We start from the raw sequence: 72089 nt of genomic DNA, 5'->3' as shown, positions 1-72089 counted from the left end.
TGTTTTACGAAATAGACACAAGTAATCGAAACTACATTATATGGTTGAATGATCGAAGTCGAATATGCCCCTTTTGCTTGGTAGCCTAAGAATTAGTAAACCAGTCTACTAATTGATGCGAATCCTAAAATAGATCTATTGGGCCCAACAAGCCCCATCCAAAGTATCGGATGCTTTAGTACTTCGAAATTTATATCATGTCCGAAGGAGGATCCCGGAATGATGGGGATATTCTTATATGCATCTAGTTAATGTCGGTTACCAGGTTTTTAATCCATATGAATGATTATTTTTGTCTCTATGCATGAGACTTATGTTTATGAGAAATGAAAATCTTGTGGTCTATTAAAATGATGGAAATGATTATTTATGTTAAACTAATGAACTCACCAACCTTTTGATTGACACTTGAAAGCATGTTTATTCTCAGGTATGAAAGAAATCTTCCGCTGTGCATTTTCTCATATTACAGGGAGTCGTTCATGGCATATAGAGGTCAGGACCTCGCAATGGGACCAACTGATGAAGACTTCGTCCAGATGGATTAGGACGGGGCATTAGAGTTGGTATCAGAGCAGTGGTCTTAGCGAACCAGGTCTTGCATTAGTGTGTCTAACTGATAGTTGTTTAGACGCATTAGGTGAGTCTGGACTTCGACCGTGTCTGCATGTCAAAAGTTTTGCTTATGATTTCGTGTCGAAAATTACCTGCTTATCATTCTTAGGGAATCATTTGCTTATCATTCTTAGTCTAGACACATCTTACTGCATTGATTGCATGAATAGTGTATAGACAAAAATTTAAATCTTAGCGTATCTGTTACTGTAAACTTTGCCTGACATATTCCGTGAATTCCTCCGTATTCTACAAAATCTTTTGTTCTATATATATATATATATATATATATATATATATATATATATATATATATATATATATATATATATATATATATATATATATATATATATATATATATATATATATATATATATATATATATATATATTCTATGTAATTAGAATACCATCCGATAGCCGAAAATCATTTCATACCGAAAATAAAATCCTTTACTCAATCGTATGAAATGGAACTCGTCACTAGTTCAAGTTCTTCGGAACCCGACAACTATTCCGACATGGATGTTCACCTAAGCTCCGGAAGCAGCGTCAACAGAATGAATCAGTTAATCAGCCATCCCCAATTCACCTGATGGGTTCGTAATCTACTTAATCAATGGAGACGCGAAGAAGGCGATCCTTTCCATCAACCGAATTTACCTCTTGGCGAAGAACCTGAAGCACTTACCGGGGAACCAGTCCGACGCACTATTTTCACTCTCATTTCCAGAATATCTAGCAACGATTATATAATATCAAGAATTCTAAATCTTATTCATCTCCTCATTCTAACCGCCAATCATCCCGAAGTAACAGAAGAAGTCAACGAGTTTCGCGCCCGAGTTGTAGCCTTGGAAAATATGGTACAAAATGTACCAGCTTCAGCAACATCACCGGCACCAACAGTACCACCAACATCAATATCAGTACTACCAACAACTCAAGTTTCAACAAAACATGCCTCAACATCTCATTATGTACCTCAATCATAATCATCGTTCTACGAATCGTTCTACATCATTTATCTTCGTTCGACATGACTGTTATGTAATCTTCAATGTTTTAGAGATTATATATTCTAGTTCTAACGGTAAATTAAATGAGATTAATATCACATTAACTCATTAAATTCGTGATTATATCTGAAGAAAATATATATGTATATATATTTTCATAAAGATTGTAATTAAAAATTCTTTCGTACAAACTGTTAATGGTGAAAATATTTTAACGGGTAAGTAATACCCGAGGAATATTTAGATTTCGCATTAATAAGTTACATTGTACATTCTACGAATCTGATTCAACTGTTATTTGCTATCCTACTTACAACCATAGCTATACGAATCCGTTCACCACAAAATAACCATTTTCATTCAATTTTATATTTGGATTTTGACCTATCAGAATCCAACAAGTGGCATAATGAAGAAAACATTGTACAAAATAAAATTTGTTAGAAACAAACAAATTAACTAGGAGAAATTTTGTTAAGAATCCACGCTAACAAAATCCTTGCTAACTGTTCCTAGCTAACTGTTAATTCCATATTACATTTTATTTATCGCAATTTATTTATCGCAATTTAATTATCGCAATTTATTTATCACAATTTATATTCTCGTAATTTTATTTATTGTCATTTAATTTATGTTATTTACTTTACGCATTTAATTTATCGTCATTTAATTTCTGTTATTTATTTTACGCACTTTAAATATCGGGACACGTATACAAGGTTTTGACATATCATATCGACGCATCTATATATATTATTTGGAATCACCATAGACACTCTATATGCAGTAATGATCGAGTTCTCTATACAGGGTTGAGGTTGATTCTACAATAATATATATAGTTTGAGTTGTGATCGAGTTTGAGACATGTACACGGGTTACGATATGTATTAATTAATTTGAATATTATATATTAAATTATAAATAAATTATTGGACTGTCAACTGTGGACTATCGACTGTGGACTAATAACATTGGACATTTAAAATGAATTAAAATATTGATTAGAACATATGAAACTAAACAATTCTTCAAGTTTGCCACTTGATTTCATCTTAAACCTCATTTGTATCTTGACAATTACAATCTGCGTTCAAACCTTTCATGATTCTTGAAAACATCTCAATCGAGAGGATGAACCAACTGCACTTCATCTATGGAAGGAAAGATTTATGCATATAGTTATGTACCTAAAAACTCTCAGAACTTGAGTAAACGTTTAAACCGTACCTATGCAAACTCCTTTGGCATTATTATTATCGAAAATAACCATAAAATTCTTTTCAAAGTAGCAAATTTTGTCACAGCTCCAGCAAATCAACTTCGACTTTTCGTTCGAAATAACCTTATTATCACCTTGATTTATATGTATGCTCTTTTATTGTTTCCGGGGAACCTTTTATATTCCACCATATTACCGTCAGCGTTTAATCATCTAAAAACACAATTCTCTTGAAATCAACTCGGATTGATAACCAATGATTCAGATATGGTAGCAGTAAATGTAGAGGAATCAGCAATCAGTACTTTGAAAACTCACAGCATATCTACATCAACAGTTATATGTATAACATTTATCTCTTACAATAATGACCTTCCATTCTGAAATTTTGAAAAGCACCCAGCCTACGAATTAATACATTGAACTTTGAAAAAGCTGAATGAAGCAGCAGAAACTGTAGATAACCGTAAATGACCTTAATCGTCGGAAGTTTGATGATAGAAAATAGTACGTTGGAAAAGCTCAAAAAAATTTGAACTGGAAAACGAATTGAGCTAACCACGAAGGAGACCAAGGACAAATACAAGGACCATACCCTATATTCAAAGAATCCAGGTAATTCTGGATCCGATGAAATCTTTAGAGAATATCCTGCTCCGAAGTCATGTTAAAATCTTGCGGAAAATTTTTCCTCATCAATCTTCTAATTTAGAAATTTCCAAAATATCATCATAAATATCTTCGATATTTCTAAGGATATTTTCATAAATATTTTCGTCCGAAATTATATACCTCTTTGTGCTATCTGTATTACATCATATTGGAAACTGTTTTAGTTTTCAATATTCTGTAACATCTAAATATAAATCATGAATGAATTCTGGAGAAGTGTTGGAAATTGAAGCATGAGTTAATATAATATAATGACACTTGATCAATGTGATTATATTACAGTAAGTCATGCTGAGTTTCTAATGGGATATGATGATTCACAGACTCTAACGTCATCATGTGCCATGTTACACGACTCTTATATTCTATTTAAACCTCTAAAATATCAAGAAAATATTTCTTGATGATTCGGTCTTTTTCAGGGTATTCTGGTAATTTAACAAATCAAGATTGTGCCATTACCATTCCCTTCTTAGAACATTAACAATGTTCATTCTAAAACTTATATCTGCGAATTCTGGACCATTACAAGAGATGCCCAATCGCAAGAAGAAGAAACGAAGGGACAAAGTGTAACATCCCGCGTTTTTCCGTTAAATTATTTTTAACGCCGTCTTTTTATTTTATTTAATATCCTCGGTATCTCGATTCGTATCCTCCATTGTGATGACCCGGAAATTTCCGATCAAATTTAAACTTTAATCTTTATATGTTCCCGACACGATGAGCAAAAATGTGTAATGTTGAGTCTCGAAAGTTTTGAAAACTATATTCATATAATCAACTACCCTTTGACCATGCCTAGCGATTCACGAACAATTATATATACATATACATATGTGTGTTTATTAAATTGAGATATATTATATAAAACATCGAACGGATTAGTGGATATGATTATAAGCTATGAGATCTATTTTATGAACCTGGAAATACTATCAAGGTATTGAATAGATAATACTTTACGTGAATGTATTTGTTCGATGTAAGTTTATCGACGAGATTAAAAGATAATATCAAATGATTGAATTATCAGATACATTGAATTATGATTAAGAGTATCTGTTATGAGGTCCACTTTGAATTAGGTAACCCTTATTATTAACCGTATTCGGAAAATGGTAAAGTGAGTTATAAAAGAAGACAAAGGTGTCAATTAACGGGAACTAGCCAAATGTTAGTGGAGTTTTCTGTTCGACTTTCTATATAAACGTTAACTAGTTAACCTTCCTATTATTTAGAGTGAAAGAGAAACTTTGGGAATATAGTTATATTATTTAGAAAGTTTAAGGAAAACAAACTAAACGTTGACGCATAAGGAAATTATATTTTTTTTAAAGTATAAACGTTATAGGATATAATATCATAAACGATCTTCAAATATACTTTGAAATATAATTAAAATCTAAATATTTTATTAAAGTATTTCAAACCTATATATTATAAATATATTTTAATTTAGTCAAAAGACGTTTTGGTTTAAGTTAATGTTATTAAATATACTTCGATAACTAACGAGGGTATGAATTATAAAAGTAAATGACCAAAACACTCAAAAGATTAAGTTACACTTTGAGTGGGTTAGTTTTTAATTAATTTAAGTCTAGTTATTAATAAAGGTACTTGTCAAAAAATGTTTAATTTAAAATAAAATATTTTGACAAACAAAGAGACTTTAATTTATAGAAGGAAATGACCACAACACTCAATTTTATAAGTTATATTTTTATAAAGGTAATTTATTGTTGAGTAAGTCTAATTTTCGTAAAAGGTACACGTCACGTAACGTAAAAGGCTAGTTTTCTAAACATACGAAAGTGCGCCCGAAAAACGGAAAGTGGTACATGAGTCGTGAGACCACGACCGTGTCATTTGAGTAAAAATTATATTTTTACCATGAATGTAAATATAATATAATATATGATTAATTATATAGATTAAATAATAATTTATAATTAATATATTAATTATGTGTCGGTAGAGAAAAACAAAGGTTCATTAGCTGGAAAATGCATTCATGCACTCGCATGAAAGTAATACATGAAATCCATGCACTTGCATGAAGATGAATGTTAGGAATTCTCTATAAATCAAATTCGTTCACTGGTTATGCACACACTAATCTATCTTTCTCTCTCGAACTTCATATATTATTATTATTATTATTATTATTATTATTATTATTATTATTATTATTATTATTATTATTATTATTATTATTATTATTATTATTATTATTATTATTAGGTGTTATTATTATTATGTATTATACATAAAATACTACGACGGAGTGCTGCTCGAGTGATCTAAAACGAGTTTTCAAAACTGGTTTTCGAGTAGGATAGGGCTAAGGAAATTATGGGTTATAGATTTGGAGGTGATGGGTATGGTTCATGGGTATGCTCGTGAGGTCAAACTAGTGTTTATCATCTCCGTTGCGTCTACGTACCTTTCCTGCAATATTGAACCTCAATATTGATACGTGAGCACTCAAAACTTAACTTTTATTTATTAATAGTGTATCCTTGACTAGTGCTCGAGTATTTAGGATTATGCATGCTTGTACTTTTGATATTGCCCTTAGTTAGTTTATGTTGAATCTTGAAGGTTGTTATACTAGGGACGAGATAAGGTATAAGATATATATGTCCTTAGAAAGCTAGCGAAAAATTAAGAACTTTTCATTTAGATATCGAATGGATTCGATGAACGGTTAGAAAGTTATGAATTAAACAATTAATTTCGTAATTAAAAATGCTGATGATAATTAGTGAACTAATTTTCTGGGTAATAAAAAGTGGTTATTTGGATTCTACTCGTCGAGTAGATGAATTTTCATATAAAGCACGTATCGTTTCGTTGAACGGTTGTCAAGTTATGGATAAAATAAATTTTGTAAATTTTGATGAAACGTCGATACGGAAACTGAAATTCTCGCTGACCTGCGTTGTTTCAGATTAAAACAAAAATACCACTAAATTCTTTGCTGTAAGGTCTAACAAACGACTCTGGCCGTTTGTCAATTCGAGTCTCGACGATTTTTCTAAAAATCGTCAAAGTTGACTGTTTGGTCACATTTTAAAATTCTAAAAAGAGCTGGAACTTTTTATTAAAAATGTCAGTTTTGTATCAGTTGCCATGGTCGACCTGATGTGTGTTTACTTTTTCCAAAAATCATGTTATATCTTTGTGGTAACGAGAATTTGAAGGCTTTGACCGCTTGTCAATCCGAGTTTCGAGGAATTTTCTAAAAATCTCCAAAGTAGGCTACTCGGTCACTTTTGTAAATTTATTAAAGCTGAAAAATTAACTTTGAAACGCCGAAACCGCGTTGGCAACTACGAGTTGTCTAGATTTAGTTTACTTCTGTAAAAATTTATGCTTAATCTTTTTGGTAATGTGTAACTTTTATCTTTGGCCGTTTATCAATCGGAGTTTCGATAATTTTTCTAAAAATCGCTGAAGTGGTCGTTTAGTCATGTTTGACCGAAAAAAAAAATCATTTTTGTATAAGTTATTGTATTTTTGCATGCGACCTCGTTTTTACTTTAACCTTTGACTTTTGACCTTGAACTTTGACTTTTCCCGTTAACTTTTCAGTTAATTTTTTCGTGTTGACTTTCTCTAAATACTAAAATACTATTTTATGATTATGATACCATTTGTGTTACGTTGTTTCACACGTCACCTTTTACTAGAATTTTAAATGAGCATGGGTAATATAACATGTTACTATACTGTTGAGTCAGACTCGAGCATTAGGATTGTGGTACACTATGACTTGGCCTAAATTGTTAGACAAATATTGACCGTCATATAAATATATATAATTAATATAGGTTCGTGAATCCAAGGCCAACCTTACACTTGTTCGATGATGTTATATGTATTTTTACTACAAAATACAGTATGGTGAGTTCATTTGCTCCCTTTTTCTCTTTACATTTTTGGGACTGAGAATACAAGCGCTGCTTTTACAACTGTTTTATTAAATGCTTTTTGAAATATATTTTGAACTGTGAATACATGAAATGCTTTTATAAATGTTTGACGAAATAGACACAAGTAATTGAAACTACATTCTATGGTTGAATTATCGAAATCGAATATGCCCCTTTTTATTAAAGTCTGGTAATCTAAGAATTAGGGAACAGACACCCTAATTGACGCGAATCCTAAAGATAGATCTATTGGGCCTAACAAACCCCATCCAAAGTACCGGATGCTTTAGTACTTCGAAATTTATATCATGTCCGAAGGAGGATCCCGGAATGATAGGGGATATTCTTATATGTATCTAGTTAATGTCGGTTACCAGGTGTTCACCATATGAATGATTATTTTTGTCTCTATGCATGGGACGTATATATAAGAGAACTGGAAATGAAATTCTTGTGGTCTATAAAAATGATGAAAATAAATGATTATGATAAACTAATGAACTCACCAACCTTTTGGTTGACACTTGAAAGCATGTTTATTCTCAGGTTTGAAAGAGATCTTCCGCTGTGCATTAGCTGATTTTAAAGATATTACTTGGAGTCATTCATGACATATTTCAAAAGACATTGCATTCGAGTCGTTGAAGTTCATTAAAGATTATATTTAAGTAGATGACAGATTAGGTCATTTATAGTTTGGATATTATGAAATGGTATGCATGCCTGTCAACTTTCGATCTAAATGAAAGCTTTTCTTTTAAAACGAATGCAATGTTTGTAAAATGTATCATATAGAGGTCAAATACCTCGCGATGTAATCATATGTTATTGTATTCGTCCTTATGGATTGGGACGGGTCATCTCATCCATTAGCTACATTCTTACAATATTTTCGTTATTGGATTATAACGTCTCCCGTACTCTCGTGTAACTTAAAATAATTCGTTTGGTTAATTCCCGCACCCGATTACAAACTAGAGGGACTAGACTTGTCAAAAGACCAAACCTTTGACTAGGTCAAAGTGGTCAAACCACCTCCTCCATTCATTATCCTCTCCATTTTCTCTTTTTCTTTAATACTTCCCTATTTTTCTTAAATTCTCCATTACAAAGATTCATCATCCATTCATGATTTAGCAAACTTCAATCAAAACAAAATACATATTTGGAATCCTCTCTTCATCCTCTTCAATTTGATACCAACTTCATCTCATTTGGGTAACTTTCTAAAATCACTAATTTTATGTGTTCTTGAGATTTTTGAGTTATAAAGTTGTTAATTAGTGTCTATGGCTCATTGTGATGTCGTGTATGTAATTTGTATGCTCGATTTGTTGTTTTTGGTGTAATTAGCTTGAATATGAAAAATGCTTGCTTAATCTTGTGTTTTGGATGCTCATATGTTGTTAGATTGTTAAAGTCCATGTTTTAATTGTGTTACTAGTATCATTAGCTTCGTTTTGGTGTATAGGTTGATTAAGAAAACTTCAAGAACATGATTAGTGATTTTGTGAACTTGGATTAGGATTTGATAAGCTTTATATGAACTTTTGGTGCATCAAATGCTATAAATTGTTGTTGATAAGTGTTTGGTTGCAATGTGTGCTTGATTACCTTCAAAACGGCATATCATACATGTAAATTGATTGCCCGAATCATGAAATGCGTTTTTAGAACTTGAAACTTTGATTATGAATGTTTAATGCGGTTTTGGGTTGTTGTAAGTGTTGAATTGCTTGATGAAATGTGTCTAGGTGTTTTCCTCGTCAAATTACCTTTCCGATGATATAAGATACATGTTCTAATTGTTTGCGGATCATAAGATGTGGTTATTTGGTTTTAGCTCGTGCATACTTGTGAAAAACAGAAAAGTGTCTGCCCAGATGGTGGCGCGGCGCGCGGATTAGCCAGGCCAGATTCTGCTTCATTTGGCACATTTTACGCGAAATGTTTGACTAGCTATCGACCTCCGATTCACATGAAACTTGTTCTAATATACTTATATATGAATAATTAGCATAGAAAAATAGTCCGGGACCCGACCCGAACATGTTGTCTTTTTCGTTGACTTTGACCCGACCAAAGTTTGACTTTTTGTCAAACTTAACCAAATGATTATGCAATCTTTCTAACATGATTCCTTACTTGTATCTTGCATGAAACTTGACAATTTGATTCACATGCTTTATAATCGAGTCGTAACGAGCCATAGGACTAATTGAACGTCTTTGACCGTTTGTGTTTACCGTTATTGATATAACATATATGTTTAGGTCAAGACTAGCTTTGTCTTTGCACGCGTTTACTTGTTGAAGTACTTTATTAATTCTTGCACTCAAGGTGAGATCATAGTCCCACTTTTTCAATCACTTTTATTCTTTACATCGTGGGCTGAGAAACACATACATTTCATACTTATATACTTTTCATGCTTTTACATTGTGAACAAATACGAATACAAAGATGCATACGAGTTTGAACAAAAGTCCTCAATCCAATTATCATTAGTTCCACTTGCAGGGTGTAAGTGTAAGCGTGTAATTATGTTGTGTGGCCATACGGGTTTAACAAACCCTCATTCAGACGGTTCGCTACCGTTAGTGAATGAAATATAATTTCAACAATGTATAGTGTAAGTTCTAACACTAAATTCAAAAATTCAGAGGGAAGATTCAGTTAAGCCTTGATAATTGGGTGCTCGTGATATAAATACTATTTTGGAATGTGAACGATTTCGGTTAAGAAATTCATAAAGAACCTTGTGGTTCAATGCATTTTACTTACTAAACCTATGATTTCACCAACGTTTTCGTTGATAGATCCTTCTATGTTTTTCTCAGGTTTTGAATACTTAAGTGATACATGCTTCCGCACTCTTTTGATACTTGCTTGGATGTCGGGTATACATGCATATTTGGAGCATCTTTTTGGCTACTTTTTAATTGTGTCGCATAGGTTTCAATTGTACGTTTAACATTGTAATGTAACTAGCCGTCGAACTTCTTTTGTAAACTTGAAACACCTTTTTACATTGAAATGAATGCGACATATTTTGGTCAAACGTTGTCTTAAAGACTTATGACCATGTAACGGGACCTACGTAGTCGACGCCGTCACTTGACGATTTGTCGGGGTAGCTACAAGTGGTATCAGAGCCTTGGTTGTAGGGATTTAGAGTTCATTTGTGTCCACCCCGAGTCATAGGGTACATAGGTGAATCTAGACTACAACCGGCATATAGACTGAAGTAGGAATTACTTGACTATTTGTGCATTATACTCGAACTTTTCTATCATATCTAAGTCGTATTCGATCTTAATCTTAAGTTGATAAATTTTGTTGACGCGCCACCTTGACTTTATAAAGTAATGTTAAATGCACATGTGAATCAGGGTAATATAATTTCTGGGATTATATTACAGTGATTCACATGGACGTTCCGACATTATGACATAAAGAATTTAAGGCGAGTCAAGGAAATTTTTTTTTTTTTTTTTTTTTTTCTCTTTATCCTCATTCCATATCACGGTTAGTATTATTGAGAATACTAACCAACGATATTCTTGTGTTTTGAGGGAATAATGGCTCGTCGACGCGCTCCTCCCGAAACTCCCGAACAAGCCCTCCAACGTATGATAGCCACTGCCGTGGATGCGGCCATGGCCGGTCACTCCTCCAACAACAACAATAACAACAATCATCACAACAACAACAATGGAGCCGGAAATTCCAACGAAGGATGCTCCTATAAGAATTTCATGGGGTGCAAACCTCACACTTTTGATGGAACCGGGGGACCGGTTGTGCTCACCCGATGGTTTGAGCAAACGGAAGCCGTCTTTAGCATAAGCGGTTGTCGAGACCAAGACAAGGTTAGATATTCCACTCACACCTTCGCCGGTATCGTTCTCACATGGTGGAATTCGTATGTACAATCGGTGGGTATCCACGAAGCCCACGCTCTCTCTTGGGCCGACTTAAGAGGAAAGATGATCACCGAATATTTTCCTCGCGAAGAAACCCGAAGGCTCGAACAAGAGCTAAGAGCTCTGAAAGCGGTCGGGAATGACCTTAAGGCCTATAATCAACGATTCTCCGAACTTGCTTTGATGTGCCCAAATCTTGTGAACCCCGAATCTTTAAGGGTTGAACTTTACATGGATGGTCTCCCCAAGAGCATCAAACAAGGAGTAATGTCATCCAAACCCGCTAACCACCAAGAGGCTTTGAATATGGCCCGTCAATTGATTGAAACAGTGGACGAGATTGAAGTGCCAGCACCTAAAGCCGAGGATAAGTCCTGGTGACAACAAAAGAAAATGGGAAGCCCCCCAATCAAGCAATTACAACAACCTCGCCAAGAAGCCCTTCATCCCCAACGGCAAGAAAGGTTATACCGGACACCTACCGTATTGTAACGAGTGCTACAAACATCATTTAGGCGAATGTGGCAAACCATTTTGCTTGAAGTGTCAAAGAAGTGGCCATGTAGCCCACGATTGTAGGAATACCGCTCCCGTCGCTCAAAAGGAGCCCAATGCACCCAAGACGGGTGTTTGTTTTGAATGTGGCAAACCGGGTCATTTTAGGAGTGCGTGCCCAAATAAGAAAATCAACCCCAACACCCACCGTTGAACTTCCAACATCGACACCTAGGATGCCCGAGACGACGATGGACTAGTCACGGGTACGTTTCTTCACAACCAACCGTATATTTCATACTTATTCAATTCGGTTACAGCTAGATGTTTTATAACCAAGACTTTGACTCGTACCCTTTGCACTCCACCTTTTCCCCTAGACCCTACTTAGGCAATTTAAGTGACCGATGGAAATATTGTGTGCCTATAAATTTTATCGGAGGGGATACGTTAAGAATTTCGACTTGACACCTATAGAACTAAGGAGCTCAAAACCTATTCGTTAAGGAGAAACTATTTTCCCTACAATTGTGTTTAGATGATTGCTAACTAAGTAATTTTCGGTTGGAAACCGATACCCTCTTCCTTGTATCCATGACCTCATGATTTTTGCATGAATCCCGGGTGCGTCCTAAAATGACATCCGTTCCGGTGACGATGTCTCCTAAGCCATTTTCGAACTCGCAACGTTAGTTGTAAATCTATCTTAGTACCATTCTAGGACTCCGTCCGTATTCATGAACCTCCTAAACCGCATATGCAAACTTATCTAGACAAATCCGTTATCGTATTTATTGATGATATCTTAACCTATTCAAGTGAAGAAGGAAAACGAACAACTTTACCGTCTTACGCTCGAACTATTGAGAAAAGAGCAACTCTATACCAAATTCTCCGAGTGGGAATTTTTGTTGAACAAAGTCCAATTTTCTAGACCATGATGCTAATGGTCGAGGCATTACAACCAATCTCGAAATCAAGCCACACGTAATCAGGGAACTCTCCCAACTCAGACTTATACTCGTAAAATCTTAGATCTCACCGGTTGTTACCAAAGATTCAATTTCGACTTTTCCTCGTGATGCTTGTTCTTTACCCTCGATAACTTATTAAGGTAGAAATCTAAACCTCTACGTGCCCGAATCTTGAACGTGATTATTCACACCAACCTTGCTAGCTTAATTCGTATAGCACCAGATGGAACTCAAATATGGAAATAATTCTACTTGAACGCCTGAAAGGCATACTCTCTCGACTCGAAATAAAGGAAAACTGAAAATTGTTATTTAGCACGAAAAATTTGAATACTTAATATTGGATCCGATCAATTTTCTCGTCATCACGTACCACATTACATACCTCTGTTATTTCACCGTTACCGTATGATATTACTGGAACTTAAGACAACCCATGATCCAAGGATACTTCACTCTTCTTTGACTTAACGTCCTTGTGTTTCGGATAATCGGTCAACTACTATTCAACCCCGAACTATAAAACTACGTGTACTATCTTGTTTCTTTTTCAAACCTCAACTTTTGACAACTAGATGCACGATATGGCAACCTCGAGATGTAAACTCACTCTACTCTAAGTTCTCATTTCACTTCTATCTTCATCGCTCGCACCCCCGTATGAGGAAACTCCTTGTAACATTTCTCAATGGATAGAGAAACTCTTCATATTACATTAGTATTCGCCACGAGGGTGAATAGTCCTAACGAATATTTTCGAACCCTAACTAACTTGTTCAAACATATCTTACGGAATTCTTTTCCAATACGGTGTACCATTGCCAATTACCTCGGATCAAAATACTCGTATCGCTTCTAGTTTCGCAAGAGACCTTGGGAACCCGCTTAGACATATGTACCGCGTATCTTCCACAAACCGACGAACTGAACAAACGAACAAATTACATCATGGAAGGACATGTTTCAAACTTGTATGGTCGCTTTTAGTTGATTTCTCCCACTACGGTTACCATTCGTGTACTAACGCCGCACTTTCAAAACCCTATAGGACCGCAAATGTCATACCCCTATTCGTTGGACCAACGCATGTGGCAAGCAAACACCGAAATCTGAACTTCATCAAGAAAGAACAATTGAGATCATTCAAGTCCGAGAAGGGCTCGAGACGACCCGTAGTTGCCATAAGAGTTATACCAAACTTAGATGAAAACCTCACAAAGTCCCAGTGTGTGACCGCGTAATATTGAGAAACTACACCTTGGAAAGGTGTAATCCATTTGAGAAATCGAGGAAGGTTACATCCGCAATATTGATCCTTTTGAAACCTTGGGGCGCATTGGAACCGCTCCCTACCGTTTAGAGCTGCCGACTCAATTAAGTTTCCGTTTACCTTACATTTCGTGTAACAACTTAGAAACGTGTCCTGCGGAACAGGAATGTGCAATCCTTCTAGATGCACCAAACATTGATGACAAACCCTCCTTCATGGGAAAACTGGTTGAAATCATGGATCGTGAACCCAAACCTCAACACTACGTAACACCCCGACTATCCGGATTCGTGGAATGTCCAAGAAAGTGCCTTCACTCCTTCGTAGAGTTACAACACTAGGTCTCGAGTAAGAGACGTCGATTATTACTTCCAACTAAATTTCGGGACGAAATTTCTTTTGAGGTGTGGATAATGTAACATCCCGCGTTTTTCCGTTAAATTATTTTTAACGCCGTCTTTTTTTATTTATTTAATATCCTCGGTATCTCGATTCGTATCCTCCATTAGCTACATTCTTACAATATTTTCGTTATTGGATTATAACGTCTCCCGTACTCTCGTGTAACTTAAAATAATTCGTTTGGTTAATTCCCGCACCCGATTACAAACTAGAGGGACTAGACTTGTCAAAAGACCAAACCTTTGACTAGGTCAAAGTGGTCAAACCACCTCCTCCATTCATTATCCTCTCCATTTTCTCTTTTTCTTTAATACTTCCATATTTTTCTTAAATTCTCCATTACAAAGATTCATCATCCATTCATGATTTAGCAAACTTCAATCAAAACAAAATACATATTTGGAATCCTCTCTTCATCCTCTTCAATTTGATACCAACTTCATCTCATTTGGGTAACTTTCTAAAATCACTAATTTTATGTGTTCTTGAGATTTTTGAGTTATAAAGTTGTTAATTAGTGTCTATGGCTCATTGTGATGTCGTGTATGTAATTTGTATGCTCGATTTGTTGTTTTTGGTGTAACTAGCTTGAATATGAAAAATGCTTGCTTAATCTTGTGTTTTGGATGCTCATATGTTTTTAGATTGTTAAAGTCCATGTTTTAATTGTGTTACTAGTATCATTAGCTTCGTTTTGGTGTATAGGTTGATTAAGAAAACTTCAAGAACATGATTAGTGATTTTGTGAACTTGGATTAGGATTTGATAAGCTTTATATGAACTTTTGGTGCATCAAATGCTATGAATTGTTGTTGATAAGTGTTTGGTTGCAATGTGTGCTTGATTACCTTCAAAACGGCATATCATACATGTAAATTGATTGCCCGAATCATGAAATGCGTTTTTAGAACTTGAAACTTTGATTATGAACGTTTAATGCGGTTTTGGGTTGTTGTAAGTGTTGAATTGCTTGATGAAATGTGTCTAGGTGTTTTCCTCGTCAAATTACCTTTCCGATGATATAAGATACATGTTCTAATTGTTTGCGGATCATAAGATGTGGTTATTTGGTTTTAGCTCGTGCATACTTGTGAAAAACAGAAAAGTGTCTGCCCAGATGGTGGCGCGGCGCGCCCCAACCCCGCGCGGCGCGCGGATTAGCCTGGCCAGATTCTGCTTCATTTGGCACATTTCACGCGAAATATTTGACTAGCTATCGACCTCCGATTCACATGAAACTTGTTCTAATATACTTATATATGAATAATTAGCATAGAAAAATAGTCCGGGACCCGACCCGAACATGTTGTCTTTTTCGTTAACTTTGACCCGACCAAAGTTTGACTTTTTGTCAAACTTAACCAAATGATTATGCAATCTTTCTAACATGATTCTTTACTTGTATCTTGCATGAAACTTGACAATTTGATTCACATGCTTTATAATCGAGTCGTAACGAGCCATAGGACTAATTGAACGTCTTTGACCGTTTGTGTTTACCGTTATTGATATAACTGAAGGTATTTCGTATGCCCGAGAGACATATTTAATTAATGTGGCTAATATATTATGATCCAAGTCGGGTCATACCCAATAACAAACTTACCGACACCTTATTCGTCTTTGATTTTAACGATTGGTTCATTGATCAAATACGCGACACTTGAACTTCAAGAAAAATGGTTTTCTGAAATATTACTTGATGTGTATATATATATATAAATTATGGATTAATTTATATATATAACAAGAGTTTAAATTATTTATAGGTAAATAAATTGATTTTGTTATGATACATTTTATAAAGTTTGGTTTTATAAAAATATAAATGTACATAACAAATATATATATGGAAGTATTATAAAAGTTTTATAAAATTTAATCCTCCCATTTTATAAAACTTAATTAATAATACTTGAATGGAAGTGGCATTGGGACTCTTGTACACATGCTAAGATCCCTTTTCTTGGTCAATTACAAGGGCCATACTTCTATAACATGCAAGACTTGAATTATTCCAAGACACTCTTGCACATACACATCAAAAGTAATCAAAAAAAACTGCATTCTTCTCCTCCAATTCTGCTGAAAAAAACGTGGGGTATTAGGGAGAAAAAGGGGTTCTTAATTTGGTTTTTGGAAGCTAAATTCAAGTGTCAATAAATCCTAACCAAAGTACAAGGTGTTGGTGATAAGCTTGGGGTATAACAACTTGAGGTTTCATCCATTTGAAGCTCCATTCAACATCATCATCTTCATCACTTTCAACTAGCTTGGAATAGGTATAACATCTTATTCTTGCTTGTAGTTTGTAAGCTTATTTCTCAACTTGATCCTAATTGGGATTTAACTTTAATTGGTTAAAGATTAACATGTTTTAAAATGGTAATTACATGCTTCCGCTTTTAATTGGTTCTTAAATGGTTTTAAGTATCATGAAACATGTTAAATCCCAACAATGGTATCTAGAGCCGAAGTTGTTGAAATATGCTTCGAGATGGTTTTTGAACTCACCATAACTTTGCATTTTATGTACATGCATGATAATAAAATGCAAAAATTAATGGATTTGGGTGGGTTGGTCTTTTGGCCGAATTTATGGGTGTTCCAAAATGGTTTTGGGTTTGCCATTTGGTAAATATTTGGTGATATTTTGATGTTCACAATCATAGCCAAGACCTTGTGGTTGAATGAATGTTTGTTTGGTTGATTTATGATTCATTTGGTATGTATTATCATTCATTCAAAAGGCATGTAATAATTATTCATTTGGTTGTAATATTTATTATTTTGGTTATGTAATTTATTTTATATTTGGTATGTAAAATAGATTAGGTTGTATTTTCATTTTCTAGACAAAATGTATTAGGATATATTTTGTAAAATGATGAAGATGATGAAGACTTGAAGAAGCATTTGGATGCAAGATTAAGTGGGAGGTTAAAACCTCCTACTTTGTGTTATTACCCTTAACCGGTGGCATTTGTTTTCGGCTAAACAAATGTCTACCAAAAATGGCTTGATTGTGAACATATGATTTTGCATGCGTGGTTGTTTTGTATGATTATGTGGATTGTATGTTTGTATGCTACAAGTTAATCACACAAGTTAACAACAAACTAAAATGGCAATTTAAATTGGTTAAAATTGACATTATTAACGACATGCAAAAACGTCAATTTAAATGGTTAAATTAAAAAACGGTTATTAAGGACATGATAAGGATCATAAATATAAAATGGTTTATATTAAGTAATTGGCTTAATTACAAGACATGAAAATGGTTTTTCATAAGTACCATGCACTAAATGCATGTTGGTGTATGGTATAAAAGTTTTCTCAAACTAGAATTAACGAAAACTCAAAATCCCTTACTTACAAGGCAAACAAGTTAAACGCCTTCCTTTTTGTGGAAACACTTAGACGTATTAGGAAACTCTTGATGGGATAAAGGTCACCTAACCGTCATGAGCGAACTAATATGAATAAGGTACACTTCGCATACATTTGGGATAAAGGTCACCTAACCACTTGTATGTTAAGTCTACATGTTTACACAAGTAGGACGACTTGATTTGGGAATCATGAACTTAGGGTCACCGAAGCATGATGAACAAATAGGCGTTGATGGGATAAATATGCCATGCAAAAGGATTGCATGATCCCATAACTTAGAAGTTGCAAAAGGATTGCAATTGTCATAAAATGACTACCTAGCTAAATCAAATAACGGGATAAAGGTCACCTAACCGAAATTTGATTTACCGTTGGATTCTAATATTTAATAAGTCAATTAAAATTTAAAAGGGTATTGAATGTTAAATTAAAATCGATACTTAAACGAACTTTGTTAATTTTGTAGATGGCCGCCAATAACAACAACAACATTCCAAACGCACCACTTAACCTAAACAACCTATCGTTGCGGTCTCTCCTCGAGAAAGACAAACTCAACCATACAAACTTTATGGATTGGTTCCGCAATCTTCGGATTGTCCTCAAACAAGAGGATAAAATGTATGTGCTTGAAGACCCCATTCCCGATCAACCGAATGAGAATGATGTGGAGGCAATGGCCTCTTACGATAAGTATTGCCACGACTCCCTTCAAGTCTCATGCTTAATGCTTGGGACTATGATACCCGAACTCCAAAAGGATTTCGAACATCATAGTGCATACGACATGATAACGCAATTGAAGGAGATGTTCCTCCAACAAGCGCGTGTCGAGCGCTTCGAAACGGTTCGGGCGCTACATGCTTGTCGTATGGATGATACCCAATCGGTTTCATCTTATGTACTTAAGATGAAAAGCCTTATCGATCGTGCTAACCGTCTTAACCTAAACATATCAAATGAGTTAGCCACCGATCTTATCCTTAACTCCCTATCAAAAAGGTTTGATCAATTTGTAATTAATTACAATATGAATGGGATGGATAAGAGCATAGGTGAGCTTCACGGTATGCTTAGAACGGCGGAAACTAGCATGGGTAAAAGGGCTTTACCCGTGTTAGCAATCGATCAAGGTGGGTCAAAAGGTAACACCTCTAAGCCAAAGGTGGCCAAGAGAAAAGGACCCGCCCATCAAGGCAAAGGGAAAGGGAAGATGGTTACCCCAACCATCAACAAGGCTAAGAAGCAAAAGGTAGCCGAGAAGGCAAACCCCAAAGAAGACCCATGTTTCGGTTGCGGTGAGATGGGTCATTGGAAACGAAACTGTCCGGTCTACCTTAAGGAGTTGAAGGACAAGAGGGATGCAGGGCAAACCTCAGGTAATATATATATGGTATATATAGAGCTAAGTATTATTTCTTCTAATACATGGGTATTAGACACTGGATGTGGAACTCATATTTGCAATTCTTTGCAGGGGTTCAAAAGAAGTGATCATAAGGCGGGAACATCAAGTCTCTATATGGGCAATGGTGCAAAGGTGCATGTTAAAGCTCAAGGAGATTTTATTTTGAAGCTTCCAAGTGGATTGGAACTTATTTTAGAAAATGTTTTGTATGCTCCGGATTTGTGTAGAAACATTATTTCTATTTCTCGCTTAAAACAATGTGGTTACGTTGTTAATTTTATTGATGATGATATTCATGTTTCTAAAGATAATGTATTCTATTTCAAGGCTTCGCCTTCAAATGGAATTTATGAATTGGTTCATGATGACACATCATCTAGTAGCTCAATGTACCATACAAGCACCAAGAAACTCAAAAAGGATTTGAGTGATTCCTACTTATGGCATTGTCGCCTTGGTCACATAAACAAGAACCGAATACATACACTTCAAAAGAATGGACTTTTGAAATCAAATGAAATGGATTCGTTTGAAGTATGTGAATCTTGTTTGCAAGGCAAGATGACTAAAGCACCTTTCAAAGGGACCTATGAAAGGGCTAAAGATTTATTGGGATTAATACATTCGGATGTATGTGGACCCTTTAAACCCATGACTAGGAAAGGTGAAAGATACTTTGTTACTTTCATTGATGACTTTAGTCGTTTCGGATATGTCTACTTATTAAGACACAAGGACGAAACGTTTGAAGCATTCAAAGAATATCAAAACGAAGTACAAAATCAACTCAATAAGACAATTAAGGTACTACGTACCGATAGAGGAGGTGAATACCTAAGCGATGCCTTCCAAGATCATCTTAGGAGTTGTGGGATTATCTCACAACTTACTCCACCCGGAACACCCCAACTTAATGGAGTTTCCGAAAGGAGGAACCGAACCCTAATGGATATGGTTCGATCTATGATGGCAAGAAGCTCGTTGCCTCTATCATTTTGGGGTTATTGTCTAAGCTCCGCGGCTCGTATTTTAAATATGGCCCCAACCAAGAAGGTGGAACGAACTCCTCATGAGATGTGGTTTGGAAAACCTCCTTCTCTTTCATACTTGAAAGTATGGGGATGTGAAGCTTATCCTAAGCGTTATGTAGCAAATAAGCTACATACTCGATCCACAAAGTGTATCTTCATAGGATATCCCAAAGATGACATGGGATATTACTTCTATGATCCATCCGAGCAAACCGTATTTGTTGCTCGGAAAGCGGAATTCCTTGAAACCAAGTTCCTTATGGAAGGTGATGGTGAAAGGAAGATAGATCTTGTAGAGGTACAAGATCAAGCCGATGATACACAATTGGTTGGCACTAGTACTCAACATGAGGATGTTGAAAATGATCAAATAGATGATCAAGGTACACAAGACGTTCGAAGATCTAGTAGGATTAGTAATCCTCCCGAGAGATATGGGTTTCTCGTGGAAGGTTGCTATACGGTTGATTTGGATGAACCGACAAACTACAAAGATGCTTTATCAAGGATTGATAAAGATAAATGGCAGGAAGCCATGAACGCCGAGATGCAATCCATGTATGAAAACCAAGTTTGGGAACTTGTTGAGCAACCTCCTAGCTTTAAGCTAGTTGATTGCAAGTGGCTTTTCAAGAAGAAAACCGACATACATGGAAACTTGGATACATATAAAGCTAGACTTGTTGCAAAAGGTTTCACTCAAACTCAAGGGGTTGATTATGATGAAACTTTCTCGCCTGTGGCAATGCTAAAGTCTATTAGGATATTATTTGCCATTGCTGCTCACTACGACTATGAAATATGGCAAATGGATGTCAAAACCGCTTTCCTAAATGGATATCTTATGGAAGATGTCTATATGGTCCAGCCTGAAGGTTTTGTTGATCCAAAATATCCTAAAAGTGTATGCAAGTTAAAGAAGTCAATCTACGGATTGAAACAAGCATCGAGAATGTGGAATCATCGTTTTAATGAGGAAGCCGAGAAATTTGGCTTCATTAAAAATGGTGATGAAGCTTGTGTATATAAGAAAGCTAGTGGGAGCACTATCATATTCCTTGTACTATATGTGGATGATATATTATTATTTGGGAATGATATTACCACAATGCAAGGAGTCAAAACTTGGCTAAAGAGTTGCTTCTCCATTAAGGATCTTGGAGATGCACAATACATTTTGGGGATAGGGATCTATAGGAATAGATCCAAGAGATTGATAGGTTTAAGTCAAAGTACATACATTGATAAAATCTTGAAAAGGTTCAAGATGGAAAACTCTAAGAGAGGTTTGGTACCTATTCAAAAGGGAACCGTTCTCAGTTCATCTCAGTGTCCTACCACGAAAGATGAACAAGAGAGAATGAAGAAAGTCCCATACGCATCTGCTATTGGGTCTATCATGTATGCAATGATATGTACTAGACCGGATGTGTCATGCGCTCTAAGCTTGACAAGTAGATACCAGAACAACCCAGGAAACAGTCATTGGATTGCTGTTAAAAGTATATTGAAATACCTTAGGAGAACTAAGGATATGTTTCTAATATATGGGTCTGGTGAGGAGGAACTCGCTGTAAAAGGTTACGTGGACGCGAGTTTCCAAACTGATCGAGATGACTCTCGATCACAATCCGGTTATGTCTTCATGTTAAATGGTGGTGCGGTCTCTTGGAAGAGCTCGAAACAGGAGGTTGTTGCGTTATCCACTACAGAGTCGGAGTACATTGCCGCCTCACTGGCAGCTCAAGAAGCTGCATGGATGAAGAAATTCATCGACGACTTAGGAGTGGTCCCTTCCATTCAGGACCCTCTTGAGATCTTTTGTGACAACGAGGGTGCGATTGCTCAAATCAAGGAACCTCGTGCCCATCAAAAGACTCGTCACATTGAGCGGAGATTCAACTACATAAGGGATGAAGTTGAAAAAGGAAAGATATGTATTCGCAAAGTTCATACAGATCATAATGTTGCGGATCCACTCACGAAGCTTTTACATGGGCCAAAACATGAGGGACATGTTTGTGCATTAGGGCTTCGATATTCTAGTGATTGGAATTGATCTATTTATGTATTGTAACGGAACGAATTAGTTCAAGCTCATTAATATAATTATGGTATTAATTTATTTATGAGTCATGTTCCAATTTTGCATATTTTATCCATGAATAAACCATTATTCTAAATTCCGTAGTTGATCACATTTATGGGAACAAGTGTGAGGTCTAGACTATTATGAACTTGGATTGGTTAACATTCAAATGGTGAATGTGGGGCAAGGTTGCTACCAAGGTTCATAGATATTTGTGGGACACAAATATTGGAAGACCCGCTCTCAAGAATTACTGTATAGAGCCTTTGTGGTTGATCACATGTAATCTTGAGTAAAGGCGAATATCATTGTATCCTCTGACCTGAGATACATATTGGGTTCGGATATTCACCTAGTACTGTGCCTTGATTCCTTCCTTCGCTATTCTGAAACATGGTAGTACATAAGGAAGAACTCAGGTATATTGCAAAGTGTATATCTAGGACGTATGTAGTCAAGATGGAATTTGTCCCTCTTATTCGTTGAGAGTCAGATGTCTAAGGCCTGAAAAGTTAAATCTATAAGAGAGTGATTACTCTGTATCTCTTGGATTTAACATGACATCTAGGACGAAAGGAAATAATGAAAGATTCACCTAATCATATTCGAGATGGGAACTCGAAAGGGGTAATGTTATTGAATGGCACAAAGTCATAACATATTAGGGGTGATGGACGGTGTGTTAGGCTGTATCCATCACTTGCATTAATTTCTTATGTTTCTCGTGCAAGTGGGAGATTGAAGGTATTTCGTATGCCCGAGAGACATATTTAATTAATGTGGCTAATATATTATGATCCAAGTCGGGTCATACCCAATAACAAACTTACCGACACCTTATTCGTCTTTGATTTTAACGATTGGTTCATTGATCAAATACGCGACACTTGAACTTCAAGAAAAATGGTTTTCTGAAATATTACTTGATGTGTATATATATATATAAATTATGGATTAATTTATATATATAACAAGAGTTTAAATTATTTATAGGTAAATAAATTGATTTTGTTATGATACATTTTATAAAGTTTGGTTTTATAAAAATATAAATGTACATAACAAATATATATATGGAAGTATTATAAAAGTTTTATAAAATTTAATCCTCCCATTTTATAAAACTTAATTAATAATACTTGAATGGAAGTGGCATTGGGACTCTTGTACACATGCTAAGATCCCTTTTCTTGGTCAATTACAAGGGCCATACTTCTATAACATGCAAGACTTGAATTATTCCAAGACACTCTTGCACATACACATCAAAAGTAATCAAAAAAAACTGCATTCTTCTCCTCCAATTCTGCTGAAAAAAACGTGGGGTATTAGGGAGAAAAAGGGGTTCTTAATTTGGTTTTTGGAAGCTAAATTCAAGTGTCAATAAATCCTAACCAAAGTACAAGGTGTTGGTGATAAGCTTGGGGTATAACAACTTGAGGTTTCATCCATTTGAAGCTCCATTCAACATCATCATCTTCATCACTTTCAACTAGCTTGGAATAGGTATAACATCTTATTCTTGCTTGTAGTTTGTAAGCTTATTTCTCAACTTGATCCTAATTGGGATTTAACTTTAATTGGTTAAAGATTAACATGTTTTAAAATGGTAATTACATGCTTCCGCTTTTAATTGGTTCTTAAATGGTTTTAAGTATCATGAAACATGTTAAATCCCAACAATAACATATATGTTTAGGTCAAGACTAGCTTTGTCTTTGCACGCGTTTACTTGTTGAAGTACTTTATTAATTCTTGCACTCAAGGTGAGATCATAGTCCCACTTTTTCAATCACTTTTATTCTTTACATCGTGGGCTGAGAAACACATACATTTCATACTTATATACTTTTCATGCTTTTACATTGTGAACAAATACGAATACAAAGATGCATACGAGTTTGAACAAAAGTCCTCAATCCAATTATCATTAGTTCCACTTGCAGGGTGTAAGTGTAAGCGTGTAATTATGTTGTGTGGCCATACGGGTTTAACAAACCCTCATTCAGACGGGTCGCTACCATTAGTGAATGAAATATAATTTCAACAATGTATAGTGTAAGTTCTAACACTAAATTCAAAAATTCAGAGGGAAGATTCAGTTAAGCCTTGATAATTGGGTGCTCGTGATACAAATACTATTTTGGAATGTGAACGATTTCGGTTAAGCAATTCATAAAGAACCTTGTGGTTCAATGCATTTTACTTACTAAACCTATGATTTCACCAACGTTTTCGTTGACAGATCCTTCAATGTTTTTCTCAGGTTTTGAATGCTTAAGTGATACATGCTTCCGCACTCTTTTGATACTTGCTTGGATGTCGGGTATACATGCATATTTGGAGCATCTTTTTGGCTACTTTTTAATTGTGTCGCATAGGTTTCAATTGTACGTTTAACATTGTAATGTAACTAGCCGTCGAACTTCTTTTGTAAACTTGAAACACCTTTTTACATTGAAATGAATGCGACATATTTTGGTCAAACGTTGTCTTAAAGACTTATGACCATGTAACGGGACCTACGTAGTCGACGCCGTCACTTGACGATTTGTCGGGGTTGCTACAAGAAGCTCCGAAATAGAAATTGGAGTATAAATCACAGCAAATAGGAGGGAGTATTAACTATGGATGACAATAATTATAGGAAACATAAATAGGGACATTAAAATATAAGGGGAGATATAAAGCTCGATAACAACACAAAAATTACAAACCGTGTATATCAATGTTTATCGCAACATAAAGACATGGGAGAATTAAAAATACTATAACCCCAAGGGCAAAGTAGAAGAAAGCAGATTCCTCTGGTAGAAGTTGGAAAAGAAGAATGATTGTTACGATAGTAAGCATGAGGACAAGGATTAGAACTGGATTAAGCATTTACACGATCTTTTGGATGTATGAACTAAGAAAGAAAGTATAGGAATGGTGAGGATAATGGAACGGAAGAGTTTAATTTATAGTGGAAATATCAGACAGAGTAATCGAGGCAGATCATCGTATTTAATTATAGAGATCTTAATTTCCTTACTCGCCGAAAAATCAAAACTTTTAGATTTCGAAGATTTTCTTTAAATCCCTTGAATTCCGGAATTCAACCAATACAACGTAAAAAGTTAAGATGCACCTTATTTTCTAAATTCAACCCTGACTACGTCAAAAGCTATGACGAATCTTTACTTTTTATTTCCCTCTTTTGTGATAACTTCATTCGTACTCTTCGAGTAATTGAATTATCTTATCCATATTACTCAACAGTAATAAACTCTATATATCAACTCATATTCGTCATGAAAACATTTTTATTATTAGCCATGACCACCTTACTCAAATTTCGAGACGAAATTTCTTTAACGGGTAGGTACTGTGATGACCCGGGAATTTCCGACCAAATTTAAACTTAATCTTTATATGAATTCGACACGATAAGCAAAGTCTGTAATGTGAAGTCTCAAAAACTTTGAACTGTGTTCATATATTCATTTAACCTTTGACCCGTCCCAACGATTTGAAATGTCCCGTTCTTATTGATTAAAAACGTTCCATATTAATTGATTTCGTTGCGAGGTTTTGACCTCTATATGAGACTTTTTCAAAGACTGCGTTCATTTTTAAAACAAACCATAACCTTTATTTCATAAATAAAGGTTTAAAAAGCTTTACGTAGATTATCAAATAATGATAATCTAAAATATCCTGTTTACACACGACCATTACATAATGGTTTACAATACAAATATGTTACATCGAAATCAGTTTCTTGAATGCAGTTTTTACACAATATCATACAAACATGGACTCCAAATCTTGTCCTTATTTTAGTATGCAACAGCGGAAGCTCTTAGTATTCACCTGAGAATAAACATGCTTTAAACGTCAACAAAAATGTTGGTGAGTTATAGGTTTAACCTATATATATCAAATCGTAACAATAGACCACAAGATTTCATATTTCAATACACATCCCATACATAGAGATAAAAATCATTCATATGGTGAACACCTGGTAACCGACATTAACAAGATGCATATATATAAGAATATCCCCATCATTCCGGGACACCCTTCGGATATGATATAAATTTCGAAGTACTAAAGCATCTGGTACTTTGGATGGGGTTTGTTAGGCCCAATAGATCTATCTTTAGGATTCGCGTCAATTAGGGTGTCTGTTCCCTAATTCTTAAATTACCAGACTTAATAAAGAGGGGCATATTCGATTTCGATAATTCAACCATAGAATGTAGTTTCACGTACTTGTGTCTATTTTGTAAATCATTTATAAAACCTGCATGTATTCTCATCCCAAAAATATTAGATTTTAAAAGTGGGACTATAACTAACTTTCACAGATTTTTACTTCGTCGGGAAGTAAGACTTGGCCACTGGTTGATTCAAAAACCTATAACAATATATACATATATATCAAAGTATGTTCAAAATATATTTACAACACTTTTAATATATTTTGATGTTTTAAGTTTATTAAGTCAGCTGTCCTCGTTAGTAACCTACAACTAGTTGTCCACAGTTAGATGTACAGAAATAAATCGATAAATATTATCTTGAATCAATCCACGACCCAGTGTATATGTATCTCAGTATTGATCACAACTCAAACTATATATATTTTGGAATCTGAAGGTATTTCATATGCCCGAGAGACATAATTAATTATTGTGGCCAATATGTTATGATCCAAGTCGGGTCATACCCAATAACAAACCGTCAACACTTTTATGTATTTATTTTAATGAGTGGATCTTTAAAATAAATACTAGACACTTAGACTTTAGAAATTAGTTTTCTAAAGACATAATGCAAGAAATAATTATTTGGATAATTATATATACACAAGTTTAATTGTTTGATTAAACTTAAATGTGTGTTATATTTTATAAGCGGTTTATAAAGTATTGTTTTATAAAAGGTTTATAAAATAATAATGAAAGATGCATGCAAGTAATTAGATGTATTATAAGGTTTAGCAAAAAAAAAAAAAAAAAGGGGGTAAGTGGGACGGTTTTGGGAGTCCTAAAAACACCCCATGCTTGCTCAACTTACAATGACACTCTACCTAAACTAATTACTACTTGCTTCTTTCAAAAACACACTTTAATTCTTGCATTTCTAACTAGCAAAACACTCTCCCTTCCTCCTCATTTTGGGCCGATTTCTTGAGCAAGAACAAGGGATTATTTGGTTGATTTTGCTAGTCAATAAGTGTTTTAAAAATCCTAACCAAAGAAGGGTGTTGATTCAAGGTTTGTGGGTATCAAAGTCTTGAGGTTTCAAGTTAGAAACTTGCTATTCTTCATCTTCATCTTCATCTTGCTTCAACCTCCATTTTAGGAGAAGGTATAAACCCTAACTAGCTCTATTTACATTTTAGTATATTTTCAAGACTAGATCTATACATGGAATTCATGTTTAAAAGGTTAAACTACACATGCAAACTTTAAAATGCTTCCGCTTGATATACACATATATACACGAATACATATATATGCAAAATGGGTTTTGTAAACTTGTTTATGTGATGAATTCCATCAATGGTATCTAGAGCCAAAGTCTTGTTAATATGCTTCTTGTTTTTGGCTAGAAAACTCATTTATTTTATAATCTACTAACATGCATGAAAGTAGAATGAAAAAATCATGAGTTTTGGTGGGTTCTATGGTTTGGCCGAATTTTATGGGTCCCAAAAGTGGGTTTGGGACTTCAAGTTTGGCCAAGATTTGTTGTTATGTTGTTGTTCACAATCGAGCCTAGACCGTGTGTTTGTTTGGTTGAATGATTTGGTTATTATTCATGGTTGTAATTCATTCATTTTGGTTTGTAATAAGTTGTAATTGTTCTTGTAACTTTGATGTAATTCATTCTATTTTGGTATGTAAAAATAGAGTAGGTTGTTATTTCATTTTCTAGAAAAATTGTATTAGGATATAATTTTGTAAAATGAAAATGAAGATTCAAGATGGAGATTACAAGATGGAGCTTATGAAGTTACAAGATTAAGTGGGAGATTTTGTATAAAATCTCTTACTTTGGTTAACCCTCTTAGGTGACATTTGTTCTTTGTGTATGTTTGTATGTTTGGTTGCTACAAGATTATCACATGTTAACACTTGCATAATACATTATAAATGGTTATAATAAAACATAACAAAAGGCACTAATAATTGGTTATTAGACCTAAATAAAATGGTTTATTTAAAAGGTAACAAATTGGCTTATAACTAGTAATTGGTTTTACTAAAAGGACATGAAAATATTTTTTTCATAAGATACTACACACCAAATGCATGTTGGTGTATAGCACCTTGTTTTCTAAAACTAGAATGTAGAAAACTCAAAATCCCTTTAACTAAAACAAGGTAAACAAGTTAAACGCCAACCTTTTGTGGAAACACTTAGACATATTAGGAATCTCTTGATGGGATAAAGGTCACCTAACCGTCATGAGTGAACTAATATGAATAAGGTACACTTCGCATACATGTGGGATAAAGGTCACCTAACCACTTGTATGTTAAGTCTACATGTTTACACAAGTAGGACGACTTGATTTGGGAATCATGAACTTAGGGTCACCGAAGCATGAGGAACAAATAGACGTTGATGGGATTAATATGCCATGCAAAAGGATTGCATGATCCCATAACTTAGAAGTTGCAAAAGGATTGCAATTGTCATTATGACTACCTAGCTAAATCAAATGACGGGATAAAGGTCACCTAACCGAAATTTGATTTATCGTTGGATTCTAATATTTAATAAAACAAATTAAGAGGGTATTGTTTATTAAATCTAAAATCGATACTTAAAATGAACTTTGTTGAATTTTGTAGATGGCCGCTAATAACAACAACAACAACATGCAAAACACACCACTTAACATGAACAACCTATCGTTACGGTCTCTCCTCGAGAAAGACAAACTCAACCATACCAACTTTATGGATTGGTTCCGCAATCTTCGGATTGTCCTCAAACAAGAGGATAAAGCGTATGTACTTGAGGACCCCATTCCCGATCAACCGGATGAGAATGATGTGGAGGCAATGGCCTCTTACGATAAGTATTGCCACGACTCCCTTCAAGTCTCATGCTTAATGCTTGGGACTATGATACCTGAACTCAAAAGGATTTCGAGCATCATAGTGCATACGACATGATAACTCAATTGAAGGAGATGTTCCTCCAACAAGCGCGTGTCGAGCGCTTCGAAACGGTTCGGGCGCTACATGCTTGTCGTATGGACGATACCCAATCGGTTTCATCTTATGTACTTAAGATGAAAAGCCTCATCGATCGTGCTAACCGTCTCAACCTAAACATTTCAAATGAGTTAGCCACCGATCTTATCCTAAACTCCCTATCAAAAAGGTTTGATCAATTTGTAATTAATTACAATATGAATGGGATGGATAAGAGCATAGGTGAGCTTCACGGTATGCTTAGAACGGCGGAAAATAGCATGGGTAAAAGGGCTTTACCCGTGTTAGCAATCGATCAAGGTGGATCCAAAGGTAACACCTCTAAGCCAAAGGTGGCTAAGAGAAAAGGACCCGCCTATCAAGGCAAAGGGAAGGGGAAGATGGTTACCCCAACCATCAACAAGGCTAAAAAGCAAAAGGTAGCCGAGAAGGCAAACCCCAAGGAAGACCCATGTTTCGGTTGCGGTGAGATGGGTCATTGGAAACGAAACTGTCCGGTCTATCTTAAGGAGTTGAAGGACAAGAGGGATGCAGGGCAAACCTCAGGTAATATATATATGGTATATATAGAGCTTAGTATTACTTCTTCTAATACATGGGTATTAGACACAGGATGTGGAACTCATATTTGCAATTCTTTGCAGGGGTTCAAAAGAAGTGATCATAAGGCGGGAACATCAAGTCTCTATATGGGCAATGGTGCAAAGGTGCATGTTAAAGCTCAAGGAGATTTTATTTTGAAGCTTCCAAGCGGATTGGAACTTATTTTAGAAAATGTTTTGTATGCTCCGGATTTGTATAGAAACATTATTTCTATTTCTCGCTTAAAACAATGTGGTTACGTTGTTAATTTTATTGATGATGATATTCATGTTTCTAAAGATAATGTATTCTATTTCAAGGCTTCGCCTTCAAATGGAATTTATGAATTGGTTCATGATGACGCATCATCGAGCTCTATATACCATACTAGCACCAAAAAACTCAAAAGGGATTTGAGTGATTCCTATTTATGGCATTGTCGCCTTGGTCACATAAACAAGAACCGAATGCATACACTTCAAAAGAATGGACTTTTGAAATCAAATGAAATGGATTCGTTTGATGTATGTGAATCTTGTTTACAAGGCAAGATGACTAAAGCACCTTTCAAAGGGACTTATGAAAGGGCTAAAGATTTATTGGGATTAATACATTCGGATGTATGTGGACCCTTTAAACCCATGACTAGGAATGGTGAAAGATACTTTGTTACTTTCATTGATGACTTTAGTCATTTCGGATATGTCTACTTATTAAGACACAAGGACGAAACGTTCGAAGCATTCAAAGAATATCAAAACGAAGTACAAAATCAACTCAATAGGACAATTAAGGTACTTCGTACCGATAGAGGAGGTGAATACCTAAGCGATGCCTTCCAAGATCATCTTAGGAGTTGTGGGATTATCTCACAACTTACTCCACCCGGAACACCCCAACTTAATGGAGTTTCCGAAAGGAGGAACCGAACCCTAATGGATATGGTTCGATCTATGATGGCAAGAAGCTCGTTACCTCTATCATTTTGGGGTTATTGTCTAAGCTCCGCGGCTCGTATTTTAAATATGGCCCCAACCAAGAAAGTGGAACGAACTCCTCATGAAATGTGGTTTGGAAAACCTCCATCTCTTTCATACTTGAAAGTATGGGGATGTGAAGCTTATCCTAAGCGTTATGTAGCAAATAAGCTACATGCTCGATCCACAAAGTGTATCTTCATAGGATATCCCAAAGATGACATGGGATATTACTTCTATGATCCATTCGAGCAAACGGTATTTGTTGCTCGGAAAGCAGAATTCCTTGAAACCAAGTTCCTTATGGAAGGTGATGGTGAAAGGAAGATAGATCTTGTAGAGGTACAAGATCAAGCCGATGATACACAATTGGTTGGCACTAGTACTCAACATGAGGATGTTGAAAATGATCAAGTGGATGATCAAGGTACACAAGACGTTCGAAGATCTAGTAGGATTAGTAATCCTCCCGAGAGATATGGGTTTCTCGTGGAAGGTTGCTATACGGTTGATTTGGATGAACCGACAAACTACAAAGATGCTTTATCAAGAATTGATAAAGATAAATGGCAGGAAGCCATGAACGCCGAGATGCAATCCATGTATGAAAACCAAGTTTGGGAACTTGTTGTGCAACCTCCTAGCTCCAAGCTAGTTGATTGCAAATGGCTTTTCAAGAAGAAAACCGACATACATGGAAACTTGGATACATACAAAGCTAGACTTGTAGCAAAAGGTTTCACTCAAACTCAAGGGGTTGATTATGATGAAACTTTCTCGCCTGTAGCAATGCTAAAGTCTATTAGGATATTATTTGCCATTGCTGCTCACTATGACTATGAAATATGGCAAATGGATGTCAAAACCGCTTTCCTAAATGGATATCTTGAGGAAGATGTCTATATGGTACAGCCCGAAGGTTTTGTTGATCCGAAAAATCCTAAAATGGTATGCAAGTTAAAGAAATCAATCTATGGATTGAAGCAAGCATCTAGAATGTGGAATCATCGTTTTAATGAAGAGGCAAAGAAATTTGGCTTCATTAAAAATGGTGATGAAGCTTGTATATACAAGAAGGTTAGTGGGAGCTCTATAATGTTCCTTGTGCTATATGTGGATGATATATTATTATTTGGAAATGATATCACCACAATGCAAGAAGTCAAAACTTGGCTAAAGAGTTGCTTCTCCATTAAGGATCTTGGAGAAGCACAATACATATTGGGGATTGGGATCTATAGGAATAGGTCCAAGAGATTGATAGGTTTAAGTCAAAGTGCATACATTGATAAAATCTTGAAAAGGTTCAAGATGGAAAACTCTAAGAAAGGTTTGGTACCTATTCAAAAGGGAACCGTTCTCAGTTCATCTCAGTGTCCTACCACGAAAGATGAACAAGAGAGAATGAAGAAAGTCCCATACGCATCTGCTATTGGGTCTATCATGTATGCAATGATATGTACTAGACCGGATGTGTCATGCGCTCTAAGCTTGACAAGTAGATACCAGAATAACCCAGGAAATAGTCATTGGACTGCGGTTAAATGTATATTGAAATACCTTAGAAGGACTAAGGATATGTTTCTAATATATGGGTCTGGTGAGGAGGAACTCGCTATAAAAGGTTACGTGGACGCGAGTTTCCAAACTGATCGAGATGACTCTCGATCACAATCCGGTTATGTCTTCATGTTGAATGGTGGTGCGGTCTCTTGGAAGAGCTCAAAACAGGAAGTTGTTGCGTTATCCAATATAGAGTCGGAGTACATTGCCGCCTCATTGGCAGCTCAGGAAGCTGCATGGATGAAGAAATTCATCGACGACTTAGGAGTGGTCCCTTCCATTCAGGACCCTCTTGAGATCTTTTGTGACAACGAGGGTGCGATTGCTCAAATCAAGGAACCTCGTGCTCATCAAAAGACTCGTCACATTGAGCGGAGATTCAACTACATCAGGGATGAGGTTGAAAAGGGAAAGATATGTATTCACAAGGTTCACACAGATCAAAATGTTGCGGATCCACTCACGAAGCTTTTACATGGGCCAAAACATGAGGGACATGTTTGTGCATTAGGGCTTCGATATTCTAGTGATTGGAATTGATCTATTTTATGTATTGTATCGGAACGAATTAGTTCAAACTCATTAATATAATTATGGTATTAATTTAATTATGAGTCATGTTCCAATTTTGCATATTTTATCCATGAATAAACTATTATTCTAAATTCCGTAGTTGATCACATTTGTGGGAACAAGTGTGAGGTCTAGACTATTATGAACTTGGATTGGTTAACATTCAAATGGTGAATGTGGGGCAAGGTTGCAACCAAGGTTCATAGATATTTGTGGGACACAAATATTGGAAGACCCGCTCTCAAGATTTACTATATGGAGCCTTTGTGGTTGATCACATGTAATCTTGAGTAAAGGAGAATATCATTATATCCTCAGACCTGAGACACATATTGGGTTCAGACATTCACCGAATATTGTGCCTTGATTCTTTCCTTCGCTATTCTGAAACATGGTAGTACATAAGGGAGGCTTCAGGTATGGTACGAAGTGTAGTGTCTAGGACGTATGTAGTCAAGATGGAATTTGTCCCTCTTATTCGTTGAGAGTCAGATGTCTAAGGCCTGATAAAGTTAGATCTATAAGAGAGTGATCATTCTATGTCTCTTGGATTTGACATGACATCTAGGACGAAAGGATATATTGAAAGATTCACCTAATCATATTCGAGATGGGAACTCGAAAGGGATGATGTTATTGAATGGCACTAAGTCATAACACATTGGGGGTGATGGACGGTCGTTAGGTGGTATCCGTCACTTGCATTAATTCCTTATGTTTCTCGTGCAAGTGGGAGATTGAAGGTATTTCATATGCCCGAGAGACATAATTAATTATTGTGGCCAATATGTTATGATCCAAGTCGGATCATACCCAATAACAAACCGTCAACACTTTTATGTATTTATTTTAATGAGTGGATCTTTAAAATAAATACTAGACACTTAGACTTTAGAAATTAGTTTTCTAAAGACATAATGCAAGAAATAATTATTTGGATAATTATATATACACAAGTTTAATTGTTTGATTAAACTTAAATGTGTGTTATATTTTATAAGTGGTTTATAAAGTATTGTTTTATAAAAGGTTTATAAAATAATAATGAAAGATGCATGCAAGTAATTAGATGTATTATAAGGTTTAGCAAAAAAAAAAAAAAAAAAAAAAGGGGGTAAGTGGGACGGTTTTGGGAGTCCCAAAAACACCCTATGCTTGCTCAACTTACAATGACACTCTACCTAAACTAATTACTACTTGCTTCTTTCAAAAACACACTTTAATTCTTGCATTTCTAACTAGCAAAACACTCTCCCTTCCTCCTCCTTTTGGGCCGATTTCTTGAGCAAGAACAAGGGATTATTTGGTTGATTTTGCTAGTCAATAAGTGTTTTAAAAATCCTAACCAAAGAAGGGTGTTGATTCAAGGTTTGTGGGTATCAAAGTCTTGAGGTTTCAAGTTAGAAACTTGCTATTCTTCATCTTCATCTTCATCTTGCTTCAACCTCCATTTTAGGAGAAGGTATAAACCCTAACTAGCTCTATTTACATTTTAGTATATTTTCAAGACTAGATCTATACATGGAATTCATGTTTAAAAGGTTAAACTACACATGCAAACTTTAAAATGCTTCCGCTTGATATACACATATATACACGAATACATATATATGCAAAATGGGTTTTGTAAACTTGTTTATGTGATGAATTCCATCAGAATCAACCTCAATCCTGTATAACTAACTCCAACATTCACATATAGAGTGTCTATGATTGTTCCGAAATATATATAGATGTGTCGACATGATAGGTCGAAACATTGTATACGTGTCTATGGTATCTCAAGATTACATAATATACAATACAAGTTGATTAAGTTATGGTTGGAATAGATTTGTTACCAATTTTCACGTAGCTAAAATGAGAAAAATTATCCAATCTTGTTTTACCCATAACTTCTTCATTTTAAATCCGTTTTGAGTGAATCAAATTGCTATGGTTTCATATTGAACTCTATTTTATGAATCTAAACAGAAAAAGTATAGGTTTATAGTCGGAAAAATAAGTTACAAGTCGTTTTTGTAAAGGTAGTCATTTCAGTCGAAAGAACGACGTCTAGATGACCATTTTAGAAAACATACTTCCACTTTGAGTTTAACCATAATTTTTAGATATAGTTTCATGTTCATAATAAAAATCATTTTCTCAGAATAACAACTTTTAAATCAAAGTTTATCATAGTTTTTAATTAACTAACCCAAAACAGCCCGCGGTGTTACTACGACGGCGTAAATCTGGTTTTACTGTGTTTTTCGTGTTTCCAGGTTTTAAATCATTAAGTTAGCATATCATAGATATATAACATGTGTTTAGTTGATTTTAAAAGTCAAGTTAGAAGAATTAACTTTTATTTGCGAACAAGTTTAGAATTAACTAAACAATGTTCTAATGATTACAAGTTTAAACCTTCGAATAAGATATCTTTATATGTATGAATCGAATGATGTTATGAACATCATTACTACCTTAAGTTCCTTGGATAAACCTACTAAAAAAGAGAAAAATGGATCTAACTTCAACGGATCCTTGGATGGCTCAAAGTTCTTGAAGCAGAATCATGACACGAAAACAAGTTCAAGTAAGATCATCACTTGAAATAAGATTGTTATAGTTATAGAAATTGAACCAAAGTTTGAATATGGTTATTACCTTGTATTAGAATGATAACCTACTGTAAGAAACAAAGATTTCTTGAGGTTGGATGATCACCTTACAAGATTGGAAGTGAATTAGTAAACTTGAAGGGATTTTTGAAGTGTTCTTCCGATGATGATTATAGCTTGATTCTTGAAGTGATTTTTGATGAATATGATGATTAACTACTGGAAAAATACGTTCATAATAGTGTGTGTGTGTTGAGAGAGAATTAGAAAGAGAATTGGAAGTGAAATGGAGTGAATGATGAGTGGTAATTGGTGAGTGGTGAGTGGGGTTAAAAGGAGTTCTAGTTAGTTGAGTAGCTCATGGTAGAAGTTAAAATTGATTAGTCATACATGACATAATCAAGAGTGGAATCCCATGCTAGTTCCTATTGGAATATACTCATAGTAAGTACGTTTTGAAGTTGTGTATAATACGGGTAAGAATACGACTAGAATTCTTGATGAAAGAAAAGAATGGAAAAGTAACTGTAACCATTTTCGTTAAGTATGAGTGTTTTGATATATGTCTTGAAGTCTTCCAAAAGTATTTTAATACATCTAAATACACTACATGTATATACATTTTAACTGAGTCGTTAAGTCATCGTTAGTCGTTACATGTAAGTGTTGTTTTGAAACCTTTAAGTTAACGATCTCAATTAATGTTGTTAACCCATTGTTTATTATATCTAATGAGATGTTAAATTATTATATTATCATGATATTATGATATATTAATATATCTTAATATGATATATATACATTTAAATGTCGTTACAACGATAATCGTTACATATATGTCTCGTTTCGAAATCCTTAAGTTAGTAGTCTTGTTTATATGTATATAACTCATTGTTAATATACTTATGGAGATACTTACTTATCATAATCTCATGTTAACCATATGTATATCCATATATATATCGTCATGTCATTTTTACAAGTTTTAACGTTCATGAATCGCCGGTCAACTTGGGTGGTCAATTGTCTATATGAAACATATTTCAATTAATCAAGTCTTAAAAAGTTTGATTGCTTAACATGTTGGAAACATTTAATCATGTAAATATCAATCTCAATTAATATATATAAACATGGAAAAGTTCGGGTCACTACAGTACCTACCCGTTAAATAAATTTCGTCCCGAAATTTTAAGCTGTTGAAGGTGTTGACGAATATTCTGGAAATAGATGCGGGTATTTCTTCTTCATCTGATCTTCATGCTCCCAGGTGAACTCGGGTCCTCTACGAGCATTCCATCGAACCTTAACAATTGGTATCTTGTTTTGCTTAAGTCTTTTAACCTCACGATCCATTATTTCGACGGGTTCTTCGATGAATTGGAGTTTTTCGTTGATTTGGATTTCATCTAACGGAATAGTGAGATCTTCTTTAGCAAAACATTTCTTCAAATTCGAGACGTGGAAAGTGTTATGTACAGCCGTGAGTTGTTAAGGTAACTCAAGTCGGTAAGCTACTGGTCCGACACGATCAATAATCTTGAATGGTCCAATATACCTTGGATTTAATTTCCCTCGTTTACCAAATCGAACAACGCTTTTCCAAGGTGCAACTTTAAGTATGACCATCTCTCCAATTTCAAATTCTATATCTTTTCTTTTAATGTCAGCGTAGCTCTTTTGTTGACTTTGGGCGGTTTTCAACCGTTGTTGAATTTGGATGATCTTCTCGGTAGTTTCTTGTATAATCTCCGGACCCGTAATCTGTCTATCCCCCACTTCACTCCAACAAATCGGAGACCTGCACTTTCTACCATAAAGTGCTTCAAACGGCGCCATCTCAATGCTTGAATGGTAGCTGTTGTTGTAGGAAAATTCTGCTAATGGTAGATGTCGATCCCAACTGTTTCCGAAATCAATAACACATGCTCGTAGCATGTCTTCAAGCGTTTGTATCGTCCTTTCGCTCTGCCCATCAGTTTGTGGATGATAGGCAGTACTCATGTCTAGACGAGTTCCTAATGCTTGCTGTAATGTCTGCCTGAATCTTGAAATTAATCTGCCATCCCTATCAGAGATAATAGAGATTGGTATTCCATGTCTGGAGACGACTTCCTTCAAATACAGTCGTGCTAACTTCTCCATCTTGTCATCTTCTCTTATTGGCAGGAAATGTGCTGATTTGGTGAGACGATCAACTATTACCCAAATAGTATCAAAACCACTTGCAGTCCTTGGCAATTTAGTGATGAAATCCATGGTAATGTTTTCCCATTTCTATTCCGGGATTTCGGGTTGTTGAAGTAGACCTGATGGTTTCTGATGCTCAGCTTTGACCTTAGAACACGTCAAACATTCTCCTACGTATTTAGCAACATCGGCTTTCATACCCGGCCACCAAAAATATTTCCTGAGATCCTTGTACATCTTCCCCGTTCCAGGATGTATTGAGTATCTGGTTTTATGAGCTTCTCTAAGTACCATTTCTCTCATATCTCCAAATTTTGGTACCCAAATCCTTTCAGCCCTATACCGGGTTCCGTCTTCCCGAATATTAAGATGTTTCTCCGATCCTTTGGGTATTTCATCCTTTAAATTTCCCTCTTTTAAAACTCCTTGTTACGCCTCCTTTATTTGAGTAGTAAGGTTATTATGAATCATTATATGCATAGATTTTACTCGAATGGGTTCTCTGTCCTTCCTGCTCAAGGCATCGGCTACCACATTTGCCTTCCCCGGGTGGTAACGAATCACAAAGTCGTAATCATTCAATAATTCAATCCACCTACGCTGCCTCATATTCAGTTGTTTCTGATTAAATATGTGTTGAAGACTTTTGTGGTCGGTATATATAATACTTTTGACCCCATATAAGTAGTGCCTCCAAGTCATTAATGCAAAAACAACCGCGCCTAATTCCAAATCATGCGTCGTATAATTTTGTTCGTAAATCTTCAATTGTCTAGACGCATAAGCAATCACCTTCGTCCGTTGCATTAATACACAACCGAGACCTTGCTTTGATGCGTCACAATAAATCACAAAATCATCATTCCCTTCAGGCAATGACAATATAGGTGCCGTAGTTAGCTTTTTCTTCAATAATTGAAACGCCTTCTCTTGTTCATCCTTCCATTCAAATTTCTTCCCTTTATGCGTTAATGCAGTCGAGGGTTTTGCTATTTTGGAGAAATCTTGGATGAATCTTCTGTAGTAACCAGCCAATCCTATAAATTGACGTATATGCTTCGAAGTTTTTGGGGTGTTCCACTTTTCCACGGTTTCGATATTTACCGGGTCCACCTGGATACCTTCTTTGTTCACTATGTGACCGAGGAATTGAACTTCTTCCAACCAAAATGCACACTTTGAAAACTTAGCGTACAGTTTTTCTTTCCTCAATACTTCTAGCACTTTTCTCAAATGTTCTTCGTGCTCTTGATCATTCTTTGAGTAAATAAGTATGTCATCGATGAAAACAATGACAAACTTGTCAAGATATGGCCCACACACTCGGTTCATAAGGTCCATGAATACAGCTGGTGCGTTAGTCAATCCAAACGGCATAACCATAAACTCGTAATGACCATAACGCGTCCTAAAAGCAGTTTTTGGAATATCATCCTCCTTTACTCGCATTTGATGATATCCAGAACGTAAATCTATCTTCGAATAAATCGACGAGCCTTGTAGTTGATCAAATAAGTCGTCAATTCTCGGCAGTGGATAACGGTTTTTTTATGGTAATTTTGTTCAACTCTCTGTAGTCAATACACAACCTAAATGTACCATCCTTCTTCTTGACAAACAAAACAGGAGCTCCCCATGGTGATGTGCTTGGTCGAATGAAACCACGTTCTAATAGTTCTTGCAGTTGGATTTGTAGTTCTTTCATCTCACTGGGTGCGAGTCTGTAAGGAGCACGAGCTATTGGTGCAGCTCCTGGTACAAGATCTATTTGAAATTCAACAGATCGATGTGGAGGTAGTCCCGGTAATTCTTTCGGAAATACATCGGGAAATTCTTTTGTGACGGGAACATCATTAATGCTCTTTTCTTCAGTTTGTACTTTCTCGACGTGTGCTAGAACAGCATAGCAACCTTTTCTTATTAGTTTTTATGCCTTCAAATTACTAATAAGATGTAGCTTCATGTTGCCCTTTTCTCCGTACACCATTAAGGGTTCTCCTTCTTCTCGTACAATGCGAATTGCATTTTTATAACATACGATCTCTGCTTTCACCTTCTTCAGCCAGTCCATGCCAACTATTACATCAAAACTCCCTAACTCTACTGGTATCAAATCAATCTTAAATGTTTCGCTAACCAGTTTAATTTCTCGATTCCGACATATATTATCTGCTGAAATTAATTTACCATTTGCTAATTCGAGTAAAAATTTACTATCCAACGGCGTCAATGGACAACTTAATTTAGCACAAAAATCTCTACTCATATAGCTTCTATCCGCACCCGAATCAAATAAAACGTAAGCAGATTTATTGTCAATAAGAAACGTACCCGTAACAAGCTTCGGGTCTTCCTGTGCCTCTGCCGCATTAATATTGAAAACTCTTCCGCGGCCTTGTCCATTCGTGTTCTCCTGGTTCGGGCAATTTCTAATAATGTGGCCCGGTTTTCCACATTTATAACAAACTACATTGGCATAACTTGCTCCGACACTATTTGCTCCGCCATTACTCGTTCCGACACCATTTGTTCCTTTCGTTCTGTTAACCCCTGGTCTGTAGACCTCACACTTCGCTGCGCTATGACCATTTCTTTTACACTTGTTGCAAAATTTGGTGCAGAACCCCGAGTGATACTTTCACACCTTTGGCATAGCTGCTTCTGATTGTTGTTGTTGTTGCGGTTGTTATTGTTGTTGGGATGATTTTTGTAGTTGCTGTTGTTGTTGTTGTTGTTGTTGGGCCGTTTGTTGTAGTTGCGATTGATGTTGCGATTGTTGGGATAATTGTTGCGATTATTATTGTAATTGCTGTTGTTGTTGTATTGGTGATTCTTATCACCGTTTTCCTCCCACTTTCTTTTGACTTGCTTCACATTGGCCTCTTCAGCCGTCTGTTCTTTAATTCTTTCCTCAATCTGGTTCACTAGTTTGTGAGCCATTCTACATGCCTGTTGTATGGAGGCGGGCTCGTGTGAACTTATATCTTCTTGGATTCTTTCCGGTAATCCTTTCACAAACGCGTCGATCTTCTCTTCCTCATCTTCGAACACTCCCGGACACAATAGGCACAATTCTATGAATCGTCTTTCGTACGTGGTAATATCAAATCCTTGGGTTCGTAACCCTCTAAGTTCTATCTTGAGCTTATTGACCTCGGTTCTGGGACAGTACTTCTCGTTCATCAAGTGCTTGAATGCTGACCACGGTAGTGCGTACGCATCATCTTGTCCCACTTGCTCTAGATAGGTATTCCACCATGTTAACGCAGAACCTGTGAAGGTATGCGTAGCGTACTTCACTTTGTCCTCTTTAGTACACTTACTTATGGCAAACACTGATTCGACCTTCTCGGTCCACCGTTTCAATCCGATCGGTCCTTCGGTTCCATCAAATTCCAAAGATTTGCAGGCAGTGAATTCTTTGAAGGTGCATCCTACACGATTTCCTGTACTGCTAGATCCAAGGTTATTGTTGGTATGTAGCGCAGCCTGTACTGCGGCTATGTTTGAAGCTAGAAAAGTACGGAATTCCTCTTCATTCATATTCACGGTGTGTCGAGTAGTCGGTGCCATTTCCTTCAAAATAGTCAAATGGAACAAGTTAATCATACAGAATATTAAGAGTAGTTAATAGTATTTCGTAGCATAATATGAACTCATTTATAAAAGCTTTTTCTTCATATTAGCGTTTTATAAGTTTAAATTCGGGTAGTACCTACCCGTTAAGTTCATACTTAGTAGCTAATATACAATTCAACTACTACAATTCTATATGAAAAACTGATTGTAATAATATTTCGCGTTCAAACTTTTATACAATATTTTACAAACTTACAATACCGCTTATTTTACATAAAGCATGAAATATAGCACACAATAACTTTGATACAAGATAGTTGTGAAGATAATTCTAGCTAGTACACAAGTCGTTCAGCAAAGGCAATAAAGACACGTAATTCATACGTCCAGAAACAAGTCATGCATTCTGGTTTTACTAGGACTATTTCCCATCCTTGGTCTTGTGGAACATAACCGTTATGGCCGTTGATAAGATAGTTTGTTGTAACGTCGTCAAAGGGACGAGGGTTACGTAATGACCAACAATCTCGTAATAACCTAAAAACCTCATTTCTTACCCCAATTACCGACTCCGTCACTTGTGGGAACGTCTTGTTTAATAGTTGTAGCCCGATGTTCTTGTTCTCACTTTGGTGAGAAGCGAACATTACTAACCCGTAAGCATAACATGCTTCTTTATGTTGCATGTTAGCCGTTTTTTCTAAATCACGAAGTCCTATATTCGGATATACTGAGTCAAAATAATTTCTTAACCCGTTGCGTAAAATAGCATTTGGGTTCCCCGCAATATATGCGTCAAAGTAAACACATCGTAACTTATGGATTTCCCAATGTGATATCCCCCATCTTTCGAACGAAAGCCTTTTATAAACCAAGACATTCTTGGAACGTTCTTCGAATGTCTTACAAACTGATTTTGCCGTAAATAGTTGTGCCGAAGAATTCTGACCGACTCTAGACAAGATTTCATTAATCATGTCTCCGGGTAGGTCTCTTAAAATATTGGGTTGTCTATCCATTTTGTGTTTTTATACTGTAAAATAGACAAGAGTTAGATTCATAAAAAAAAATACTTATTAATACAAGCAATTTTTACATATATCATAAAGCATAAGCACACTATATTACATATATTACACCACACGAATACAACTATCTTATTCCGACTCGCTCATTTCTTCTTCTTCGGTTTTGGTTCGTTTTGCCAAGTTTCTAGGGATATATGATGTTCCCCTAATACGAGCTGTCGTTTTCCACAACGATTTAGAAAAACCTGGTGGTTTAGAGGTTCCCGGGTCATTGTTACAACTTAAGGGCTTCGGGGGTTGACGATACATATAAAGTTCATCGGGGTTGGAATTAGATTTCTCTATTTTTATGCCCTTTCCCTTATTATTTTATTTTGCCTTTTTAAATTCAGTTGGGGTAATTTCTATAACATCATCGGAATTCTCGTCAGAATTCGATTCATCGGAGAATTGGTAATCCTCCCAATATTTTGCTTCCTTGGCGGAAACACCATTGACCATAATTAACCTTGGTCGGTTGGTTGAGGATTTTCTTTTACTTAACCATTTTATTATTTCCCCCACCTGTTCTATTTCCTCCTCCGGTTCCTCCTCTTCCGGTTCTAATTCTTCTTCCGGTTCTGATTCTTCTTCCGGTTCTTCTTCGGGAACTTGTGAATCAGTCCAATATATATTCGACTCTTCGTTATTATTAGGTGAGTCAATGGGATTTGTGCTAGAGGTTGACATCTATCACACAATATCAAACATGTTAAGAGATTAATATATCACATAATATATACATGTTAATAATATATAGTTTCCAACAAAAATGTTAATCAATCACTTTTAAAGAAAACACGGTCGAAGTTCAGACTCACTAATGCATCCTAACAAACTCGATAAGACACACTAATGCAAATTTTCTGGTTCTCTAAGACCAACGCTCGGATACCAACTGAAATGTCCCGTTCTTATTGATTAAAAACGTTCCATATTAATTGATTTCGTTGCGAGGTTTTGACCTCTATATGAGACGTTTTTCAAAGACTGCATTCATTTTTAAAACAAACCATAACCTTTATTTCATAAATAAAGGTTTAAAAAGCTTTACGTAGATTATCAAATAATGATAATCTAAAATATCCTGTTTACACACGACCATTACATAATGGTTTACAATACAAATATGTTACATCGAAATCAGTTTCTTGAATGCAGTTTTTACACAATATCATACAAACATGGACTCCAAATCTTGTCCTTATTTTAGTATGCAACAGCGGAAGCTCTTAGTATTCACCTGAGAATAAACATGATTTAAACGTCAACAAAAATGTTGGTGAGTTATAGGTTTAAACTATATATATCAAATCGTAACAATAGACCACAAGATTTCATATTTCAATACACATCCCATACATAGAGATAAAAATCATTCATATGGTGAACACCTGGTAACCGACATTAACAAGATGTATATATATAAGAATATCCCCATCATTCCGGGACACCCTTCGGATATGATATAAATTTCGAAGTACTAAAGCATCCGGTACTTTGGATGGGGTTTGTTAGGCCCAATAGATCTATCTTTAGGATTCGCGTCAATTAGGGTGTCTGTTCCCTAATTCTTAGATTACCAGACTTAATAAAAAGGGGCATATTCGATTTCGATAATTCAACCATAGAATGTAGTTTCACGTACTTGTGTCTATTTTGTAAATCATTTATAAAACCTGCATGTATTCTCATCCCAAAAATATTAGATTTTAAAAGTGGGACTATAACTCACTTTCACAGATTTTTACTTCGTCGGGAAGTAAGACTTGGCCACTGGTTGATTCACGAACCTATAACAATATATACATATATATCAAAGTATGTTCAAAATATATTTACAACACTTTTAATATATTTTGATGTTTTAAGTTTATTAAGTCAGCTGTCCTCGTTAGTAACCTACAACTAGTTGTCCACAGTTAGATGTACAGAAATAAATCGATAAATATTATCTTGAATCAATCCACGACCCAGTGTATACGTATCTCAGTATTGATCACAACTCAAACTATATATATTTTGGAATCAACCTCAACCCTGTATAGCTAACTCCAACATTCACATATATAGTGTCTATGGTTGTTCCGAAATATATATAGATGTGTCGACATGATAGGTCGAAACATTGTATACGTGTCTATGGTATCTCAAGATTACATAATATACAATACAAGTTGATTAAGTTATGGTTGGAATAGATTTGTTACCAATTTTCACGTAGCTAAAATGAGAAAAATTATCCAATCTTGTTTTACCCATAACTTCTTCATTTTAAATCCGTTTTGAGTGAATCAAATTGCTATGGTTTCATATTGAACTCTATTTTATGAATCTAAACAGAAAAAGTATAGGTTTTTAGTCAGAAAAATAAGTTACAAGTCGTTTTTGTAAAGGTAGTCATTTCAGTCGAAAGAACGACGTCTAGATGACCATTTTAGAAAACATACTTCCACTTTGAGTTTAACCATAATTTTTGGATATAGTTTCATGTTCATAATAAAAATCATTTTCTCAAAATAACAACTTTTAAATCAAAGTTTATCATAGTTTTTAATTAACTAACCCAAAACAGCCCGCGGTGTTACTACGACGGCGTAAATCCTGTTTTACTGTGTTTTTCGTGTTTCCAGGTTTTAAATCATTAAGTTAGCATATCATATAGATATAGAACATGTGTTTAGTTGATTTTAAAAGTCAAGTTAGAAGGATTAATTTTTGTTTGCGAACAAGTTTAGAATTAACTAAACTATGTTCTAGTGATTACAAGTTTAAACCTTCGAATAAGATAGCTTTATATGTATGAATCGAATGATGTTATGAACATCATTACTACCTTAAGTTCCTTGGATAAACCTACTGAAAAAGAGAAAAATGGATCTAACTTCAACGGATCCTTGGATGGCTCGAAGTTCTTGAAGCAGAATCATGACACGAAAACAAGTTCAAGTAAGATCATCACTTGAAATAAGATTGTTATAGTTATAGAAATTGAACCAAAGTTTGAATATGATTATTACCTTGTATTAGAATGATAACCTACTGTAAGAAACAAAGATTTCTTGAGGTTGGATGATCACCTTACAAGATTGGAAGTGAATTAGTAAACTTGAAGGGATTTTCGAAGTGTTCTTCCTATGATGATTATAGCTTGATTCTTGAAGTGATTTTTGATTAATATGATGATTAACTACTGGAAAAATACGTTCATAATAGTGTGTGTGTGTGTTGAGAGAGAATTAGAAAGAGAATTGGAAGTGAAATGGAGTGAATGATGAGTGGTAATTGGTGAGTGGTGAGTGGGGTTAAAAGGAGTTCTAGTTAGTTGACTAGCTCATGGTAGAAGTTAAAATTGATTAGTCATACATGACATAATCAAGAGTGGAATCCCATGCTAGTTCCTATTGGTATATACTCATAGTAAGTACGTTTTGAAGTTGTGTATAATACGGGTAAGAATACGACTAGAATTCTTGATGAAAGAAAAGAATGGAAAAGTAACTGTAACCATTTTCATTAAGTATGAGTGTTTTGATATATGTCTTGAAGTCTTCCAAAAGTATTTTAATACATCTAAATACACTACATGTATATACATTTTAACTGAGTCGTTAAGTCATCGTTAGTCATTACATGTAAGTGTTGTTTTGAAACCTTTAAGTTAACGATCTCAATTAATGTTGTTAACCCATTGTTTATTATATCTAATGAGATGTTAAATTATTATATTATCATGATATTATGATATATTAATATATCTTAATATGATATATATACATTTAAATGTCGTTACAACGATAATCGTTACATATATGTCTCGTTTCGAAATCCTTAAGTTAGTAGTCTTGTTTATATGTATATAACTCATTATTAATATACTTATGGAGATACTTACTTATCATAATCTCATGTTAACCATATGTATATCCATATATATATCGTCATGTCATTTTTACAAGTTTTAACGTTCGTGAATCGCCGGTCAACTTGGGTGGTCAATTGTCTATATGAAACATATTTCAATTAATCAAGTCTTAACAAGTTTGATTGCTTAACATGTTGGAAACATTTAATAATGTAAATATCAATCTCAATTAATATATATAAACATGGAAAAGTTCGGGTCACTACACTCTACAAGTGCAGGAATGCCAGTTATCATTCGTTTTTTGTTCTCCTCTTTGGCTTTAAGCTGTTCCTTCAATATGTTATTTTCCTCAACTAATTTTTATTTCTCCTTCACTAGTTCATCAATTTTGCTCAGATGCCGTGTTTCTCTGAAAGATAGTACTTTAACTTGCTCCTTATATTCCGCCCCCTGACTGTTGCAATTTTCATAATGCCTCTTCATTGTCTCGTATTCCCTCTTCATCTCTGTGGCTATTCGTTTAGCCTTGGTTACTTTCTCCTTTTCAGCAGAAAGCTCTTTATTTGTTGTGACTTCACTGTTCTGCAAATCAGATAGGCGTTGAAGGTCATTCAAAAGTTTATGCAACCATTATATCTTTTAGCAATCATCATGTTGTCAGTAAAATTCGTCTATCATTTAATGCATGTGGTGTGATTCCCAATGCGAAATGAAAAGGTGAAATGTGAAGATTTTGGTTGGCATGCGTTATCAAAAGTTTAACAACTTAATCATTTTTTAAATTCTTAAGTCCTTAAACTGGGGGGACTTAATGGTGTATCCTATCGTATGCACACATAAAAGATATAATGGTTGCATAAACTTTTGAATGACCTTCAACGCCTATCTGATTTGCAGAACAGTGAAGTCACTACAAATAAAGAGCTTTCTGCTGAAAAGGAGAAAGTAACCAAGGCTAAACGAATAGCCACAGAGATGAAGAGGGAATACGAGACAATGAAGAGGCATTATGAAAATTGCAACAGTCAGGGGGCGGAATATAAGGAGCAAGTTAAAGTACTATCTTTCAGAGAAACACGGCATCTGAGCAAAATTGATGAACTAGTGAAGGAGAAATAAAAATTAGTTGAGGAAAATAACATATTGAAGGAACAGCTTAAAGCCAAAGAGGAGAACAAAAAACGAATGATAACTGGCATTCCTGCACTTGTAGAGTGTAGTGACCCGAACTTTTCCATGTTTATATATATTAATTGAGATTGATATTTACATGATTAAATGTTTCCAACATGTTAAGCAATCAAACTTGTTAAGACTTGATTAATTGAAATATGTTTCATATAGACAATTGACCACCCAAGTTGATCGGTGATTCACGAACGTTAAAACTTGTAAAAACTATATGATGACATATATATGGATATATATATATATAGTTAACATGATACTATGATAAGAAAACATATCATAAAGTATATTAACAATGAACTACATATGTAAAAACAAGACTACTAACTTAATGATTTTTAAACGAGACATATATGTAACGATTATCGTTGTAAAGACATTTAATGTATATATATCATATTAAGAGATATTTATACATGATAATATCATGATAATATAATAATTTAAAATCTAATTTGATATTATAAACATTGGGTTAACAACATTTAACAAGATCGTTAACCTAAAGGTTTCAAAACAACACTTACATGTAACGACTAACGATGACTTAACGACTCAGTTAAAATGTATATACATGTAGTGTTTTAATATGTATTTATACACTTTTGAAAGACTTCAATACACTTATCAAAATACTTCTACTTAACAAAAATGCTTACAATTACATCCTCGTTCAGTTTCATCAACAATTCTACTCGTATGCACCCGTATTCGTACTCGTACAATACACAGCTTTTAGATGTATGTACTATTGGTATATACACTCCAATGATCAGCTCTTAGCAGCCCATGTGAGTCACCTAACACATGTGGGAACCATCATTTGGCAACTAGCATGAAATATCTCATAAAATTACAAAAATATGAGTAATCATTCATGACTTATTTACATGAAAACAAAATTACATATCCTTTATATCTAATCCATACACCAACGACCAAAAACACCTACAAACACTTTCATTCTTCAATTTTCTTCATCTAATTGATCTCTCTCAAGTTCTATCTTCAAGTTCTAAGTGTTCTTCATAAATTCCAAAAGTTCTAGTTTCATAAAATCAAGAATACTTTCAAGTTTGCTAGCTCACTTCCAATCTTGTAAGGTGATCATCCAACCTCAAGAAATCTTTGTTTCTTACAGTAGGTTATCATTCTAATACAAGGTAATAATCATATTCAAACTTTGGTTCAATTTCTATAACTATAACAATCTTATTTCAAGTGATGATCTTACTTGAACTTGTTTTCGTGTCATGATTCTGCTTCAAGAACTTCGAGCCATCCAAGGATCCATTGAAGCTAGATCCATTTTTCTCTTTTCCAGTAGGTTTATCCAAGGAAATTAAGGTAGTAATGATGTTCATAACATCATTCGATTCATACATATAAAGCTATCTTATTCGAAGGTTTAAACTTGTAATCACTAGAACATAGTTTAGTTAATTCTAAACTTGTTCGCAAACAAAAGTTAATCCTTCTAACTTGACTTTTAAAATCAACTAAACACATGTTATATATCTATATGATATGCTAACTTAATGATTTAAAACCTGGAAACACGAAAAACACCGTAAAACCGGATTTACGCCGTCGTAGTAACACCGCGGGCTGTTTTGGGTTAGTTAATTAAAAACTATGATAAACTTTGATTTAAAAGTTGTTATTCTGAGAAAATGATTTTTATTATGAACATGAAACTATATCCAAAAATTATGGTTAAACTCAAAGTGGAAGTATGTTTTCTAAAATGGTCATCTAGACGTCGTTCTTTCGACTGAAATGACTACCTTTAGAAAAACGACTTGTAACTTATTTTTCCGACTATAAACCTATACTTTTTCTGTTTAGATTCATAAAATAGAGTTCAATATGAAACCATAACAATTTGATTCACTCAAAATGGATTTAAAATGAAGAAGTTATGGGTAAAACAAGATTGGATAATTTTTCTCATTTTAGCTACGTGAAAATTGGTAACAAATCTATTCCAACCATAACTTAATCAACTTGTATTTTATATTATGTAATCTTGAGATACCATAGACACGTATACAATGTTTCGACCTATCATGTCGACACATCTATATATATTTTGGAACAACCATAGACACTTTATATGTAAATGTTGGAGTTAGCTATACAGGGTTGAGGTTGATTCCAAAATATATATAGTTTGAGTTGTGATCAATACTGAGATACGTATACACTGGGTCGTGGATTTATTCAAGATAATATTTATCGATTTATTTCTGTACATCTAACTGTGGACAACTAGTTGTAGGTTACTAACGAGGACAGCTGACTTAATAAACTTAAAACATCAAAATATATTAAAAGTGTTGTAAATATATTTTGAACATACTTTGATATATATGTATATATTGTTATAGGTTCGTGAATCAACCAGTGGCCAAGTCTTACTTCCCGACGAAGTAAAAATCTGTGAAAGTGAGTTATAGTCCCACTTTTAAAATCTAATATTTTTGGGATGAGAATACATGCAGGTTTTATAAATGATTTACAAAATAGACACAAGTACGTGAAACTACATTCTATGGTTGAATTATCGAAATCGAATATGCCCCTTTTTATTAAGTCTGGTAATCTAAGAATTAGGGAACAGACACCCTAATTGACGCGAATCCTAAAGATAGATCTATCGGGCCCAACAAGCCCCATCCAAAGTACCGGATGCTTTAGTACTTCGAAATTTATATCATATCCGAAGGGTGTCCCGGAATGATGGGGATATTCTTATATATGCATCTTGTTAGTGTCGGTTACCAGGTGTTCACCATATGAATGACTTTTATCTCTATGTATGGGATGTGTATTGAAATATGAAATCTTGTGGTCTATTATTATGATTTGATATATATAGGTTAAACCTATAACTCACCAACATTTTTGTTGACGTTTTAAGCATGTTTATTCTCAGGTGATTATTAAGAGCTTCCGCTGTCGCATACTTAAATAAGGACGAGATTTGGAGTCCATGTTTGTATGATATTGTGTAAAAACTGCATTCAAGAAACTTATTTTGTTGTAACATATTTGTATTGTAAACCATTATGTAATGGTCGTGTGTAAACAGGATATTTTAGATTATCATTATTTGATAATCTACGTAAAGCTTTTTAAACCTTTATTGATGAAATAAAGGTTATGGTTTATTTTAAAATGAATGCAGTCTTTGAAAAACGTCTCATATAGAGGTCAAAACCTCGCAACGAAATCAATTAATATGGAACGTTTTTAATCAATAAGAACGGGACATTTCAGTTGGTATCAGAGCGTTGGTCTTAGAGAACCAGAATTTTGCAATAGTGTGTCTTATCGAGTTTGTTAGGATGCATTAGTGAGTCTGGACTTCGACCGTGTTTACTTGAAAAATGATTGCTTAATAAATTTTGTTGGAAACTATATATTTTTAACATGTGAATATTATGTGATATATTAATCTCTTAACGCGTTTGATATTATGTGATAGATGTCTACCTCTAGAACAAGTTCCATTGACTCACATAATAATAATGAAGAGTCAAATGTAAATTGGAATGATTCGTGGACTGATTCACAAGTTCCCGAAGAGGAACCGGAAGAGGAGTCGGAACCGGAAGAAGAATCGGAACCGGAAGAAGAATCGGAACCGGATTAAGAAATAGAACCGGTGGGGGAAATAATAAAACGGTTAAGTAAAAGAAAATCCTCAACCAACCGACCAAGGTTAATTATGGTCAATGGTGTTTCCGCCAAGGAAGCAAAATATTGGGAGGATTACCAATTCTCCGATGAATCGGATTCCGACGAGAATTCCGATGATGTTATAGAAATTACCCCAACTGAATTTAAAAAGGCAAAAGAAAATAATAAGGGAAAGGGCATAAAAATAGAGAAATCTAATTCCAACCCCGATGAACTTTATATGTATCGTCAACCCCCGAAGTCCTTAAGTTGTAACAATGACCCGGGAACCTCTAAACCACCAGGTTTTTCTAAACCAATGTGGACAACGACGGCTCGTATTAGGGGAACATCATATATCCCTAGAAACTTGGCAAAATGAACCAAAACCGAAGAAGAAGAAACGAGCGAGTCGGAATAAGATAGTTGTATTCGTGTGGTGTAATATATGTAATATAGTGTTCTTATGCTTTATGATATATGTAAAAATTGCTTGTATTAATAAGTATTTTTTTATGAAACTAACTCTTGTCTATTTTACAGTTTAAAAACACAAAATGGATAGACAACCCAATATTTTAAGAGACCTACCCGGAGACATGATTGATGAAATCTTGTCTAGAGTCGGCCAGAATTCTTCGGCACAACTATTTAAGGCGAGATCAGTTTGTAAGACATTCGAAGAACGTTCCAAGAATGTCTTGGTTTATAAGAGACTTTCATTTGAAAGATGGGGGATATCACATTGGGAAACCCATAAGTTACGATGTGTTTACTTTGACGCATATATTGCGGGGAACCCAAATGCTATTTTACGCAACGGGTTAAGAAATTATTTTGACTCAATATATTCGAATATTGGACTTCGTGATTTAGAAAAAGCGGCTAACATGCAACATAAAGAAGCATGTTATGCTTACGGATTAGTAATGTTCGCTTCTCACCAAAGTGAGAACAAGAACATCGGGCTACAACTATTAAACAAAACGTTTCCACAAGTGACGGAGTCGGTAATTGGGGTAAGAAATGAGGTTTTTAGATTATTACGGGACTGTTGGACATTACGTAACCCTCGTCCCTTTGATGACGTTACAACACGCTGTCTTATCAACGGCCATAACGGTTATGTTGCACAAGACCAAGGATGGGAAGTAGTCCTAGTAAAACCAGAATGCATGACTTGTTTCTGGACGTATGAATTACGTGTCTTTATTGCCTTTGCCGAACGACTTGTGTACTAGCTAGAATTGTCTTCACAACTATCTTGTATCAAAGTTATTGTGTGCTATATTTCATGCTTTATGTAAAATAAGCGGTATTGTAAGTTTGTAAAATATTGTATAAAAGTTTGAACGCGAAATATTATTACAATCAGTTTTTCATATAGAATTGTAGTAGTTGAATTGTATATTAGCTACTAAGTATGAACTTAACGGGTAGGTACTACCCGAATTTAAACTTATAAAACGCTAATATGAAGAAAAAGCTTTTATAAATGAGTTCATATTATGCTACGAAATACTATTAACCACTCTTAATATTCTGTATGATTAACTTGTTCCATTTAACTATTTTGAAGGAAATGGCACCGACTACTCGACACACCGTGAATATGAATGAAGAGGAATTCCGTACTTTTCTAGCTTCAAACATAGCCGCAGTACAGGCTGCGCTACATACCAACAATAACCTTGGATCTAGCAGTACAGGAAATCGTGTAGGATGCACCTACAAAGAATTCACTGCCTGCAAACCTTTGGAATTTGATGGAACCGAAGGACCGATCGGATTGAAACGGTGGACCGAGAAGGTTGAATCGGTGTTTGCCATAAGTAAGTGTACTGAAGAGGACAAAGTGAAGTACGCTACGCATACCTTCACAGGTTCTGCGTTAACATGGTGGAATACCTATCTAGAGCAAGTGGGACAAGATGATGCGTACGCACTACCGTGGTCAGCATTCAAGCACTTGATGAACGAGAAGTACCGTCCCAGAACCGAGGTCAATAAGCTCAAGACAGAACTTAGAGGGTTACGAACCCAAGGATTTGATATTACCACGTACGAAAGACGATTCACAGAATTGTGCCTATTGTGTCCGGGAGCATTCGAAGATGAGGAAGAGAAGATCGACGCGTTTGTGAAAGGATTACCAGAAAGAATCCAAGAAGATATAAGTTCACACGAGCCCGCCTCCATACAACAGGCATGTAGAATGGCTCACAAACTAGTGAACCAGATTGAAGAAAGAATTAAAGAACAGACTGCTGAAGAGGCCAATGTGAAGCAAGTCAAAAGAAAGTGGGAGGAAAACGGTGATAAGAATCACCAATACAACAACAACAGCAATTACAACAATAATCGCAACAATTATCCCAACAATCGCAACATCAATCGCAACTACAACAAACGGCCCAACAACAACAACAACAGCAACTACAACAATCATCCCAACAACAATAATAACCGCAACAACAACAACAATCAGAAGCAGCTATGCCAAAGGTGTGAAAAGAATCACTCGGGGTTCTGCACCAAATTTTGCAACAAGTGTAAAAGAAATGGTCATATCGCGGCGAAGTGTGATGTCTACGGACCAGGGGTTAATAGAACGAAAGGAACAAATGGTGTCGGAACGAGTAATGGCGGAGCAAGTAGTGTCGGAGCAAGTTATGCCAATGTAGTTTGTTATAAATGTGGAAAACCAGGCCACATTATTAGAAATTGCCCGAACCAGGAGAACACGAATGGACAAGGCCGTGGAAGAGTTTTCAATATTAATGCGGTAGAGGCACAGGAAGACCCGGAGCTTGTTACGGGTACGTTTCTTATTGACAATAAATCTGCTTACGTTTTATTTGATTCGGGTGCGTATAGAAGCTATATGAGTAGAGATTTTTGTGCTAAATTAAGTTGTCCATTGACACCTTTGGATAGTAAATTTTTACTCGAATTAGCAAATGGTAAATTAATTTCAGCAGATAATATATGTCGGAATCGAGAAATTAAACTGGTTAGCGAAACATTTAAGATTGATTTGATACCAGTAGAGTTAGGGAGTTTTGATGTGATAATCGGTATGGACTGGTTGAAAGAAGTGAAAGCGGAGATCGTTTGTTACAAAAATGCAATTCGCATTATACGAGAAAAAGGAAAACCCTTAATGGTGAACGGAGAAAAGGGCAACACGAAGCTACATCTTATTAGTAATTTGAAGGCACAAAAACTAATAAGAAAAGGTTTCTATGCTGTTCTAGCACACGTCGAGAAAGTACAAACTGAAGAAAAGAGCATCAATGATGTTCCCATTGCAAAAGAATTTCCCGATGTATTTCCGAAAGAATTACCAGGATTACCCCCACATCGATCCGTTGAATTTCAAATAGATCTTGTACCAGGAGCTGCACCAATAGCTCGTGCTCCTTACAGACTCGCACCCAGCGAGATGACAGAACTGCAAAGCCAATTACAAGAACTTTTAGAGTGTGGTTTCATTCGACCAAGCACATCACCGTGGGGAGCTCCTGTTTTGTTTGTCAAGAAGAAAGATGGTACATTCAGGTTGTGTATCTACTACCGAGAGTTGAACAAACTTACCATCAAGAACCGCTACCCACTACCGAGATTCGACGACTTATTTGATCAACTACAAGGCTCTTCTGTTTATTCAAAGATTGACTTACGTTCCGGGTATCATCAAATGCGGGTGAAAGAAGATGATATTCCAAAGACTGCTTTCAGAACACGTTACGGTCATTACGAGTTTATGGTCATGCCGTTTGGTTTAACTAATGCACCAGCTGTGTTCATGGACCTTATGAACCGAGTGTGTGGACCATACCTTGACAAGTTTGTCATTGTTTTCATTGATGACATACTTATTTACTCAAAGAATGACCAAGAACACGGTGAACATTTGAGAAAGGTGTTAGAAGTATTGAGGAAGGAAAAATTGTACGCTAAGTTTTCAAAGTGTGCATTTTGGTTGGAAGAAGTTCAATTCCTCGGTCACATAGTGAACAAAGAAGGTATTACGGTGGATCCGGCAAAGATAGAAACTGTTGAAAAGTGGGAAACCCCGAAAATCCGAAACACATACGCCAATTTTTAGGACTAGCTGGTTACTACAGAAGGTTCATCCAAGACTTTTCCAGAATAGCAAAACCCTTGACTGCATTAACGCATAAAGGGAAGAAATTTGAATGGAATGATGAACAAGAGAAAGCGTTTCAGTTATTGAAGAAAAAGCTAACTACGGCACCTATATTGTCATTGCCTGAAGGGAATGATGATTTTGTGATTTATTGTGACGCATCAAAGCAAGGTCTCGGTTGTGTATTAATGCAACGAACGAAGGTGATTGCTTATGCGTCTAGACAATTGAAGATTCACGAACAAAATTATACGACGCATGATTTGGAATAAGGAGCAGTTGTTTTTGCATTAAAGACTTGGAGGCACTACTTATATGGGGTCAAAAGTATTATATATACCGACCACAAAAGTCTTCAACACATATTTAATCAGAAACAACTGAATATGAGGCATCGTAGGTGAATTGAATTGTTGAATGATTACGACTTTGAGATTCGTTACCACCCGGGGAAGGCAAATGTGGTAGCCGATGCCTTGAGCAGGAAGGACAGAGAACCCATTCGAGTAAAATCTATGAATATAATGATTCATAATAACCTTACTACTCAAATAAAGGAGGCGCAACAAGGAGTTTTAAAAGAGGAAAATTTAACGGATGAAATACCCAAAGGATCGGAGAAACATCTTAATATTCGGGAAGACGGAACCCGGTATAGGGCTGAAAGGATTTGGGTACCAAAATTTGGAGATATGAGAGAAATGGTACTTAGAGAAACTCATAAAACCAGATACTCAATACATCCTGGAACGGGGAAGATGTACAAGGATCTCAAGAAACATTTTTGGTGGCCGGGTATGAAAGCCGATGTTGCTAAATACGTAGGAGAATGTTTGACGTGTTCTAAGGTCAAAGCTGAGCATCAGAAACCATCAGGTCTACTTCAACAACCCGAAATCCCGGAATGGAAATGGGAAAACATTACCATGGATTTCATCACTAAATTGCCGAGGACTGCAAGTGGTTTTGATACTATTTGGGTAATAGTTGATCGTCTCACCAAATCAGCACACTTCCTGCCAATAAGAGAAGATGACAAGATGGAGAAGTTAGCACGTCTGTATTTGAAGGAAGTCGTCTCCAGACATGGAATACCAATCTCTATTATCTCTGATAGGGATGGCAGATTTATTTCAAGATTCTGGCAGACATTACAGCAAGCATTAGGAACTCGTCTAGACATGAGTACTGCCTATCATCCACAAACTGATGGGCAGAGCGAAAGGACGATACAAACGCTTGAAGACATGCTACGAGCATGTGTTATTGATTTCGGAAACAGTTGGGATCGACATCTACCGTTAGCAGAATTTTCGTACAACAACAGCTACCATTCAAGCATTGAGATGGCGCCGTTTGAAGCACTTTATGGTAGAAAGTGCAGGTCTCCGATTTGTTGGAGTGAAGTGGGGGATAGACAGATTACGGGTCCGGAGATTATACAAGAAACTAACGAGAAGATCATCCAAATTCAACAACGGTTGAAAACCGCCCAAAGTCGACAAAAGAGCTACGCTGACATTAAAAGAAAAGATATAGAATTTGAAATTGGAGAGATGGTCATGCTTAAAGTTGCACTTTGGAAAGTCGTTGTTCGATTTAGTAAACGAGGGAAATTAAATCCAAGGTATATTGGACCATTCAAGATTATTGATCGTGTCGGACCAGTAGCTTACCGACTAGAGTTACCTCAACAACTCGCGGCTGTACATAACACTTTCCACGTCTCGAATTTAAAGAAATGTTTTGCTAAAGAAGATCTCACTATTCCGTTAGATGAAATCCAAATCAACGAAAAACTTCAATTCATCGAAGAACCCGTCGAAATAATGGATCGTGAGGTTAAAAGACTTAAGCAAAACAAGATACCAATTGTTAAGGTTCGATGGAATGCTCGTAGAGGACCCGAGTTCACCTGGGAGCGTGAAGATCAGATGAAGAAGAAATACCCGCATCTATTTCCAGAAGATTCGTCAACACCTTCAACAGCTTAAAATTTCGGGACGAAATTTATTTAACGGGTAGGTACTGTAGTGACCCGAAATTTTCCATGTTTATATATATTAATTGAGATTGATATTTACATGATTAAATGTTTCCAACATGTTAAGCAATCAAACTTGTTAAGACTTGATTAATTGAAATATGTTTCATATAGACAATTGACCACCCAAGTTGATCGGTGATTCACGAACGTTAAAACTTGTAAAAACTATATGATGACATATATATGGATATATATATATATAGTTAACATGATACTATGATAAGAAAACATATCATAAAGTATATTAACAATGAACTACATATGTAAAAACAAGACTACTAACTTAATGATTTTTAAACGAGACATATATGTAACGATTATCGTTGTAAAGACATTTAATGTATATATATCATATTAAGAGATATTCATACATGATAATATCATGATAATATAATAATTTAAAATCTAATTTGATTTTATAAACATTGGGTTAACAACATTTAACAAGATCGTTAACCTAAAGGTTTCAAAACAACACTTACATGTAACGACTAACGATGACTTAACGACTCAGTTAAAATGTATATACATGTAGTGTTTTAATATGTATTTATACACTTTTGAAAGACTTCAATACACTTATCAAAATACTTCTACTTAACAAAAATGCTTACAATTACATCCTCGTTCAGTTTCATCAACAATTCTACTCGTATGCACCCGTATTCGTACTCGTACAATACACAGCTTTTAGATGTATGTACTATTGGTATATACACTCCAATGATCAGCTCTTAGCAGCCCATGTGAGTCAACTAACACATGTGGGAACCATCATTTGGCAACTAGCATGAAATATCTCATAAAATTACAAAAATATGAGTAATCATTCATGACTTATTTACATGAAAACAAAATTACATATCCTTTATATCTAATCCATACACCAACGACCAAAAACACCTACAAACACTTTCATTCTTCAATTTTCTTCATCTAATTGATCTCTCTCAAGTTCTATCTTCAAGTTCTAAGTGTTCTTCATAAATTCCAAAAGTTCTAGTTTCATAAAATCAAGAATACTTTCAAGTTTGCTAGCTCACTTCCAATCTTGTAAGGTGATCATCCAACCTCAAGAAATCTTTGTTTCTTACAGTAGGTTATCATTCTAATACAAGGTAATAATCATATTCAAACTTTGGTTCAATTTCTATAACTATAACAATCTTATTTCAAGTGATGATCTTACTTGAACTTGTTTTCGTGTCATGATTCTGCTTCAAGAACTTCGAGCCATCCAAGGATCCATTGAAGCTAGATCCATTTTTCTCTTTTCCAGTAGGTTTATCCAAGGAAATTAAGGTAGTAATGATGTTCATAACATCATTCGATTCATACATATAAAGCTATCTTTTTCGAAGGTTTAAACTTGTAATCACTAGAACATAGTTTAGTTAATTCTAAACTTGTTCGCAAACAAAAGTTAATCCTTCTAACTTGACTTTTAAAATCAACTAAACACATGTTCTATATCTATATGATATGCTAAATTAATGATTTAAAACCTGGAAACACGAAAAACACCGTAAAACCGGATTTACGCCGTCGTAGTAACACCGCGGGCTGTTTTGGGTTAGTTAATTAAAAACTATGATAAACTTTGATTTAAAAGTTGTTATTCTGAGAAAATGATTTTTATTATGAACATGAAACTATATCCAAAAATTATGGTTAAACTCAAAGTGGAAGTATGTTTTCTAAAATGGTCATCTAGACGTCGTTCTTTCGATTGAAATGACTACCTTTAGAAAAACGACTTGTAACTTATTTTTCCGACTATAAACCTATACTTTTTCTGTTTAGATTCATAAAATAGAGTTCAATATGAAACCATAAAAATTTGATTCACTCAAAATGGATTTAAAATGAAGAAGTTATGGGTAAAACAAGATTGGATAATTTTTCTCATTTTAGCTACGTGAAAATTGGTAACAAATCTATTCCAACCATAACTTAATCAACTTGTATTGTATATTATGTAATCTTGAGATACCATAGACACGTATACAATGTTTCGACCTATCATGTCGACACATCTATATATATTTTGGAACAACCATAGACACTTTATATGTGAATGTTGGAGTTAGCTATACAGGGTTGAGGTTGATTCCAAAATATATATAGTTTGAGTTGTGATCAATACTGAGATACGTATACACTGGGTCGTGGATTGATTCAAGATAATATTTATCGATTTATTTCTGTACATCTAACTGTGGACAACTAGTTGTAGGTTACTAACGAGGACAGCTGACTTAATAAACTTAAAACATCAAAATATATTAAAAGTGTTGTAAATATATTTTGAACATACTTTGATATATATGTATATATTGTTATAGGTTCGTGAATCAACCAGTGGCCAAGTCTTACTTCCCGACGAAGTAAAAATCTGTGAAAGTGAGTTATAGTCCCACTTTTAAAATCTAATATTTTTGGGATGAGAATACATGCAGGTTTTATAAATGATTTACAAAATAGACACAAGTACGTGAAACTACATTCTATGGTTGAATTATCGAAATCGAATATGCCCCTTTTTATTAAGTCTGGTAATCTAAGAATTAGGGAACAGACACCCTAATTGACACGAATCCTAAAGATAGATCTATCGGGCCCAACAAGCCCCATCCAAAGTACCGGATGCTTTAGTACTTCGAAATTTATATCATATCCGAAGGGTGTCCCGGAATGATGGGGATATTCTTATATATGCATCTTGTTAATGTCGGTTACCAGGTGTTCACCATATGAATGACTTTTATCTCTATGTATGGGATGTGTATTGAAATATGAAATCTTGTGGTCTATTATTATGATTTGATATATATAGGTTAAACCTATAACTCACCAACATTTTTGTTGACGTTTTAAGCATGTTTATTCTCAGGTGATTATTAAGAGCTTCTGCTGTCGCATACTTAAATAAGGACGAGATTTGGAGTCCATGTTTGTATGATATTGTGTAAAAACTGCATTCAAGAAACTTATTTTGTTGTAACATATTTGTATTGTAAACCATTATGTAATGGTCGTGTGTAAACAGGATATTTTAGATTATCATTATTTGATAATCTACGTAAAGCTTTTTAAACCTTTATTGATGAAATAAAGGTTATGGTTTGTTTTAAAATGAATGCAGTCTTTGAAAAACGTCTCATATAGAGGTCAAAACCTCGCAACGAAATCAATTAATATGGAACGTTTTTAATCAATAAGAACGGGACATTTCATAGAGCGTGTCTTTAACTGTCAGGCACTATCTCACAGAATCCGTGAGTTTGTCCGCCTTGCAAAATCTGCTGAACGGTTAAATTTTTTCAACTTTATGAAGAAAAAACTACCAGAACTTCCAAATCCTCTTCCTGAGGTAATCACATCAAAAATTAATGAAAATGCTATTTTAGAAGCTGATGAAGCCGGTGCCTCAATAGAAAATATAAAGTTTTCTGATCTTGAAAATCTGTGTAAAAGGCCGGATGTAACAATAGATGATGTATTGAATTACACTCCACAGAATGAATAAAACATTATGTTTTTATACATCTGCTTTTACATAACGCTTAATATTGCATTTAGTTATGTATATTAGAAAGATATGATGTAACTTAGTAAGATTATTTTAATGAACAATGTTCAAGATACTGAGATTGTACGTTGCAATCATTATAGTTATGAATATTAAAAACATATTCTCCTCCATACGCCTCCCGTCATGAAATTCATGAGGAAAAGTTATGAATTATTTTCGCCTTTAGATATTTTGCTGGACACTATGATCCGTTTTCTGTTTTGTTTTGTATTTTGTGTATATGTGTCTTGACATTTTTTGTAGATTCGTTTCATCGCTTCGATGTTTTAGTGAGTTCTACATGTCTCACTATCGATACAACCATTTTGAGTATGATTGTTGTTAACACCTATTTCCTTATGAGGTAAGGCTTAGTATGTCAACAAGAGACTAGAAGTGATCTAGCTTTTAGGAGGGCGGAATGTTGCCGATTGATTTTTACCCTCGGGAAATAATCCCTGCAGACCCGGTACACAAGTGTTGTGGTGTGGCTTAATCAATCTGTCGTCCGTAGAGCATAAGAGTGCTAGTCAGATGACTTCTAGTGAGAGAAGGTAGAGAGAGAAAGAGAAGTGAAGTCTCAGCTCTCAAAGTTGTCAGAATATCTGAACCTGTGTCAAATGACGACCCAAGGGGTCTATTTATAGTGTCAGATCTACCAGATTTGTTTGGGGACACGTGTCAGATGATGATACGTTCTGTTACTCGCGGTCCGAAATTTATGCTAAAAGTGCCGTTCTCCGGCGAGGGCTTACACGCTAGGCGGCCTTCAGGGCTTACGCATGATGGAGTAGCCTGTACAGCGGAGAACGCTGGACGGATAACTCTACAGAACTGTTGCTTCCAGCCTTCCTGATGCTACTTTTATGCAACCATTATGCCTTTTATGTGTGTATACGATAGGATACACCATTAAGTCCCCCCAGTTTAAGGACTTAAGCATTTGAAAAATGATTAAGTTGTTAAACTTTTGATAACGCATGCCAACCAAAATCTTCACATTTCACCTTTTACTTTCGCATTGGGAATCACACCACAGGCATTAAATGATAGGCGAATTATACTGATAACATGATGATTGCTAAAATATCGCACGTGCCTCTTAGTTGTAAAAGGACTCTTCGATGTACTCACCTTTTTATCTTGTCCTTACACGTGTGTGGCTGAAAACAAAACCTCCAATTCACCATTAACTACAGCTGTTATATCTTCTTACTTTTAACCATCATAAACCCTAGCCGATAATTCGCGTTTACAACTTCCTTCTACAGTATTCATCTTCTTCCATTAATACCTTCTTTATTCTCTGTTTCATTAGAACATTAATGGCAGCCATAAAGGATGTTGCAGCTATTCCTAGCAGAGTAAATGAGAGATATTTAAGCGAGCTACTGCAACATTTCCCTAGATTAGCTGGTGTTGAACCAGTGATTCCTGCAATTAGTGCCAGAGCCTGTTCACCGCCCCCTGGCAAAGTTGCTATTTATGGTCATTCAATCTTCAGATTTTGCTTACGTTTACCATTTACACCCTTCTTCTTAGAAGTTTGCAGATTTTTCGGTGTTGCTGTTGGTCAATTCGAACCAGCATCAATTCGAAAGATCTTGATTTTTGAAATGTATTGTCACGCAAGGAAAATTGAGCCATCAATTCGAATATTTTGTCATCTGGTACGCATAGCATGCCATGAAAATGGTTGGTTTACATTCAACAAAGTTCATGGGTTTCTGAAACCTGCAGTTGATCATCCTGGCGATAACTGGTATGCTTCATTTATTTTCATAAATGAAGATGTAATTGATAAACAATACTCAGCTACTCGAGTATGACGTAAATATTCGCATAACATTTCTGTTACCTTTCCAAAACTCGTCACCAAAGAAAATCTTTTGTTTAAGAAGATTAAAGCTGAACAAATTAATGATATTAAATATGGGGAACACATGCTTTCTCTGACATCCATGAGCCAAGATTGGGATATCTCTCAAGGTTATGCTTGTATTCTTGATGGGAAAAAGAGTAAGCATTTACTTTTGCTATATATGCTTAAATAAAATGTTCTTCTGTATCTATCCATTTAATCACTGTGACGCTTTAACTTTTTGCAGAAATTACTCCGCTTACCGCTATGCGATCATCATGTTATTCACAGCTTACTTTTAGCACTGAGAAAATTATTGATGATACCCCCAAAACAGATGAAGTGAGGGAGGAGGAAGATGAAGAAGAAGAAGAAGACATAGGTATGAATCGGATTGCCTCTAGAGAACGTCGTACCTCGGGTAATGAAAATGACAACACTGAATTATGCAAAATTCCATACCAAAACCTGTACTTGTTTTCTTACATACCCAGTACTGGTGGATTTTATAATCCAAACCCTTCCTTATATTTTATGCCACCTTTGAAATGTTGTGAAGCATATTGGAACTCTTTTATAAGTAACAATTTTCCTTTATCTCCAACAGCTAGTGCATCACATCAAGACACTATCTTAGTAACTCTTCCGCCTTCCGCCAACAGGAGAAGAACTGGTCAAATTCCTTCGTCATCTGCTCAACAGGGAGCTGGCCCTAGTTCTTCTCAACAACAAATTACGCTTCCCAATCTTGACACAAACATGCTCTCTTCTCTTTTAAAAGGACCACCACATTCGTATGAAGATTTCATGACTTTTCTGAATGCCATGGTGTGTCCTTCACTAGCGCAATTTTTTAGCAACTTATCTGATGCAGATGCCAAGAAAGTTAAGGCACAAAGCATTATTCTGAACATTGCTTCTGGTTTGAATTACCTTCAACGCCTATCTTATTTGCAGAACAGTGAAGTCACTACAAATAAGGAGCTATCTGCTGAAAAAGAGAAAGTAACCAAGGCTGAACGAATAGCCACAGAGATGAAGAGGGAATACAAGACAATGAAGAGGCATTATGAAAATTGCAACAGTCAGAGGGCGGAATATAAGGAGCAAGTTAAAGTACTATCCTTCAGAGAAACACAGCATCTGAACAAAATTGATGAACTAGTGAAGGAGAAAGAAAAATTTGTGAGGAAAATAACATATTGAAGGAACAGTTAAAGCCAAAGAGGAGAACGAAAAACGAATGATAACTGGCATTCCTGCACTTGTAGAGCGTGTCTTTAACTGTCAGGCACTATCTCACAGAATCCGTGAGTTTGCCCGCCTTGCAAAATCTGCTGAACGGTTAAATTTTTTCAACTTTATGAAGAAAAAACAACCAGAACTTCCAAATCCTCTTCCTGAGGTAATCACATAAAAAATTAATGAAAATGCTATTTTAGAAGCTGATGAAGCCGGTGCCTCAATAGAAAATATAAAGTTTTCTGATCTTGAAAATCTGTGTAAAATGCCGGATGTAACAATAGATGATGTATTGAATTACACTCCACAGAATGAATAAAACATTATGTTTTTATACATCTGCTTTTACATAACGCTTAATATTGCATTTAGTTATGTATATTTGAAAGATATGATGTAACTTAGTAAGATTATTGTACTGAACAATGTTCAAGATACTGAGATTGTACGTTGCAATCATTATAGTTATGAATATTAAAAACATATTCTCTGCCATACGCCTTCCGTCATGAAATTCATGAGGAAAAGTTATGAATTATTTTCGCCTTTAGATATTTTGCTGGACACTATGATCCGTTATCTGTTTTGTTTTGTATTTTGTGTACATGTGTCATGACATTTTTTGTAGATTCGTTTCATCGCTTCGATGTTTTAGTGAGTTCTACATGTCTCACTATCGATACAACCATTTTGAGTTTGATTGTACTTCTACCACCGAAAGGTTCTCTTTCTTTCTGCGGGTAGGGATGACACACAGCTATGTGACACATGGGCTAAAAAATCCTTGGCCGGATAAAATTTGAAAAATATTGCCATAAGAATAATTGCTATTATTCATATTTTTTAAAGAAATTTTTACATTTATGACTATATCTCATGCATTTGACAGTTGATCAAGCTGTCCATGCATATAGTGCTTGATCAATCCTTAATTAATGATGTTGCTTAATTACGGATTGAGTGCAATATGATTATAATGGAGGATGGGATGTTCGATGATTATTTTGGGCCCCGATGATCGTTTTTCACTTTAACTATCAAGTGATCAACCACCCCGACCCGGTCTTCGTTATCGATTAGCATGATTCACCTTAACTCAATGTAAGAAGTCCTTGGGCAAAGTCACAAGTGAAATCTACAAAAGCTTAGGCAAATGGCAGAGAATCAACAACCTATAAATGAGAGGCCAAGCTCCCTATTTATAGTATCCGTGATATCCGCGGTCTGCGAGATGCTCGGCTCTCCGCGGAAAGTCAGCGGATCAAACCGCAGTTTGGCATTTCAGCGAATACATAACCGCAATATTTATTTTCAGCAAATATTGCATAACTGTGCCTTATAATCCGCGTAGTTCTGTCCTTAGCTTTTTAGAAAATAAAATATACATATACAATGCTATGTATATGATCAAGTACCCCCAGTTTATTATGATGCATTTTCGCGAAGCAAATGCATCATGATAAACTCTAAAAATAAAGAAGTGCATCTTAAAATATCTCGCGAACTTTATTATATATTTTTTACTGTCCATTTATTACCGTTGTTTTAATTAGGCGAAATGCGTAATTACAGCGGTAACTTTTGCTATTCTGTCAAATCAGCTTATTTTAACGGCTAGATTTTTACCGTTTTACGCGTCACAGTAATTACAGCCGTTAAAATTCAATGATTACCTTTTCAACTTGCTCGCCCTAATCCCAATTATAAATAGCAGACAACGCCGCACAAAAACTTTACGCTTTCCTTTCCCAATTTCGCATTCAATTTGCAATCTTACAACCGCAATCGTAATTGACAATTAGCCAATTCAGCCTTTGATTTTCTCAATTCGACCTTCAATTTCATCACTTCCATACTCAATTTTTCCTTGCATATTATTAATGGCTGCTTCTGCATCGATGCATACTCCCGGCGGTTTTGTGTCATATATGACAGAGGCCAAACTACAAACCCTTAGAGAGTGGTATCCGCCACTTGGGCATTTTGTTCCAACCGTGCCCCTTCACGAGGACTGAGCCGATACTCCCCCTAAGGGGATGATTACGGTATATGAGGCTGCCATTTCGCAGGGCAACCTCCGTTTTCCTTTAACCAAATTTGTTCGCAGTGTATGCGAACACTACAGGGTTGCGATAGCACAGCTTCACCCAAATGCGGTAAACAAAATTGTGCTTTTCGAAATGTATTGCCACGCCAACAACAAGCAGCCGTTGTTAACCGTGTTCCGCACGCTTAACAGCTTAATTTTATATGATGTGGGATGGTTCTCATTCCGCAGCAAGTTGGGCAATATGGTTTCTCCTAAAGATTCCATCGGCAATTGGCGCGGTTCGTTTTTCTATATTAACGATACTGCGTATGTCGATAGCAACATTCCGAGGAAGTGGAGCGAGGAGATTAATTCAGAAGTCAATGAGAAGCCGGTGTTGGATGATCTTGAGAACGATGTTCTCAATATTTTTAGGAAGGCGGGCATCATTGTGAGGCCATATTCCAATGTACCGCTGTACATTGGACACATATCAATCCAGTGGCCATGGAACGACCATGACGCACTTTTAGTTGATCAAGCCAAGAATGGTATTTCACTTGTCTTTTTTCGCATAACATATTTCACAGTATACATTTTGCCTTGTATAACATTTCGCATTATTTTTTCGCAGAGATTCCTCTTGACCTTGTTATGAGGACCACTGATGTTAGCAGAATTAGCCCTGCTCGCCGCCCGAAGGAGAGCGAGGGCGATATTATTCTGATTGATGAACCAATCATCAACGAGCTTTTCATCGCCGGCGGCGAGGACCGGGGCAAAAGGAAAACGGTGGAGAGTTCACCGACTCCACGCAAGAAACGACTGCATACTCTTGCAGAACAAGAGACAAGTGCGTAATTTTAATTTTACGACTTGTAATCATATATGCGCATATTATGCATAAATTAGCGATATTTATTAATCTTATTTCAGTTGTGATTTCAGAGTCTCCCGCTGAAACCAATCCGCGCTACAACATCAGGAGCCGCACTCCCGCAAATGTGGTAGGAGAGCCTGAGCAAGACCCATCCCTTCCTTCTGACGCAGAGGCGTCCAATCAGGAAGAAGGAGAGGGTGCTGATGAAGAAGAGGCTATAGCTGATGAGGAAGCCAACAGACTGTATCAGAAACTGCATAAATTTCTTCTTGAGCAAACATAGGCAAAGTACCGCAGTCTAACTTTGGCTGAATCTGCAAGACAGCGGTTATATAATTGCTATAACTCACTCTGTCTTACTATGGATAGCATAGAATGGTTCACTGATTTATCAGATGAACGTGAACATGCTGTCAAGGTGGCCAACGCTCAGTACTTGAGAGCGGAAAAATTAAAAACGCAGCTGGGAAAAGCGAAGGAAGCAATCTCCCAGCTTAATAGGAGAGCGAACACTGCGGAACATGATTTCGCTCAACTTGTTAAGTATCTTCCCGAGTTCGCAGATAAAGTGATGGACTCAAAACCCGTCACTAAAAAATTTCAAGCTTATTCTCAAGCTGCCAAACTTGCCACTCGCTGCGAGTGGTATGACTTACTATGCAAGCTCGGCGATCTCTCCAAACCCCTTCCATCAGACTTAGCGGACAAAATATGTTCAACGGATGATGCTAGCGAAGCATTAAAAGTGGCTAAGAAAGAGGTGGAGAAGGTGAGCATTCCAGCTTTGGAAGAGTTATGTCAGCGTGAAGGCGTGACATTCGCTGACATTAAAGCGCTGAAGCTTTAGTTTATAGTTGGTTTATTTTAATGTATGCGTGCAATTTATGAATTGCTTTTTTGTAACTATCTGCGACTTGTTCGCTTTGTTAATATAACATTATTCGCACTTTATTTATCATTCGCAGTTGCAAATTCTTTTATTTATATAGCGCTTTTACTTTAATTATTCATAATTCAGACTTGTCCATTGCAATTTCCGCATTCGTTATTGTGCACATAACAAAGCGTACTTTGTGCGAAACAATCTTTTAACATTATGAATCTTCTAAGTCCGACAAAACGATCCTTAGGTAAAATCTAGCATTGCGAAGCATCTAAGTGTTAGCAAGATCAAACTCTTAGGAAAATTTATCCTTTCGCAATTTTTATTAACATAAGTGGGCAATTTCATCACTTGGCTTTTCTGCAAAGTATTTCACAATACAGTTATGTATTGATATATTATTTTAAGCAGGTCATGTTTAGCGAGAACAATGCCACCTTACTTAAAGCATCCGCAGAGCAAACATTAACTTAGTGTTTCAAAAAGATAAGTATTTGTATTCTGCGAAATAAACACTACGCGTGGCCACACGCAGTGTTTTCGCTGTTTAAAGAAACAAGTACTAACACTGAAATTAACTTCGCTTTATTCTTTATTAATTCGCATTACATTATTCAAATCATGAACATAACATGTCTCGCATTAATGGAATTTCAATACAATATTTTGTTAATCATTTTCGCACTAAGCAGGGTTAACTAAATGCCCTTCAACACACATATCCGCACTTGTCATAACCATAGCACATGAAGGCTCCATTTTCGCAGAAATCAGCATGCCAATACCCTTATTAGCAGAAAACTTTAGCATACCATGTATTGTAGATGGTATAGCGCCAAACATGCGCAAAGCTGTGCGGCCAAGTATCATATTGAACCGCGATTGATTCCGCATAATGTACAAATTCAATAAGGCTTGACGCCTTAGCGACTCATCGCTATCATCAACCAATTCCATTTGTAATTCCAATTGGCCAACAGGCCATGATGATTCTCCCGAAAAACTAGCCAATGAAACCGCAGTAGGTTTCATCAAAGCCTGAATTTGTGCGGGCAGCTTGAGAAAACATTGCTCGTACATGATATCTACACTGCTAGCAGTGTCAACATGTACCTTCATGATTATAATGCCGGTATTAGCAACACGACATGAAATAACCACGGGCTTATCAACATCCACATTCAAACGCGCTGAGGGAAATGTAATAGAGGGACATTTCCAGCTAACAATTTGCGCCGAAATTTGCAGCACTGACATTTGACCGTGCACTTCAACCACATTAATCACTTGTACCCCACGCTGATTTTCTTTCTTATTTACCATCCGTACTCCCAAATTTTTCACCGCAGGAGCTTTCCGCTCAACCGCGTTTGGGGCACTCGAACCATTAGCTTCAGCTGGCATAATGATCGCATTCGCAGCGCTGGATGAGTTCTGCACCAACAAATGGTCCAACTTACCCTGTTCATACGCTTCCGCAATAAATTCCGCTAAATCTCTGTAGCGATTGGTATCATGACCGTAATCGTCGTGAAAGACACAAAACTTTGATCTGTCACGCCTGCTGTTTTCTCCCAATGGCTGCGGATCAGGGAAAGACTTAGCAACTCGCTCTTGCAGTAAGATTTCTTTGGACATTTTTGTTAGCATCTGAATGATATTGAATGACTCATTATTCCACTTGCTCGTAGAATAGCGGTTATTACGGCCATATGAATGGTTATCGTTCTGACCTTGAAACCTGTCATTACGCTGATATCCGCCGCCACCATTTTTTCACGAAAAGCCTGGACCTCGATAGCTATCGCTGTTACTATCTCTGAAAGAGTCATTGTCATCTCGCCAACTTTTATCTCTACCCCAGCCACATGCAGGTGTAATACTGCTATCTTCTCCTCCGTGGATATAATCATAAGTTTCCTGTTGCACTTTTGTGAATGTCTGCGGGACATCTCTTCTTAATCGCCGCACAAGCGTAGGGTGTCGCTGTGGGTTGATAGCATGCAAGAAACCAGAAATTTTCTGATCTTCATTCAACCGCGGAATTTTCTGGCACTCATAAATATACCGCGTAAGTAGCACACTTAGAGTCTCCTTGTTGCCTTGTTTAATATCGTGACACTCTATATGTGTCTTTTTCTGCGGTAATAAATTTTGAAACTGCAGCAAAAACTTTTCTCGCAGATCCACAAAGCCAACGATACTGCGAGATGGCAAGCTGTGAAACCATTCCCTTGCTGACCCCTGCAAGGCCATAGGAAACACTCTACATGCGACTGGTTCATCCCAGTTGTAGGTGCTTATGACGCCCTCAAAGCGTTGCAGAAAATCCAAGGGATCAGTGAGGCCTGACTAAACTCCCAACGTCGCCGGCACAATCGGCGGAGAAATAATTGGATAGTCAGAAATGTGATGGACAAATTTATCTGCAGCAGTGGTAATTTCTGTTGCCTTTTTTGCGCGAATGTCTGTGTTATCCGCACAGAATTTGGTAAGCATATATTGCAGAAAATTTGGCTGATCGAACTTATGCTGCATTGATTTCGCCGCAATGCTTCTGAAAGCATCCGCTAAAAAATTTTGGGCGTTTTCTCTGCGCGCAGCTTCAGACGCTTCATCTTCCTCTCCATAGCGAGGGAAAGGTGTTGGTGGTCGCTTTCGCTTGACGTATGGATTTTTAACAAACTCTTCTGCGCTATCTGAGTCATCAGAAAATTCATCTTCCTGCCTTGGCGCTTTCGCCAATCTGGACTTGTGTGCGGAGCGCGCGTGGATTTGATCATCCGCGTTATCACTATCGCTGTCATTGTGCTCAAGAACCAACCGATCACTTTGTGATCCTGAACCACTTAATGGCCATAAGTATGTGCGCGGTATGCAAGATTCACAATTATGCTAAGCGTCTCTTTTGGCTTGCTCAATAGCAGTATTAACAATTTTCTTAGTGCGTAAACTGGATTTTCCCGATAAGATTTTCGCTCGCTTTCCTTCAGCGATTGATTCTTCGCAATTTTGCAATAACGTTCTGCGTGCGATCATTTTTTCAGCGGCAGCTTCAGGCTGCGAATCGTTAGCATTGTTTGCAATAGATTTTTTAGCATTCATTTCCTGAACCGATTTTCCCGCAGTAACACTTGCATCTGTTTGAATTAGAAATACGATAACGTTCTGCGAATCGCCAGGCAATGCATCAGCATTCGCAGAGACGCCAGTTTGTTTTGCATTCGACGTCATGATTGTTAAGCAGATTAACAATTTGCGTATTGGAAAAAACGCTTGCAAATCATCACAACACAAACACGATTTGAAATTAAACCGTTGAATTAATTGTTTAATCGGCGTAAAATAAAAAAATTTCAGTTTAATTTGTTTAACGTGTCCCACGGATGGCGCCAATTGATCAATCCTTAATTAATGATGTTGCTTAATTACGGATTGAGTGCAACAAGATTATAATGGAGGATGGGATGTTCGATGATTATTTTGGGCCCCGATGATCGTTTTTCACTTTAACTATCAAGTGATCAACCACCCCGACCCGGTCTTCGTTATCGATTAGCATGATTCACCTTAACTCAATGTAAGAAGTCCTTGGGCAAAGTCACAAGTGAAATCTACAAAAGCTTAGGCAAATGGCAGAGAATCAACAACCTATAAATGAGAGGCCAAGCTCCCTATTTATAGTATCCGTGATATCCGCGGTCTGCGAGATGCTCGGCTCTCCGCGAAAAGTCAGCGGATCAAACCGCAGTTTGGCATTTCAGCGAATACATAACCGCAGTATTTATTTTCAGCGAATATTGCATAAAAGTGCCTTATAATCCGCGTAGTTCTGTCCTTAGCTTTTTAGAAAATAAA

Source organism: Rutidosis leptorrhynchoides, chromosome 7 (genome assembly GCF_046630445.1).
Source record: "Rutidosis leptorrhynchoides isolate AG116_Rl617_1_P2 chromosome 7, CSIRO_AGI_Rlap_v1, whole genome shotgun sequence".
Lineage (NCBI taxonomy): Eukaryota > Viridiplantae > Streptophyta > Magnoliopsida > Asterales > Asteraceae > Rutidosis > Rutidosis leptorrhynchoides.
This window is presented reverse-complemented; position numbering follows the sequence as displayed.